This window comes from Rhinoraja longicauda, chromosome 26 (assembly GCF_053455715.1).
Source record: "Rhinoraja longicauda isolate Sanriku21f chromosome 26, sRhiLon1.1, whole genome shotgun sequence".
Taxonomy (NCBI): Eukaryota; Metazoa; Chordata; class Chondrichthyes; order Rajiformes; family Arhynchobatidae; genus Rhinoraja; species Rhinoraja longicauda.
Window position 1 is genome coordinate 1006945 of NC_135978.1, and position 72089 is coordinate 1079033.

At 44.2% G+C, this 72089-nt stretch overlaps 1 protein-coding gene across 1 annotated transcript; it reads left to right on the forward strand.

Annotated features, from left to right (window-relative positions):
• Positions 1–16489: 16489 nt before the first annotated feature.
• LOC144606497 (FMR1-interacting protein NUFIP2-like) lies at positions 16490–47138 on the forward strand. Its single transcript, XM_078422689.1, has 4 exons — positions 16490–16710; positions 26776–28488; positions 39007–39039; positions 39868–47138. The coding sequence occupies exons 1-4, from the start codon at positions 16548–16550 to the stop codon at positions 39918–39920; spliced, it is 1962 nt and encodes a 653-aa protein (XP_078278815.1). The 5' UTR covers positions 16490–16547; the 3' UTR covers positions 39921–47138.
• The last annotated feature ends 24951 nt before the right edge of the window (positions 47139–72089 follow it).

Consider the following 72089-nt stretch of genomic DNA (forward strand, 5'->3'; position numbering starts at 1 on the left):
ACACCACTATGGTATCTGCCTCCACCGCCCCCCCTGGCCACATGCTCCAGGCACCCCCCCCCCCCCCCCCCCGGCCACGTGCTCCATGCACCCCCCCCCTGGCCGCGTGCTCCATGCACCCCCCCCCTGGCCACGTGCTCCATGCACCCCCCCCCCGGCCACGTGCTCCAGGCACCCCCCCCCGGCCACGTGCTCCATGCACCCCCCCCCCCGGCCACGTGCTCCATGCACCCCCCCCCCTGGCCGCGTGCTCCATGCACCCCCCCCCCCCGGCCGTGTGCTCCAGGCACCCACCCCCCTGGCCACATGCTCCAGGCACCCACCCCCCTGGCCACGTGCTCCATGCACCCACCACCCTGGCCACATGCTCCAGGCACCCACCCCCCTCCGGCCGCGTGCTCCAGGCTCCGGGGCCTCTGTGTAAAACCTACCCCACACATCTCCTTTAAGCTTTGGCCCTCTCACCGTAAAGCTATGCCCTCTAATCTTTGATATTGTCATCCTGGGAAATAAGTTCTGATTGACAACCTCTCATAATCGTATACACTTCTCAACCTCTGACATTCTGGGTGGGACGGTGGTGCAGCTGTAGAGTTGCTGCCTCACAGCGCCAGAAGCCCAGGTTCAATCTTGACTACGGGTGCAGTCTGTACGGAGTTTGTACGTTCTCCCCATGACCTGCGTGGGGTTTCTCCAAGATCTTAGGTTTCCTCCCACACTCCAAAGACGTACGAATTTATAGGTTAATTGGTTTAGTATGAATGTAAAATTGTCCCTCGTGTGTGTAGTGTCACAGGTTGGCGTGGACTCAGTGGGCCAAAGGGTCTGTTTCCTTGCTGTATCTCTAAACTAAACTAAACTAAACTAATTTCAGAGAATACAATTTCTCCAACCTCTATTTATAGCTGAAAGGTTCTGATGTTCCTGCTTTCCTGTTTAGCATGGTTATAAAACTCCTTAAAAACAAGTCTTTGTCCTGAGAAGTTGGAGGCATGAAGTTGCTGCAATCCAGGCCAGGTTTACTGGGATGGAAGACAAATGGATGCATCTGGCACCAGAAGTCTTTAGCCTCAACGACTTACTTCTTGATTCCAAAAACACTGCAGATTTTGTGCATAAGATGTGAATGTTGATTCCTGTGCATTGTAGTTTCAGTCAATGACAAATCTAACCAATCCCATGGCAAATAAGGAGAAAAAATGAAATGTAAAAACTGATGCAAAAATTCATGAATTAATAAGCGATAGGAGGAGAATTAGGCCATTCGGCCCAACAAGTCTACTCCGCCATTCGATCATGGCTAATCTATCTTTCCCTCTCAACCCCTTTTACCTGCCTTCTCCCCACAACCCCTGACACCTGTACTAATCAAGAATCTATCTATCTCTGCCTTAGAATTATCCATTGACTTGGCCACCACAGCCTTCTGCACCAATGAATTCCACAGATGCACCATGCAAAAGAGATTGAAAGGGATGATACCAGACATTGCAAAGTTCTGACAACCAGGAAAAGTTCATTTCTTTGGAAAGAGGTGCGGCCTCATGAAGATTGGGAAGATTCGGAGAAGATGGTTTCACTAATGTGAGGCCGTCATGAGTATAGGCATTATTAATCCCATGGAGAACGTCAGGAGAAACATATTCATGCAGACAGTGGCGAAGACGATCAGACTACGGAACAGGAAGTAGTTGAGATGCATTTACGAGGAAGCTAAATAAACATATGAGGAAGAGAGGAATGAGCTGGATGGAGTGGAAGAGGGTTTATGTTTTGCATGAATCATGATGTGAGCTGGCTGGAACAGTTTGAATGTTGTCATGCAATTAATTAAATACAAATAGCGTCAGAGTCACAGCACGGAAACAGGCACTTCAGCACACCTTGTCCATGCTGATCTGGGTGATATACTGGCCATCTTCTTCTTCTTGCGTTTGAGGCAACAGAAGTTATGAAGCTGCTTTTGCTTCTGCTGTCTCTGTTTGTTGACGTTCGCCTGACTGAGGTCAGTTGACAGGGCTCACCATGGGGAGGTCGACAACATCAGCCCCACATACTGGCCATCATTTGACATTTGTCCCAAAGCCCTCTGAATCTCTTCCTATTCATAAATCTGTCCAAATGTCTTTATGAAGTCGTAATTGTATCTGATTCCATAGCTTCCTCTGGCAGCTCATTCCAGATACGGAGTGAAAATATTGCCCCTGAGGTCCCTCTTAAATACCGTCCTCTCACCTTAAGCCTGTGTCCTCCAGTTTTACAATCCATCTTTAAAGAAAAAAAAATCTTGAGATGAGATGATAAAGATGAACAATTATTGGTGGAAGACTGTGTTAAATAATGTGAAGAGAGGCTAATTTCTCTTTTTTTTGGTCGCAATCTGGCTGAGAAAACAAAGACAGATGTTTGGCTCAGGCTGATGTGGAAAGTTGTTGGCTTCTTATATACAATAATGCATCACCCAAATGAACAGCGACATTAATAAGTCTTCAGTGATTACATGTTTCTAGAAATAACAACATGTAAAAGTATTTCTCTGTGCTTTGTCGAGGGAACCACAGACCAGCTGATATGAAAGCAGAATGTGGAAACTACTATTCAGCACAACTTCATGAGAGATTAATTTGCACTAATCTCAGAGACAAGCTGTGAATGTAGAAAGAATCCAATCTCGGAGCTGTGGTATAAACGTCATAGAGTTGGCCTGAAACAGAATCTCAGAGGCTCAGATTATGCCAAAGGCCATAAAAGAAGAAAGTGGCCAGTTGGTAAACATATCTTCCTTCCAGTGCTGTGTTTCAGTCTATAATCCACACCAAACACAATTACTATTTGTGCAGCAACTCTTGGTGCTTTTGGTGGTGTTGGTCAGGACTAAAGTCGAGCGGTTTGTACAAAAGGTAAAGTGAAATAGACAGTTTTGTACAATTGTGTCATGGCTTGGTTCAGCAACTCAAATGCCCAGAAACTAAGGAGACTCCAGAGAGTGGTGGACACTGCCCGGTCCATCACGGGTACTGACCACCCCACCATCGAAGGTCCATCACGGGTATTGACCTCCCCACCATCTGCCCGGTCCATCACGGGTACTGACCTCCCCACCATCGAAGGGATCTACAGGAAGCACTGCCTCAAAAAGGCAGCCAGCATCATCAGAGACCCACACCACCCTGGCCACACTCTCACTGACCCACACCACACTGGCCACACTCTCACTGACCCACACCACCCTGGCCACACTCTCACTGACCCACACCACCCTGGCCACACTCTCACTGACCCACACCACCCTGGCCACACTCTCACTGACCCACACTCTCACTGACCCACACCACCCTGGCCACACTCTCACTGACCCACACCACCCTGGCCACACTCTCACTGACCCACACCACCCTGGCCACACTCTCACTGACCCACACTCTCACTGACCCACACCACCCTGGCCACACTCTCACTGACCCACACCACCCTGGCCACACTCTCACTGACCCACACTCTCACTGACCCACACCACCCTGGCCATACTCTCACTGACCCACACCACCCTGGCCACGCTCTCACTGACCCACACCACCCTGGCCACACTCTCACTGACCCACACTCTCACTGACCCACACCACCCTGGCCACACTCTCACTGACCCACACCACCCTGGCCACGCTCTCACTGACCCACACCACCCTGGCCACGCCCTCATCTCGCTGCTACCACCGGGAGGAAGGTACAGGAGCCTGAAAACCATGACCTCCAGGTTCATGAACAGCTTCTTCCCACCAACCATCAGGCTCTTGAAAACTGCACAACACTAACCTCAGCAACTGTGATCTTCTACGGACTGTGTCTTTAGTTGCACTACAGACTTGGGGTTTCCACTATTATGGCTACTGTGCACTGTGGACAGCTTCAGTATAATCATGTACGGTCTTTTCATTGACAGGTTAGCATGCAACTTTGGTTGAGTCAACCACACATATAGACTGCTTCATAACTCCAGGCTGGGATCACTGTGAGGGCTAAAGTGTCTCACTGTGTTTGCACTGTGGGACATGGGTGCAAAGTACTGTCCTAACCACATACATTCAATGACCCACTGAGTTACTTCAACACTTTGTGTCTATCTTTGGTATAAACCAGCATCTGCACTTTGTCTGCTCCACTGCCAAATCTCCTCAGAGTATACCTACTTTGAAGAAGTCCTCCTCTCTCCGACGAGAGTTCCTCCGGCTCTTAGATAATAGACAATAGGTGCAGGAGTAGGCCATTCGGCCCTTCGAGCCAGCACCACTCTTCCCCTCCCCCCCTTCCCTACATTCAGTCTGAAGAAGGGTCTCGACCCGAAATGTCACCCATCCTATTTCTCCAGAGATACTGCCTGTCCCGTTGAGTTATTTCAGCACCTTGTGTCATCTATGCATTCACTTATTGGTGAGTTTCAAATAATAGTTGTTGGACTGCAGTACAGGTGACCCCTGCATTAGAGATTGGTAGAGTTGCTGCCTCACAGCGCCAGAGACCCGGGTTCAATACCAACCTTGGGTGCTGACTGTGAGGAGTTTGCACGTTATCCTGAGGATGCTCCAGTTTCCTCCCACATCTGAAATTCATGTGGGTTTGTAGGTTAATTAGCCCTCTGTAAATTGCCCCTAGTGTGTAGGGAGTGGATGTGAAAGTGGGATAACATAGAACTAGTGTGAACGGGTGATTGATGGTCGGTGTGGACACGGTGGGCTGAAGGACCTATTTCCACGCTGTATCTCCAAAACTAAACGATCTGTGTAATGTACTTCAAAGATGTATTCCCCAACATGAGGTCATTGGGCTGAATAGGTTTGTTTATACATCAGAATGATGGAATATGGTCACATAGGGTTAGGAGGGAGAGAGATCAGCCATGATTGAATGGCACAGTAGACTTGATGGGCTGAATGGCCTAATTCTGCTCCTATCACTTATGATCTTATGACTAATGATTTGACTCCACCTTTCCAGAATGCTAACATTATAATTATCGCAACAATCTGTGCTATTGTTTCTCTTCGTGTTTGCTGCCCAGGTAATTTCAAAGTGCCCTTTGACCAAAGAATAAATCATTTGATTGTCTACCAAAAAACACTGAATTTATTGAAGGCATTCCAAAGTTTACATCCTGGGAAACAATATTGGTGGATGTATTTACATGTGCAGTTAATGTTATATAATGCCATCTAATTCTACTCCTATTCCTTATGGCCATGTGACCTAATACAGCAGGGAAACAGCCCTTTAGCCCAACATACCCACGCCAACCATAGTGCCTATCTATTTGCCTGATTATGGTTTTCTTATCCATTTACCTGTCCAAATGTTGTTATTGTACTTGCCTCAACTACCATATCTGGCAGCACGTTCCATATACCCACCACACTCTGTATAATGAAGTTACCCCTCAGGTTCCTGTTAAATCTTTCCCCTCTCACATTAAACCCATGTGCTCCTGTTCTTTATTCCCCTTCCTTGGCAAAAAGACAGTGGATAGACCCTATCTATGCCCCTCATGATTTTATACACCTCTACAAGATCACCCCTCAGCCTCCTGCACTCCTTTAAGGAATAAAGAAAGTCCTAGCCTGCCCAACCTCTCCCTATAATTCAATTTATTGAGTCCTATCAACATCCTCATAAATCTTCTTTGCACTCTTTCCAGCTTAATGATCTCTTTCACCCAGTTGACCTATGCACATTCTTGTTTAATGACTCCAAAATTGGCCTTGCCCATGTTAGAACATCAAGTCATATCTTTCTGTTTTTAAACCAATAGTATTGTGGTCACCTGTCCCAAAGTGCCCACTTAGAGTCATAGAGTCCTACAGCACAGAAAAAGGCCCTTCGGCCCATCGTGTCCGCGCCGCCCGTTACCAAACACAGTCTAATTTTTTAGACTGTCCAACAGACTGTCTAAAAAGTTTTTTAGACTTGTCCAACCTTGTTCCCCAACAGGAGGTCCAGAGTTGCGTCCTCTCTAGTAGGACCCTCTATTGATGAAGATCATAAGATCATAAGACATTGGAGCCAAATTAGGCCATTTCAGCCCAGTGAGCTGCTCCAAGATTCGATCATGGCTGATCTATTTTCCCTTCTCAACCCCATTCCCCGTAACCTTTGATGCCCTTACCAATCAAGAACCAATCAATCTCCAGTTTTAAAAGTACCCAGTGACGTAGCCTCCACAGCCGTCTGTGGTAATGAATTCCACAAATTCACCACCCTCTGGAAATTCCTCCTCATCTCCATTCTAAATGTACGTCCTATTATTCTAAAGCTGTGCCCTGTGGTCCGAGATTCTCCCACTAACTGGAAACATCCTCTCCACATTCACACAAGCCTTTCCTGGACACTTTTGACAAATTCCATCCCCTCCAAACCCTTTTCACTATGGGAGACCCAGGCAGTATCAGAGAAGTTAAAACTCCCACTAATACCAGCCCATTATTCTGATAGCCATGATGAACTCTGTGGTCACCTGTGCCCATTTTAAGATGATGCTCGTTTTGCTTTTCGTACATTGAATGAAATTTAAGTAGGAGCTCGTGGTGTTACGGGAAGTGTGTAAGCATGGATTGGGGATTGCTTCTTCCTGAACAAATAATTACTTTGTGAACACCCGTGCCTTTTCAGCGTTTGATATTGCCAGTGTGTTATTATCATTTGTGTTGTGCACCTTTAGAAATATACATAAATATTAATGCATGCTTGTTATTATTTTCCATTTTAATTCATGAAAAATTGATAAAGCATGGACAACTGCAGTATCGTCAGCAGTCATGTGTTTATTTCATTGAAACGTTTGATTGATGTATCCCCCACTACAGATGCATCATCTGTAAACATCCTCGCTGAAGGTCTGATTTCAATGCCTCAATTATACTGAAAGTTACCAGCAATCACAACATGCCGACAACACGTTGAACATCATGGGTTGAGCGTCACCAAGTGTGATCCTCTTTGTATTCCGTCAGGCATTTTGTCTTGATGATTCCAGCATTCATTCATGCAATTAGTGGTTGATTTTTTATCTTCCTTTGGATGCCAAGTATCCACTTGATGATGATACTGCAACCCCTATTACATCACTGGTTTACAGTGGTTTGGTTTAGTGTAGAGATACAGCATGGAAACAGGCCCTTTGATTGACCGGATCCGCACCGACCAACGATCCCCGCACATTAACACCATCCTACACACACTAGGGACAATTTTACATTTATACCAAGCTAATTAAGCTACAAACTTGTACTTCTTTGGAGTGTGGGAAGAAACCGAAGATCTTGGGGGTGACGGGGTCACGGGGGTGAATGTACAAATTCGGTACAGACAGCACCTGTAGTCATGATCGAACCTGGATCTCTGGTGCTGTAAGGCAGCAACTCTACCGCTATGCCACCGTGCTGCCTTAGTTTAGAGATACAGCATGGAAACAGGCCCTTCGACCAACCGATTCCACGCTGACCATCAATCACCCGTTTACACTAGCTCAATGTTATCCCATTTTCTCATCCACTCCCTACACACTAGAAGGGGAACTAACAGAGGGCCGATTAACTTACAAACCTGCACATCTTTGGGATGTGGGAGGAAACCAGAGCACCCGGAGGAAACCCACGCGGTCACAGGGAGAACGTGCAAACTCCACACAGAGATCATGCAAGCTCCACACCGTGCATTTATTGACCAGTTACTGTGCATTTATTCACTAATTGGCTGTTTCATGACCTTTCCCTTTTTTTTTCTTTAAGATTTTATATTAAGAGACTTAAAGATGTTATCTTTTCCTCTGTGAATGGAGAAAATACACAATGATTGTATAAAACGTGTGTAAGAAGGAACTGCAGATTCTGGTTTACACCGAAGATAGACACAAAGTGCTGGAGTAACTCAGCATGACAGGCAGCATCTCTGGAGAACATGGATAGGTGACGTTTCACAGAGTGCTGGAGTAACTCAGCGGGTCAGGCAGCATCTCTGGAGAACATGGATAGGTGACGTTTCACAGAGTGCTGGAGTAACTCAGCCGGTCAGGCAGCATCTCTGGGGAACATGGATAGGTGACGTTTCACAGAGTGCTGGAGTAACTCAGCCGGTCAGGCAGCATCTGTGGAGAACATGGATAGGTGACGTTTCACAGAGTGCTGGAGTAACTCAGCGGGTCAGGCAGCATCCAGGCAGATGGAATAGGTGACGTTTCAGGTCAGGGCCCTTCTTCAGACTTCCCTGGAACGTATCTTTTTCCACTACCCTTCATCAGACACAATTATTGTAGTTAGTTTCACAACTGCAAGGCCTAGAATTCCTCTCTCACAAGCACAGGCCCATGATACCACAACAGGCCTGACTTTGCTCTTTAAAAGGAAACACAACTCTATCTATTCAAATGTGTCAGCAATGAGTCACATTTGTTTTTGAGTTAACATCAACCACGAGTGCTTCAACTTCTCAAGCAGGTTTGAACGTTTAACCAAATAAAATCATCCTTTGGTCATTTGGTGATCATCAGCTTCAACTAATTAGACCAGAGCTGGGGATCATTGCGGCCAATTAGATCAATTACTCTGGGGGTGGAGAACTTGAGAGAAGCATCCAACCAGAGATCTTATATCTAGCTGCCTTGTGCTGAACCCTGTCTCCTGGTGATGCTGTTTGTAGGTGAGTTACACAGGCACCGGGTGCAGTTTTATTATGGTGCGTTTATCTAGAGAGCAAAATATCTTGACTAGAAAATGTAATTGATGATACCTTATTGTCACTTGTACCTAGCTAGATGCAGTGAAATTATGCTTTTACACACAACGTACACAAAAGAGCCCTCATAAAGACACTGGCAAAGTTACAAAATGTACTTGTCCCTTTGCTCAAAGTAGTAAACTCTAAAGCATACCACATGAACAAATTCTACCCTTTGCCTACCTAGCTGATTAAATGTTTCTGGGGTAAAAGCTGGCTTTTACTGAGTTTAGTACTATTAATAATTTCTGTGTGTAACTTTATCACCTTTTTTTAGTTCTGTTGAGATGTAGTATTTTGTTAGGATTAATTGTAGAATTGCCTGGTCTGGGTTAAATGAGGACATTGTTCTCTGAAATTGGAAAGTTCTCAGTGGATATATTTAAGGCAGAGATAGATTCTTGATTAGTACGGGTGTTCGAGGTTATGGGGAGAAGGCAGGAGAATGGGGTTAGGATAGAGGGATAGATCAGCCATTATTGAATGGGCTAATTCTGCTCCTATCCCTTATGACCTAAAAGCTGTTAACCAAACTATGGTTGTAAAGAACATTGTTTGCTCTGGATGGCCATACATTCTGAAGAAGGTCCTGACCTGAAATGTGTAGGAAAGAAAGGCAGATGCTGGATTATACTGAAGATGGACCACAAAATGCTGGAGTAATTCCGTGGGTCAGGCAACATCTCTGGAGAAAAGGAATAGGCGATGTTATAGGTCTGAAGAAGGGTTCCAACTGTAAACAGCACCTATTCCTTTTCTCCAGAGATGCTGCCTACCTGCTAGGCTACTCTAGCATGTGTAGGAAGGAACTGCAGAAGGCCCTTCTTCAGAAGAGTCTCTACCTGAAATCCACTCATTCCTTCTCTCTAGAGACACTGCCTGTCCCGCTGAGTTACTCCAGCTTTTTGTGTCTATCTTAGGTTATTTTTGCATTTTGTGTCTATTTCCTGACTTGAAATATTGCATATGCATGTTCTGTCCAGTTGCTGTGTCTCTGTATTTTGGCCACACCTATTACTCTAGCAATGGAGCTGGGGCCACAATTGCATCAGCTACTTCCAGCCTTCCCCAGATCCATTTTTTTAAATGTACTTAAACAGGGATTTTCCTGTTCTGAGCCTTATTAGTTGTATTAGACTTCAGTTCAAAGATAATAGTGATTTTACCTGAAGTACATTGTTTTGAAATATGGTTGTCTTTATAAACATGAATACTTGGATAGTCACTTTTTATTCACTTATTAATTTCAATTTCAAGTCTATTTATATCATTATTATTCACTCTTTTGTCTATAATAGGTTTGCCTGTTTTTGCCTTTCTCCCTGAGTTTCTACTCATTTAAAATGCTTTTGTTGTCCTTGTAATAGTCCAAGTGGGCTCCTTTTCCCTCCCCACTGGATTTAACTATATCCTGTTCGAGTTATTCTCCGCCAGTTTAAGTGAGATGGTTTTTTTCTTGAATCTGAGTCTATTTATCCAGCTTGCTTTGTATCATCTGTTTAAACATCTTCAATGCTTTCTCTAAGGTTCCAATAAAATTTCTATTTCAATTTCTTTGCTTTATTCCCATAATTTATCAAATTACCCTTTTCTTAAAGTTGTCTATTTATCCACCTTTTGAAATTTTTCTATTACCAGGTCAGCGATATTGTGCTTTTGTGAGCGTGCGTGCCCTGTACATCAGGATTATTAACAAATTTCGGATTAAGAGGAGTGCTGACTCTTAGCAATAAGTTGTGTAGTAAAATAACTGCAGATGCTGGTACAAATTGAAGATAAGGAAGGGTCTCGACCCAAAACATCACCATTCCTTCTCTCCAGAGATGCTGCCTGACCTGCTGAGTTACTCCAGCATTTTGTGATACCTTAGCAATAAGTACCACTTTTCCTTTTAGTTTTAATTCCCCTCCCCATACTGACCTTTCCGTCATGGGCCTCTTACATTGGCAGAGTGAGGCCACATGGAAACTGGAGGAACAGCACCTCGTATTCCACTTGGGCAGTTAACAACCCAATGGCATGAACTGGGAAAGGCACAAAGTGCTGGAGTAGCTCAACTGAGTTACTCCAGCCCTTTGTCTATTTTTTATAAACTAGCTTCTGCAGTTCCTTGTATCTACAGTATGAATGTGGAATTGTCCAATTTTGGGTAACTAACCAGCAACATCCCCTTTTATTCTCTACCCCCCCCCCCTCCTCCTCCCCCCCTGTGGATGTGCATCCATTTCTCATCCAATCGTGCTCCCTTTCTCCTTCCCCTCCCAATCTCCCTCCACCTATATTCCTTCCTCTGGTTTCACAATTTGCATCACTTCTATTCTTCTCTCATAGTTGTTGTGTTTTCATCTCTGGGTTTTGTCCACCCATCTGCCAGTCGTATCAACCTAACTTGCATCCACCTATCACTTGGCAAGACTTGTCAGGTCTCACCCCTCCTCTTCCAGCTTTCTCTCCCCCATTACAATCAGTCTGAAGAAGGGTCCTGACCCAAAAATCACCTATCCAACTCTAGGGTAGCTGCCTGACCCGCTGAGTTACTCCAGCACTTTGACTTTTTTTTATACTTGTGTTCCTTATTCTACTGAGGCGGTAATCAATGTGTCAAGAATACAGCTTGTTACTTTCTCTCCCGGCACTCAATCTAAGCAGTTTTAGTTATCAGTGGTCTCCCATTAAAATAGCTACCCATCTCCTAATCTATTTGTGGTGTTAACGCTCATCTAATGTAACCTACAGTGTACATGTTGTGTTTTAAGGCTTGACAGTGTAACCAGGTTTAGTTAGCTTTGTGAAGATAGACACAAAGTGCTGGAGTAACTCAGCAGGTCAGGCAGCAAAAAGGATGGGTGACATTTTCGGTCGGGATCTTTCTTCAGACTTGATAACTGTCAATCAGCTCTTGGAAAAGCTTCATATTTTGTCACATATCTAGTGGTTTTTGCTAAATGTCTTTTGAATTACTGTGCAATCCTGTGGTAGATCCCTTTGTAATTTTTCAACATGCACAAAAACACTACATTTTATCAGTTAAGATCAATGGAGCTATGCAAAAATATTCAGACTACCACAAAAATGACAGGTACCATAATTGCAGCAATAAAATTTCTACCACAGCTGCAGTTAGCTCTCGTGTGTTTCTGTAAATCAATTTGCTTTTCAATTGGAATATGTATGAATTTTCTTCTGTTTGTAATATTGGAATTCAATCATTTGACTGGGTGAATGAACAACACGGGTTATAAATTACTTGGGTGATAATAGCAAATGGCTTTGTGTAATGTTCCCCATTTTATTATTTGGGTGTTAAAATGAATGTTTGAAAGAACTTGTCTTTTTTTAGTGTCTTTCATAATCTCCAGATGTTCCTTGGTATCACAAAATGCTGGAGTAACTCAGCAGGTCAAGCAGCATCTCTGGAGAGAAGGAATGGGTGACGTTTTGGGTTGAGACCCTTCTTCAGATCTGAAGAAGGGTCTCGACCCGAAACGTCACCCATTCCTTCTCTCCAGCGATGCTGCCTGACCCGCTGAGTTACTCCAGCATTTTGTGATACCTTCGATTTGTACCAGCATCTGCAGCTATTTTCCTCCAGATGTTCCTGTGCTTTATATTGAAACAATTTTGAAGTGCAGTCTCTTGGGTCCTGAACATTGAAAGGTACTGAGCAAGATCAAAATCCTTTACTATTGTTTGCATAGTGCATTTTTGTAACTTATCCTCAAATAAAACGTAACATGGATCTGTCTTCAGTTAAAATGGAGACTTTATCCAGTTTTCAAACATTGTATTATTTGTGTCTCGCGTGTTCCAGTCTATAACGTGGCCATCAGACTCTGCTTTGAAACTCTTGATTCATGGCGTATTTTGATGTGGTGGTATGAATGCTGATCGCAGATCAGTCTCTGATCTCTGGACTTGCTGCAGTAACAACTACAATGCTATTTGTTATCCAAAGACACAAAAGATGCCCCCATCTCTGTCCATTCAGGACTGTTTATATATTGTCGGCAGTTCTAACCATGTGGTGATTGTAAGGCTGGTGATAAGTTCTTTGTTTGGAATATTGTTGTTCCATTGTATTTCTTTCTGACACTTCATAATGCCTCATTTTTATTTTGATTTATTGTCATGTGCACGGCGGTGCAGTGCAAAGCTTTTGTTGCGTGCTATCCAGTCTGTGGAAAGACTATACATGATTCCAATCAAGGTCAATGGGGGTCATTCAAAAACCACTCAAATATACAGCACATTTCCAAATATTTTCCATTTAATTCATGTCATTTCATAGCTTTCAATCAAATTCATTTATAACACTACATGGTGTATACAGTGTTTATTGTAGTCTAGAGTCCTGAGGTACAGTGAAAAGTTTTTATTTGTGTGCTATCAAATCAGGTAATACTACACAATCAAGCAAAACAAGTACAAAAGGTAGAGTGAAGAGAAAGTTACCAGCCTGCCAAATATAGTCCTTGGCTTTGCAGTGTAACAGTTCCAGAGAGAGCCCAATGTCTGTGGTGAGGTAGGGGATAAAAGCCCTAAATGGGGAGAGGATTCAGAAACTGGAATTGCAAAGGGATTTGGGAGTACTGGTGCAGGATTCCCAAAAGGTTAATTTGCAAGTTGAATCAGTAGTGCGGAAGGCAAATGCAATGTTAGCATTTATTTCAGGACTATAATATAAAAACAGGATGTAATGCTTAATCTTTAAAGGCACAGGTCAGGCTGCATTTGGAGTATTGTGAGCAGTTTTGGGCCTCGTATCTGAGGAAGGATGTGCTGTCATTGGAGAGGGTCCGGAGGAGGTTTGTGAGAGTGATCCCAGAGATGATTGGGTTAACATATGAGCATTTGACAGCTGAGCCTGTACTCACTGGAGTTTAGAGGGGTGAGGGGATCCCTCATTGAAACTTACCAAATAGTGAAAGGCCTGGATAGAGAGGATGTTTCCACTAGTGGGAGAGTCCAGGACCAGAGGTCATAGCCTCAGAATTAAAGGGCTTTCCTTTAGGAAAGAGGAGGAAATTCTTTAGTCAGAGGGTGGTGAATGTGTGGAATTCATTGCCACAGACAGCTATGGAGGCCAAATGTTTTTTTAAGGTGAAGAGTGACAGATTCTTGATTAGTTTGGGTGTCAAAGGTTATGGGGAGAAAGCAGGAGAATGGGATTGAGGGGGTAAAGATATCAGCAATGATTAAATGATGGAGAGAATTGTTGGGCCAAATGGTGTAATTCTGCTCCTATGACTTGTGAACACTGTTCAGAAGTCTGATAACAGTGGGGAAGCTGTTCCTGAGTTTGGTGCCTGTTTGGACAACAATCAGACGGAAAAATCAAGTTTAGTTTATTATTTTGGCACATATACAGAGGTAAGGTGAAATGCTTTGTTTACGTGCTATCCAGTCAAAGAAAACACTGTACATGAATACAATCAAGCTGCCCACAGTAAAGATAGGCACAAAAAGCTATAGTAACTCAGCGGGTCAGGCAGCATCTCCGGGCAAAAGGAATAGGTGACGTTTTGGGTCATGACCCTTCATGCACAGCAATATGTGAGTTACAGATCCAATATCAAGTCCTGAAGTCTGCAACGTGCCTGATGCAATGAAGCCACTGGTGGCGCAGGGCAGAGCCGTGTGGAATGACTGGCATTGTGTTCCCGTGACCCCTCTTGTGCCTGACCAGACATGACTGGGACGTTCCAATCCAAGTGTTCAGTTTGGCCAGTGTGTGCCTCCCCCCACCCCATCACAAACTCGCAGTCCTCTGCCCATCCCCACCCCATCATAGGCTCACAGTCCTGTCCCCCCCCCCCCACTTCCTATCACTGACCCTTCCCCATCTCGCACATCACAAGGTCTGTCCTCCTCCCCATCACAGACCGCACCCCAGGTACACGGATTCCCCCCCCCCCTCCTTTCCCATCACAGGACCCCCTCCCCAACCCAGGCACACAGACCACAGCCCTTTCAAGTTTCAATTTAGTTTATTGTACCGAGGTACAATAGACAATAGGTGCAGGAGTAGGCCATTCGGCCCTTCGAGCCAGCACCGCCATTCAATGTGATCATGGCTGATCATTCTCAATCAGTACCCCGTTCCTGCTTTCTCCCCATACCCCCTGACTCCGCTATCCTTAAGAGCTCTATCTAGCTCTCTCTTGAATGCATTCAGAGAATTGGCCTCCACTGCCCTCTGAGGCAGAGAATTCCACAGATTCACAATTCTCTGACTAAAAAAGTTTTTCCTCATCTCTGTTCTAAATGGCCTACCCCTTATTCTTAAACTGTGGCCCCTGGTTCTGGACTCCCCCAACATTGGGAACATGTTTCCTGCCTCTAATATGTCCAACCCCTTAATAATCTTATACGTTTCGATAAGATCTCCTCTCATCCTTCTAAATTCCAGTGTATACAAACATCTCCTCTCTCCCTCCCTCACTCCCTTTTCTTTCTATCTCTCTTCTCCCTCTCTCTCCCTCTTTCTCTGTTTATCTCTCTCCCTCTCTTCTTCACTACCTCTCTCCTCTCTATTTCTCCCTCCATCTCTCCTTCTTCTCTCTCTCTGGGGAAGGGTCAGTGATAGTAAGGGGGGGGGGGACTGTGAGTCTATGATGGGGTGGGGATGGGCAGAGGACTGCGAGTTTGTGATGGGGTACAGTGAAAAGCTCCCCCTCCCCCATCACAGGATCGCTCGCTCTCTCTCCCCCCCACACCCACACACACCCACCCTCACACACCCACACACACACCCCCCCACACACACCCCCACACACACCCTCACACACACCCTCACACACACACACACACACACACACACACACACACACACACACACACACACCCTCACCCACCCTCACCCCCACACACATACCCCCACACACACACACCCACCCACACCCCCCCACACACACACCCACACACACACCCCCACACACACACCCTCACACCCACCCACACACACCCTCACCCACCCTCACCCACCCACACACACACACACCCACACACACCCACACACACACACCCTCACCCACACACACCCTCACCCACCCACACACACACACACCCACACACACCCACCCTCACCCACCCACACCCCCACACACATACCCCCACACACACACACACCCCCTCACACCCACCCTCACACCCACCCTCACCCACCCTCACCCACACACACCCTCACACCCCCACACACACACACCCACCCACAGGCCTCCAGGACCAGGCTTCCTCCCTCCCCCAGCCCCCGCAGTCCTTGTCTGCCACTGGCCGCCTCCAGCGCCTCACACGCCGGCAATGTCCCTGCCCACAGACGCGGCGCGGCCCGGCTCATCCTCTCCCTCTGCCGCCCGCTACCTTGACAGAAGCAGACGGGCCGCCGCAGCCATTGATCCTCCTGCCAGTCCCGGCGCCGCGGGGGACGGGGGCCCGGGCCTGGCCACTCGACGCACAGCGCGTGAGCGATCCCGGCAGCCCGACCGACCTGGCCTCGGACAGTCGCACTGCGCGTGTGCCGTGCCGGCGTGCATGCGGGGATCAACGTGGCGCGCACGCGCGGCGCCGGCAACCCGCCTGCCCCGCGCCGAGTGAACGCTATGCGCATGTGCGGCGCCGGCAGTCAGCCAGCACCGTCGAATCGACGAGTTGACGCAATACGCACGTGCAGTGCCGGCAGTCCGCCGGTCATCAACGTATGACGCATGTGCGGTGCCGGCCGGCAGCCCGGTGTGCGGGTGAGGACGCAGGCGCGGTGCCGCCCTCCCGCCGTCTCTCCGCCGCCTTCAATGGACGAGAAGTGCAGCCGCTCGCCGCCCGCGCCTCCCGCCCCGCTCGCCAATGGAGACGCCCAGCAGCAGCAGCGGCAGCAGCCCGGCGGCGGCGGACACCTAGCCACCAAAGCCAGCGATGTCTCAGACGGCCAGAAAGCGAAGAAAAAGAAGAAAGCAGGTTGGGCCGTCCGCCTCCCGTCTTTTTTTTTTGTTGTCGGTGTGAAGTGGTTTTTAGTGTTTTATTCCCATCCCCCGTGAGGAGAAGCCCCTGCCTGTGCGTGAGGGAGGGAAGGAGGGTGACCTTGGGCCCGTCGTGCCTCCCTCCGTCCCCGGCCTCCCGTCCCTCTGTGGCCGGGACCAGGCCGCGATGATGCCGGCTGACTGGAATGTTCTCTGGGCTATTTCCTGTCCGCCATGTTGCGGGAGCCCCGCTCGCTGGGCCCGGCCCGGCCCGGCCCCGGCCGCCCTCTCCTCTCCTCCTCCCTCTCCCTCTCCCTCTCCCTCTCCCTCCCGCTGGAACCCGGGGTGGATTCATAAACTCTCTCCCTCCCTCCACCAACGTGGCTCCACTCCCCCCCCCCCCCCCCCTCCGCCTCCCCCTCCCCTCCACACCCACGCCGGCCTCCCTTTGCCAGCTTCATTTCACTTTCTCATCATTTATTTTAAATTCCCTCGCTACCCTCCTGCCAAACCACACCGGGACCTTGCATAACGCCAGCTCCCGGGCGGGTTGTGGGGTTTTTTTCCAGTAAGTTTTCGGTGTGTGAGGGTTTTTTTTTGTCGGCAGGTGCGGGGAGTGTGTGGCACACACCTCGCTCTGCAACGTGGGCCCCTGACCGACCGTGTACCAGGGCGGCGACGAGCCTCCCCTCCAACATCACCCCTCTATTTATTCTCCTTAAAATGCGCTGGGAGGAAACATTCGTGGAGCTGAACCCGCCGTTTTAAAGGTCATACTAAGGCCTACTTAAGCGTCGACGAAGGCGGCTGGCAAAATGCGTCGAGCTCTCAAAATAGCCATGACTTGTTTGATTTCTGAAGCTCAATCGGCATGCATTGAGCAATTTTTAAAAGAAAAACTTCCTGTTACTGACCATTTTAACTTTTTTTTTCTCTCTTTCATTTTGTTAATCAAATGGTTAAGTTCAATTTTGGTCGCTTTCAAAATTTAACTGGAGCACTTGGTTTCCAACAATAGAATATCGTTAAAGAATATGCCTTTCCGTTACAAATATCTGAACATCAGTTAATCTGAACTTTAATGCAGTTCAAAAGTTGGTATTTAACATAGCACGCTCATCCAATAACCTTTTTATTGTGCTCCAGGCTATTAATCTTAATTCCTCTAACAGGCCTGTGTTAAAGTTTGGGAGTAGCATTGCAGTTAATGTTGCTTGGTGAGACAGATTGGTCCAGTGTTCCACTTCCTACAGCCTGTGGGGTAGAAAAATCCAAACTTGCACTTTTATATAATACCTTCCCGTGAACTCCAGTGACCCCCAAAGCACTAAGTATATTTCAAAGTACTTAATTGCATGTAATCAGAATATAGGAAATGCAGCACCCAATTTGCGCATAACAAGCTCCATCGGGTAGTCATGTAATAATGACAGGCTGTTTTTGGAGACATTAATGGATTGATATTAGATAGGGCACTTCAAAATAATAGAATGACATTTGCGTTGTGTTCTAGTTCTCTCTATTCAACATCTTGCTTGAAAGGTGTGGCTCCAATGGTGTAGCTGCTGCTTGGTACTGCAGTGAAACACAGGCCTCATTTTTAATTTTTATTTTGTGCTTCAGGCAGAAATTTTCCCTCCAGTTTGGGGTTTGTAGTTGCCAAACTTTCATCTAAGTGAAGCACAAATTTGACAGTGTGCTGGTTTATTCAGTTCACCTGACTAGGGCCGCTGCAATTTTGGGAGATTCTCGGCATAATTAAAAATCATTGGTGTGCATAATTAAAAATCATTGGTTTTAAATCTGTTAAAACGTACCAGATTTCGTTTATTGTTTCCAAAGGTACTGTATCCAATGCCATTAACTTTAACATTTTAATTTTAACTGGTAAATTTGTACACATTTCTATAAAGTTGTACTGGAAACTTGGGAGGACAGAAGCCATTAATCTCAGTTTCCTCCCTCTTCAGTTCTGATGTCATCACAAAAAATCCTAAAGCTGTCCCAGCAAACTACTGTCTCGACTTCATTATTGCTTCATGTCAAATTGTTGAACTTGTCTTAGCCCTTATAGTGATTTTTTTTTTAAAAATCTCAAACTTCTGCCTTTGCCGTACCAAAATAGCTATCAAACTATAACTATTTGTGGAAAAGGTAGTCTTCTCCTAACTGCATAGTCAACACCATCTTTAGTGCCTCCAGACATTTTCCAACTGATTGTGGGCACACGAGTGAATCCATTTTTCGCAGTTGTTAGTGAATCCTGTGCTTTGGATTGATCTCCCACCCCTCGCGAATACATCAAACTCGTCAGGGTCTGTTCTTGATCATCATCGTTTTGCATCCTCATTTTGCTGGTTAGCAGCAGCATCACTGCAACTTTTGTCTGGATTTATTAATCCATAGAATAGCAAAGCAATAGACTCTTTGGCCCACAATGTCTGTGCCGAACAGTGCCAAAACCAACTTTTATCTGAAGATGGACGCAAAAAGCTGGAGTAACTCTGCAGGACAGGCAGCATCTCTGGAGAGAAGGAATGGGTGAAGTTTTGGGTCGAACCCCTTCTTCCAGACTCCAACTTTTATTTGCCTGTACATAATCTGTATCCTTCCATTCCCTAGCCTAGTCTTTAATGTCACTATTGTATCTGCCTCAACCACTATCCTTGCTGTTACTCCAGACAACCAAATATTGGGAAGGTCAGAGCCAGTATCTTGCTGCAAGCTTTGGTCATTATCCACTCATTCTATTCCTTTCCTTGAAACTAAACTAATCCTCACAGCCTCCATGTCGCCTTTGACCATTAAACTTATATATGAGACATTGTATTTCTACCTTTGCAGCATCGCCTGATTCTGTTTGAGTCTGTCTTTCAGCTGAAACCTTCATCCATTCCTGTGTTCCTTGAAATTTCATTCCTAGACTCTAATCCCTAGATTTAAGGTCTTTCTAAACTATTTGTTGTAACTTGCTCTATTGTGACCATCATCCTGTACTTGCACTGGCTGTCAGGGCAGGACCTTGATTTTCCTTTTTAATTTTTTTCTCCAAATCTTTTCATGGTCTTGCCTCTGTACAACGACAAATGGGCATTCCTGTAAAACCTGACCAATTCTGACTTGGGTCTTCAACCATGGGCAGCTGTGCTCTCAAACAGCAGTCCTGGGGATCTAGAAATCCATTAAACTATTTTTATGCCTTTTCACCCTTTAAAAGGAACCAGTAATGTTAGTATTTTATATTCATTTATGCAAATATCTCAAGAGCTTGTCTTGTTTGCAAGTTCCTATAAACTTTGCCCCATGGCTCCTTAACATGACAATATATCCTATCTAATTCATTTATTAAGTGGTAAATTAAGCAATTCAATAGTCATGAATCGCAGATTTTCGAAAACAAAATATCAAAAGCTTTCAACAGTGCAGGGAGCATCTATGAAAAGAAATAATCAAAATTTCAGGTGAATGTCAGCTTTCATGATGTGCACAAATTTCTGTACTGTTGGTTGTCCTTCCTTTTGGAGATTTCTTTTTCAGGTCCTCTGTTAGCATCCATAACTTGAACATCTTTCATAGGTAAACTTAGTGATACGATAGTCATACAGCATGGAAACAGGCCCTTCACCCCAAATTGTCCATGCCAAGCAATGCACCCATCAAAGCTAGTCGAAACTTGCTTAAAATCATCAAATGTGATGATTGGCTTATTGCTGAGACTGGGGCTGGCAGTGCATACCTGGTGTACTATGAGTTTTTTAATATCTATGAATGGTGACTGGGAGAAAATAACAAGACTGGTATTGAAGCACTCATTTCATTTGGTGGTGTAGCCTGTTTTAAAGGAGGTGGATGTTGTGGAAAATGTTGTAAATTAAACATATTTAATTTGGAAGAACTAAGTAAATTCCTGTTTGATTCCTTTAATCAAAAATTCAATCCAAACTAAAACATTCAACTATGTGGGTACTTTAGCATTTAACCAATGCTTCTGGTAACGCCTCTTCAGATATTGGTGAATGTAATTGAATTTCATTTTGGAACTCGGCCTGCCCCCCAAGCCTGTTCTGTCATTTGAGATCAGTTCTGTATTTTCTGCCCAAACTTCATATCCATGTGATTCAAAAAATACCTGATAGCATTTTAAATATATTTAACAACTGAGCATTCATGGTCTCTTGTGTAGGAAAGAACTGCAGATGCTGGTTTAAATCGAAGGTAGACACAATGCTGGAGTAACTCAGTGGGTCAGGCAGTATCTCTGGAGAGAGGGAATGGGTGACATTTTGGGTCCAGGCCCTTCAGACTGATGTCAGGGGAGGGGGTGGGACAAAGATAGAATGTAGTCTGAGACAGTAAGGCACGTGGGAGAACTGGGGAGGGGATGGAGAGAAAGCAAGGGCTATCTGAAGTTAGAGAAGTCAATGTTCATACCGCTGGGATGTAAACTACCCAAGCGAAATATGAGGTGCTGTACCTCCAATTTGCGCTGGGCCTCGCTCTGACAATGGAGGAGGCCCAGGACAGAAAGGTCAGAATGGGAGGGGGAATTGAAATGCTGAGCCACCGGGAGATCAGGTACGTTAAGACGGACTGAGCGGAGGTGTTCAGCGAAATGATCGCAGAGTCTGCGCTTGGTCTCGCCGATGTAGAGAAGTTGACACCTGGAACTGTGGATACAATAGATTAGGTTGGAGGAGGTGTAGGTGAACCTCTGCCTTACCTGGAAAGACTGTTTGGGTCCTTGGATGGAGTCGAGGGGGGGAGGTAAAGGGACAGGTGTTGCATCTCCTACAGTTGCAGGGGAAAGTACCTGGGGAGGGGGTGGTTTGGATGGGAAGGGATGAGTTGACCAGGGAGTTACAGAGGGAACGGTTTCTGTGGAAAGCAGAAAGGGGTGCAGATAGGAAGATGTGGCCAGTAGTGGGATCCCATCCCCTTGGAGGTGGCGAAAATGTTGGACAATTATATGCTGTATGCGACGGCCGATGGGGTGGAAGGTGAGGTCAAGGGGGACTCTGTCCTTGTTATGAATGGGAGGAGGGGGAGCAAGAGCGGAGCTGTGGGATATCGAGGAGACCCTAGTGAGAGCCTCATCTGAAATGGAAGAGGGGAACCCCCGTTTCCTAAAGAATGAGGACATCTCTAATGCCCTGGTATGGAACACCTCATCCTGGGTGCAGATGGGATGTAGACAGGGGAATTGGAAGTAGGGGGATAGTCTTTACAGGAAATAGGATGGGAAGAAGTGTAGAAAAGATAGCTATGGGAGTCAGTAGGTTTGTAGTAGATGTCGGTCAATGGTCTGTTTCCTGTGATGGAGACGGTGAGATCTAGAAACGGTAGGGAGATGTTGGAGATGGTCCAAGTGAATTTGAGTGCAGGATGGAAATTAGTGGTGAAGTTGATGAAGTCAGAGTTCTGCAGGAGGTAGCATCAATGTAGCGGAGGTAGAGTTTGGGTACGCCTGGAGCAGGGATTGTTCCACTTATCCTACAAAGAGGCAGGCATAGCTAGGGCCCATGTGAGTGCTCATAGCTACGCCTTGGATTTGGAGGAAGTGGGAGGAGTCAAATGAGAAGTTGTTGAGGGTAAGGACCCGCTCTGCTAGGCAGAGGAGAGTATTGGTAGACAGAAATTGGCTGGTTCTGTGGTGAACACTTTGAGAAGTTATCTGTACCATGAAGAAATCTTTTGGCTCAGTCCTAAATGCTCTTTTCTTTCCATCCACATCAAATCTCTGAAGAAGGGTCTAGGCCCGAAAGCTCACCCATTCCTTCTCTCCAGAGATGCTGCCTGACCCGCTGAGTTACTCCAGCATTTTGTGTCTACCTTCGATTTAAACCAGCATCTGCAGTTTTCTTTCCCACTCAAATCTCAGGACTTTGAGTTCTTGACTCTTTAGCCAAGGAAACAACCACTTAGCATCCATTTGGTTATGTCCCTTCAAAATGACGCATTCTACGAAACTCTTGAGATATTTTTTAATTGCACTGGTGTTTTTGCTGTAGGGTTGTCCTGTATGAATCATACTCATCAATCCGGTAGACATGTTCAGTATCTGCAAGCCATGTCCTTCATTAAGAGCAACATTATATGCAGTACTTTTGGTTTGAAGGAAGGAACTGCAGATGCTGGTTTAGACCAAAGATAGGCCCAAAGTACTGGAGTAACTCAGCGGGGCAGGCAGCATCTCTGGGGAAAAAAGGAATGGGTAAAGTTTCAGGTCGAGAACCCTCTTCAGACTCCCAATGTTTTTTGTAGTTCTCATGCTGTACCTGCAAACTAACTTTGATTCAGATGACAAGAGGCCTAGAATTCCCAGAGGGTTAACACTTCATTTTTCTCAATTTTACAACTCTTCCCACCTGGCTGTTGCCCACATTGTACTTTCATGTTGCACACTCATTCCTACATCACTCTGCATCTTTTGAAAGTTTACCTTTCCACCTTGTAGTTTCCTAGATATAGATGATGGGCTCATAATTCTTGGCGTGTTCTGAAGATTTATCTATCACAAGTCCAACATGTCAGATTAAGTTGCCTTTATATAAGAATCAAATCTTGCAAAGTTTAATTTTGAGGCTTGTTTAAATATTTATCTATGATATCTTGTCAGGTTGAGGGAAATACTGTGCACATGGTATTTTTACAGCAGCAGTGGTACTGCTTAGGGTTAGTGTCAAACTAATTTCCTGATACTAGGTGATGTACATTGGAACAGTTTGATAGACAGATCTAAGCTTGGGGAAAGTGGCTTTGTGTCTGAATAGCAAATCTACCAAGGCATTTATTTTTAATGCATTTTTAATCATTGCTATCAAATTTAGTACTAAAGGTTAGTTGTTACTTTGAGAATTATTTAGAACCATTCTAACTAACTGATGCACTTGCCTTTTTAACGAGAATCATTTTAAGCAAATTTTACAAATAGTTGAATAATACACATATTGTGATAGGAGTCATGATTTCTGGCAAATTTGCAGTGGTTGAACTATTGAGTCAAGTCAAGCATAAACTACATTAAGCTTGCCACTTAACTTTAGAGGTTAGATGTTCGTATTGATATTAATTTCCTGCCTTTGTTACTCATTTGTGGATAACCAGTTTTGCCTTGAAGTTCTGGATCAATTGCTGGCTTGAAAAAGATGAGCCACGATTAATATTGTATGTTGGTCAGTCTATTCCAGATTTTCATTCATTGTACTCTAGAGGCTGGGATATGATAAGCAGGAGCTGCAGATGATGCAATCTGGGGAAAGTGATGGAACTAAACGGAGATGGTGTGGGCAAATTGGAACAGTAGGGGGAAGGAACCCAATGGGAGGAATGTGTGGGTGATGGGGTACTGTAGGTGTGGAAGAAGCAGGGTGAGACTGCATGAGGTATTTCCGCTATACCTTTTCCCCCTCTCGCCCTGCTGCTTCCCTCTCACCCTGTCGCTTTCCCCTGCCTACTCTTTGTGGTCTCGATTTGAAACGTTGAATGTCTATTTCCCTCAACCTTGTGGTGCTGGCTCGAAGGGCCAAATAGCCTCCTCCTGCACCTGTTTTCTATGTTTCAACAGATGTTGCCTGATTCATTCAGTTCTTCCAGCCACCTTTGTTCCACATTCCAACATATGTAGACTTTTCTCTCCATAGATAGAACTTACTTTTTTGTCTGCTTTTATTTAGTGCAAAACTTTAATGGAACTTTCCATGAGCGTAAGCAACCATGCTAGTCCAAAGTCTTTTCAGATTTTGTAATTAAAGCATATTTAAACCTTCATAGACTCATCTAGTAAGTGAACAGATCTGGTAATACCCTGCACCATCCTGTGCAAAATTGTATTTTACATTTCTATAGCTTGCTAATAAAAGCTGGACTTGTCAGTACTTGATCACATTTTATTTCTTTAAGATGTCTGATTGCTTACAACTTGCGTGTTGGAAGGATGAATAATGTTTTTGACAGCTAAACAATTTATATTAATACAAACAATTAGAGCAGTTGTTTTGTTGTGTATTAGTTTTGTCAAGTGCTCTGGTTTTGTAGCCAGTTATTACTTTCCAAACAGCTTCTGTGCATAATGTTGCAAAGTAGATCAATGCCTAATTAATACAGCACATCACTGCTATACTAAAGTATTAACTCAGAAAATTAGCTCTGTTTAAAACCAAATCTTCTGATTGGCAACATTAATCTTATTGAGTCAATGGGTCTAGGTGTTAATTAAAAATCTATGGTAAAACCAAAATAATTTGGTCTGTAATGTCCTTGATTTGCATCAAAAAGAAAATTTTGCAGTTTCCATACAAATGTGAAGGTTTAATGAACTTAAAAGATGAGCCAATGTTGCAAATCTGCATCGTGGTTCTAACTTTGGTTTTCTCTAACTTTGAATCGGCTGCTTAGACTTTAGTCAGGAGCCAATGGTTGCAGTACCTCTGAACTTCTGGTCGAGATAACTCCCAACAAGAGGCCAATCTTGAACAAAATAACCTGCACTTCTCCATAGTTATGAAGCACGTAGCTTTCAGCTGCTGTATCTATTGAAAACTAATTTAAGTTCATGCCATGGGACTAAAACCGAGCAAGATAGATGTTGGAAGAAGTTGACAGTAGGAAGATTGTCATGCACACTGTGATTTTGTTTTTGTAGGGGAATGATTTAAAAAAAATTAAACTGCAGATGCAAGAAATCTGAAATAAAATGTTGGAAATGTTCAATAGGCTGGGCAGCATTTGTGCAAATCGAAACCATTAATATTTCTGCTCCGCACCTCAATGTTTTAATTTTTCAGAACAGAACTCGTATGAATGAATGATTTCATATCAGTTGGAGTTGGAATGTTGGAGAGATACAGCACATGAAGTGGACCCTATGGCATGCCACATTACCATCAGTTACCTATTTATACTAATCCTACCTTATGCCAATACTCTTTATTCACCCCACATTCTCAACCACTTCACAGGTTCTGTTGCTCACCTACACAGGTATTTTACAGGTATTTTTCAGTGTGGGAGGGAACCCATGCAGTTGCAGAGAGAATTTGCAGACTTCATAAATGGCACCTGGTGTTGGATCACTTTGATTGCTTGATTGGGGATCTTGTTGGGAAGCAATCATCCTGTGGCATAGTTCATTTTTTCCCTCTGGTTCTTTTTGTTGTACATGATCCCTGTGTTGCCATGCATTAGATCTTCCCTGTCTTTAACCCAATTTCTGATTTTCACACTCTGCTGTTCTCGGATTACCTCCCTATGAAACTCTTAACGCCTACTTCTGCACACAAAGTTGCATTATGAATGAGCATTTAGTTTAGAGATACACCACGGATCCCAGCACACTAACACTATCCTACACACACTAGGGACAATTTACACTTATACCAAGCCAATTGACCTAAAAACCTGTACTACTTTGGAGTGTGGGAGGAAACCGGAGCTCCCAGAGAAAACCCACGCGGTCACGGGGAGAAAGTACAAACTCCATACAGACAGCACCCGTAGGCAGGATGGAACCCTGGTCTCTGGTGCTGTAAGGCAGCAACTCTACCGCTGCGCCACCGTGCTGCCCAATTTATACAACTTGGTATTCAAATATTGACCAACAATTTGATTTTTGGTGTTACTTAGTCGAATGCTACTGTAATATAAATCTTTGACAATAGCGTTGGTTATACTTACTGAGATTTGTCAATTATTTGGTTTAGAAACGTGTTTTGATAGAAACATATAGAATCCAATTACTGGAATCAAGATGCCAATAATTGAACATTGTTGTTGATTTTTAGAAAACTTTTACTAATAATGTCACTGAAACAAAGCATAAAAACAAAAATGCACATTGCAATGAGTGGAATAGTTAAAATCAGAATGGATCTGCCTTTGTATGTTGGGGAAAGTTGAGCAATGATTTTCTTGGTTGTAGACCAGAAAATATTGTGTCAGAGGTTAACTACTTTGCCAGTAGTTCTGAATGCGTAACACATGGCTGATAATCTTGTCATCGCTGCAATATATTTGAGTATATTTGCTCTAAAAGTATTTAAGTCTAATTTTTGTTTCTTCTTCTTAGGTTTTGAAGAATTAAATGGTGATGCTGGATCAGAGGACGAATTTGAATCTACAGCAAGCCAGGAAATTGAAGAGTTAAACTTGATTTCTTCCAGCACAGTTAACGGCAGGAAGCAATTTTTAGACACTAATTTCAACCCCAGGCACACAACAAAAACTATTGTACACAACAGAGTGGTTAATAAAACAAAGAATTATAATCAAAAGAATAGCATGGACAAAAAAAATGACAAAGTCTTTGAGAATAAATCCAGGGATAGCAGATCGATTGAGAAAAAGGAGGCATTGTCGTTTCTCAATGGTGTTATATCTAGCAGCTCTGGGTATATTACAAATGGATTTTCTGTCAAGAATTCAGCTGACAATGATGGTAGTGGATCTGAGAGTGGTTACACTACCCCGAAGAAACGCAAAGGTCGGAGGAATAGTGACAAAGGTGTTGAGAACTTGAATTTGTTTCAAGACAGAATCATGCAGCACGAGGGGAATTCACCAACTCCAAAACTAGATCTTGAGAACACCAAGCTCGAGTTACCTGAGCAGAAAGCAAGTCGTGTAGAAAATGCAAAACCTAGTGGCAGGTATGAGCCTGCACCCGTTAATGCAGCTGGAGCTCGTGGAAAGGTGGGAGCCGGTGAAACTCAGCGAAAAAATTCAGATGGAAAGCCTAGTGGTGGCAAAAAGTATGAAGAGAAACCGAAATCTAAGGCAGCATCTGTAACTTCAAAGGAAGATTCCTGGACTCTCTTTAAACCACCTCCAGTCTTCCCAGTGGACAACAGTAGTGCAAAAATTGTTCCCAAGATTAGTTATGCAAGTAAAGTTAAAGAGAACCTCAACAAATCATCCTCTAATCAGTCTCTGGCTGTGGACACTCAGACACAAGCTTCAGGTCGTTTGTCACAGGTTCCTATGTCTGCTGTGAAAACTGTCACCTCAACTAGTTTTTCCAATGGCTTGGCTTCAGTAGTTACTGATGGGCATATTGGTGTTTCAGGAGTCCAGACAGTTACTGCTGCCAATACTGTAGTGCCTGCCTCATCTGGGAGTGAAATGTCTGTGTCTCCTGATGGCATAGACCCAGTGGCCATGGAACAAAGAAAGCAGGGTCTCTTTGTCTACCCTTCAAATATGCAATCGGTGCTTCCTGGCACAACACAGGTGGATCTGCCATCACAGACAACTCAACAAAACCTGGGGGATATTTTCCAGAACCAATGGGGGTTATCTTTTATTAATGAGCCAAGTGCTGGCCCTGAGCTAGCATCTGTAAAATCTGTGGACAACCCACCTCTGGATTTGACATTTCAAGCTGAGTGTGCAGCCACTTTGGTTTCACAGGGTGCTGAACTGCTGTCTTCAGGATCTGAAATTCCTGTGTTTCCAAAGGCTTATGAACTAGACAAACGGACTAGCCCTCAGGTTCTCGGCAATGTCATGAAGACTGCCACAGTGGCTGCTAGTGTTTCTGCTGAGAGCATGGCTCGGTCTGTGGAACCACATGTTAGTGAACTGCAAAAGATGGCTGCTACAAGCCAAAGTGCAATAGGTTTTGCCCCGAAAGACTTTGGGAAAGAAACACCACAACAAGCCTCTTCTACCAATGCTTTGGTGCCATCAGCCAAAGAACACCCAAGGTACCACAGAGGCTTTGACAGAAAAGACAGCTTTGGGTCATTTGACCTGAAATCTGCTGTTATGTATCACACTAAAGGTAATATTTTTAAATGGTGTTTTCACACAAATGGAAATTATATGCCATAATACACTTAAGAATCTCAAGACTTATTTCACCTTGGTGTCCATTTATATTGGGAATCAAAACATCTATGCAAGTAATAGGTCCAAGCCACAGAAATTTGGAGTATTGCAATTTGAGGGGATGTCGTACCAGTATGCATATCAAATGTTACCTTGGCAGTGTGAAACTTATCAAGAAATCATTCTTGAAGTGCCAGTTGCACACTTGTATCGTTTCTGTATTATTCTTAAATGCCATGTGCGTGTTTCCACTTTGCTGAATGCAGCTCGATGGAATCTGATTTTGTACCTGGCATGGCTGCGTGTTTCTAGTGGTTGAATTTTTCTTCTCTTTACCTCGCAGCCATGAAGTTGTCGTTGAGTTTATTATCATATGTACAAGTATGGTGAACAATGAGTGCAATTAAAATATTGTGTACAATACCGTTGCATTTGTTCTAGACTCTTCTAGCTGAGTCTGTTCAAATTACAATGAGGTGGTATTAAACCTAGATACATTTTGATATGTATACCGTGCACCACGTGCCATTGGAAGCACTCTAAAACTTTAGAAACTTCCTACAGGTTGTGTGCTGTGAGAATGCTTCTGACTGGAGTCTAGAACCAGTGGTGATATCTCAAGGTAGCGTGCTTTTGAAATTCTGTATGCAGAGGAATGCGGAGACTAATTGTTCATTCTAAATTGGAAATTGGGGATTATGGGTTTGGGGCATAAATTTTTAGGATGGCAGAGAAGAAACAAGTTTGATTCCCTCCCTTCCCCCCCCCCTCCCCCACATGTCTTATGCTGATGGCAGGCAGTGCATTTGGCACCTATGCACTGAAATGCATCTCATTTCCTGACAGGAAGTTTCAGTTCAAACTTGGTTGAAACAAAGGAGCTTTTATATTTACATATTGGATCAGAATAGCTACTGCAAGATCCCAGTTAGGGTTCTTAATTTTAGTTTTAAATCTTAAATGATTTGTGTAGTCAGCAAGGATTTTTGGTGCTGCCAGTTGTAGGATGAAGCTTCATCCTGCAGCATAAAGAGTAACAACGCTGATAGAGCTGCAGCCTCATGGTGCCAGAGAGCTGGATTTGATCCTGACCTCAGATGTTGGGTAGAATCTGCATGTTCTCCTTGTGAGCATGTGGATTTGCTTCAGGTGCTCCGATTTCTTCCTAAATGACAAAGACGTGTGTGTTTGCAGGTTAATTGGCCTCTGTAAAATTGGCCCTAATGTGTAGGGAGTGGATAAGAAAGTAGGATAACATAGATCTAATTTATGGAACAGGTGATCATGGACTTGGTGGGTCAAAGGACCTTTTTCCATGCTGGGATAAATAACGTTTTATCGTATCGTAGTTCTGTTATTCAAGAGAGTGCAGGTAGGGAAATTCTTTAATGAAAACCATCAAAGCAACTTTGAGTTTACATTTGTGATTATTAATATATTCCAATTTAAATTGTTAACATAGCTTTGATTTGCTGTAATGGCGAGGTATTAAAGAGAAACTGGCTGCCACAGGGGTTAAGGTTTATTTCTGGTTATTTGCTGCTTTTACCCATAAGATTATTGTCCTGGACTTTCCCCAAGTAGAAAGAGGCAATGGTCTGTAAGGAGCAGAAATCAAAATGGCCTCTGGATGTTAATGACATTCAATTTGCATGTGTTGAGACAGGTAGGCTAGGAGGAACTGCTGTTTTTATTGCTCATGCTTATTGACAATAAATAAAGTTGCCCTCTTACAATTTGTTGACCTCATGGCACCGAATTGTCAGAGTAGTGCAGGAAAGCTGCAAGATAGAATAGAGTTGTATATGTGTAAGAAGGAACTGCAGATGCTGGTTTAAATCGAAGATGCACAAAAAGCTGGAGTAACTCAGCGGGACAGGCAGCATCTCTGGAGAGAAGGAATGGGTGACGTTTTGGGTCGAGATCCCTCTTCCGACATATGAACAGATTCCAATTAAAGTCTGAACTATGAGGAAAATGAGTTTGAATAGTTGTAAATTGCTGAGACAGATGACAGTCTGTTTCAGATCACTTTTCTTCCATGTATGGGTTAAAATATAATAATTAAACTTGTGGGTGATATTGAAGTCCTGATAGTTTACTTTTTCCTTGCTGTTGGCATCCTTTCCTATCTGTTGTTAGCTGGGAGCTCAGAGCTGGAAAATGTCAATATTTTCCATTTGTGCAAATGTTTTTACCTACATACAATAAAATTTTGCAAGTTTCACTGATGCTAAGTGGGAAAACTAGCTGAGAAATGGATGTGAAGTCCCTGAGACAAATTTGCAGGTGTCAGATAATGTGTTTGCTTTGGTAGGAAAGATAAATGCTGAGAATCTAATGTTGGTGTATGGGTATAATGAGTTGATGTTGGTGTAGTTGATATTCCAAATGTGGCCTTACCAGCGCCTTAGAGTCTCAACATTACGTAGACACAATCTGCTTGTTTCACAGGCACAGCAAACATTTGAAAGAAAATTAAAATTTGGCCACGAGAAAGAATTTCAATCTGGCCTCTATTGCTAGGAAAAGTGTAGGAATACAAAATGCTGTGTACTTGTTCAGGGCACTGGGGAGAAAGCATCTTTGTATACAACTACAAGCTTCAGTCTCTGTCGAAGGCAAAATGTGCTTGCCTATTAGGTAAGCAATATGGATTTGTGTGGTTGATGCAAGGATAAGAAAATATCTATAGGATCGGTTAATATCAAATGAAGTCTGAAACATATAGGGGGAGAGGAGTTTCAAAATACTAATTAGGATTGTTACAGAGGCTATTTATCTTGCTACAATCTAGACCCAGGGGTAACTTTGAGATTCAGCTGCTACCCGAGTTGTCCCATCAGAGGCTAAAAGGTTTGGGTCTGTATTCCTTGCATTTAGATGAATGAGAGATGACCTGGCTCAAAATAAGATCCTAAGGGAGTTGGACAGGAAGCATGTTGAGATGTGGTGGGGGAGTCTTGAACAAGGGGATGTAGCTGCAAAGCAAGGGCAGTTCATGTCAAACTGATGCGCATGAACATTTCTTGTGAATTTCTGGAGCTTTCTACAGAGGGTGTGGAGGCTAGATCTTTTGATGAACATCTTAAAGATTTCATAAGTAATAGGAGCAGAATTCAGCCATTCGGCCCATCAAGTCTACTCCACCATTCAATCATGGCTGATCTACATTTCCCTCAACCAAATTCTCCTGCCTTCTCCCAATAATCTTTGACACACTTACCAATCAAGAACCTATCAATCTCCACCATAGAAATATCCATTGACTTAGCCTCCACGCCCCTCTGTGGCATGAATTTCACAGATGCACCACCTTCTGTGGTCCCCCTTCATTCTTCTAAACTCCAGCGAGTACAGGCCCAGTGCTGACAAACTCTCACCATAGGTTAACCTACTCATTCCTGGGATCATTCTTGTAAACCACCACTGGACCCTCTCCAAAGCCAGCACGTCCTTCCTCTGATATGGTGCCCAAAATTGCTCATAATATTCCAAATGTGGCCTTACCAGTGCATAATAGCGGCTCAAGATTGCATGTAGACACAAAATGCTGGAGTAACTCAGCGGTGGAACAGGCATCACCTCTGGAGATAAAGAATGGGTGATGTTTTGGGTTGAGACCCCTCAGACAAAATCTCCTCAACATTACATCCCTTTTTTAATATACAAGCCCTCTTGAAATAAATGCTAGGATTGAGTTTGCTTACAGTCATGGGTATCTGCCCGTACCAAAAGGTAGCTCCTGGGATGTGGGAATTGCTCTGTTTTCCAGGATCAACATCATGGACATTTGTAGTCGGGGGGTGTTGTTGCGCAGTGGTTGGTTTAGGATTGTTTCTTGTATGCTAGGTGTAAGGTCCTCTATCATACGTCTCATTGAAGAGGTCGATGTTGACATGGGACTTGGAAATGCAAATCAAGGAGTCTGTGCAGAAATCAAACATGGAGATAGTGAAAATTAGACTTTTTCCCATTGGTGCTGTAGATTAGTTTGGCCTCCATTGGGCACATGGAAGTGAGGTGTAGTGCTGCTATGAGATAGACTAGGAAGAGTGTTGGTGTGATGCAGAAATGGGAGGAAAAAGGAGCTCCCCCTTGGACAAACATGTATTCCCAGGTAGAATGTGCAGACTCCACTGAGCTCTGGATGTTACCTGGAGCTGAGGTAGCAGGTCTACTAGCATTTTGCTTTGGTTAGCACAGGAATAGTTAGTTTGATACTTGTCCCAAGTTTCCAGTCGAATTGACTGGTTTTATTATAGTGTGGATCAGCTTGGGTGTGTGACTGCAATAATTCTTATGGAAAAAAAATCTGATACCAGAATACAATCAATCTTTGATTTTGTTTGTAATGTGGTATTGCTCTCATCCTGTTTTGAAGGGGCTGGTTGCCTTTTATGAACAGAACTGGGAGTTGAGCGTTACAGATGAATATTGTTTTGTATTAATCCAGAAGGCTGAGTATAGGTATCAGAGGTTATGGGAAAAGGGCAAGAGAATGGGGCTGAGAGGGAAAGGTAGATCATGCTTGAATGGTGGAGTAGACTTGATGGGCCGAATGGCTTAATTCTACTCCTATGACTTATCTGTGAAGGGAAATGGTTAGTGGCACTTCAGGTTGGGGTTCTTCTCCAGACTGAAGGTCAAGACCTGAAATATCTTGAGTCTTTAAATGGGAGCTGACCCGACACTGTCTGTCCATTTCATCCACAGATGTTACCTGACCCATTCAGTTTCTAAAGCACTTTGTTTTTGGCTCGAGTCCAGCATTTTCAGCCTCCTGTTCTCCTTACAATGATAAGTGATAGGAGCAGAATTAAACCATTTGGCCCATTAAGTCTACTCTGCCATTCAATCATGGCTGATCTATCTCTCCCTCCTAACCCCATTTTCCTGCCTTCTCCCCATAACCTCTGACACCCGCACTAATCAAGAATCTATCTATATCTGCCTTAAAAATATCCACTAACGTGGCCTCCGCAGCCTTCTGTGGCAGAATTCCACAGATTCACCACCCTCTGACTAAAGAAATTCCTCCTCGTCTCCTTCCTAAAAGAACATCCTTTAATTTTGAGGCTATGACCTCTGGTCCTAGACTCTCCCTTATGTGAGAACACTTAAGACACATTGTTATCAGTGTTTTTGTGTATTCGACTGAATGAAAAGCAAAATTTAGAAATCTCATCTGTGGGGAGTCCATATTTTATAGCTGTTTGGATTAAGGGAAATTTGCAGAATTCAGTGTTACCAAAGAACATAGAATGAAATTCACTTTCGTAGAGTTTATGTACACAAGTAAATCACCACTCCTTTTCCTCATGGTTCTTGATGTTTGAGCAGCTGACATGGTCATTTTTCTGTTACTTATTAGTTTCAGGTCTAGAATGTTAATGTACAGTATTTTACATTAATACCAGTCACACCTTGGTTTAATTGAAGCTGGACATTTGCTTCTGCCAAAGCCAAAGGAATAAAAATGTCTCAAGTAGTTTTAGTTCCTTCTGTGCAAATAGGAGGCGGCATTTTAGTTTGTGTACTAATGGCTTTGCTACGGTTCAGAGGAAGAAATTGCATCTCCATTTGAGTGGTGTTAGAAAGTTTTGTATATGAAATGAGGATTTGTTTCTCTCTGAAGATAGACACAAAAAGCTGGAGTAACAGCGGGACAAGCAGCATCTCTGAAGAGAAGGAATGGGTGTTGAGACCCTTCTTCAGACTGTTTCTCTCTTCCTGGTTAAAAATGTTCCCCATAAATTGTTCAGGCAAAGGAATAAGAACAGCAAATGTACATAGATTTGAAAACGCTTTTTATACAAGTTTGAATGAATGTTAACAATTGTGGGCCCATTAAAGACTAATCCTGACAAGGATTATGGATAATTGTTGTGGGTGCTTTGATACGATCTTCAATGGCAAAAGGCAACTGAATATGAGTGGATTAGTTAGTGAGGATAGTAGTTACTGAGAATCTGAATTTACTCAGTTGTATAAAATTATTCCTCACAGTTCTGCCTATCTTTAAATGCACACGTATGCCAAAAGATGCACTTTATTTTGATCATGGAATCTTGGTTGCTGATCTTTCTAATGAGGAAATGCATCTGGAAATTTACTCCATGATCCTTTCCTTGGAAGTGCTAACTAGTTCAGAATTGGACATCCATTGAGTGCTCTGGCAGATCGGCATTGTTCATTTCTGGCCATGTGCAAATGATTTTGGTGATGAATATTTAATCCATGTGTTTACTGTTAATCCATGATTAATATGTCAGCAAGCACCATACTCTTTTTCTCTTAACCTCTGACACTAACCAATTACATCATGCACTCGTTCAGACAGAAGATGGACACAAGCTGGTGTAACTCAGCGGGACAGTCAGCATCTCTCAATAGAAGGAATAGGCAACGTTTCGGTTTGAGGCCCTTCTGCAGATTCATTAGCTTGTTTGATTTAATTAAACCTTGGTTTTCTTGCAATTATTGGATAAATTTGCTTAGCTGTGAAAGTTTGTGCAAATAGTTTAAAGTATTAAATTGTTAAAGCTATTATCATATTTGTATTTCATACTCAAACTGAGATTTCTACATTTAACAAAACATTTTGCTGCCTGACAGGGCTACTTTGAGAAAGTGGAGCTTTAGAAATATACAACTAGCACGAGTGCAGGTTATTGGAATCTGTTTTCATCAGCTAAGGTGGACATAATGCTGGAGTAACTCAGCGGGACAGGCAGCATATCTGGAGAGAAGGAATGGGTGACGGTTTGGGTTGGGTCTGAAGAAGGGTATCAACCGAAACGTTAATGTCTGTTTGGACATTACAATGAGTGAGAAATTGTGATTTAAAAAAATTGTTATTATTCAAAAATGGCAGTTATTCCAGAATTTCTCATCGTGCAGTTTAATTTTTATTATATATGAAAGGAGGTGTTGAAATCCTCTTCTAGTGGCTTTAAGCTAAATTTACTGCTTTAAGCCATATGCTGTAATATTTGAAATACTGCTATTGAATCTGAATCCACTTGGGTCATCATGTATATCAGAAAATTGTAGTGGGGCCAGGAGAGGAGGTAGAATTGCTGTAAAATGGAAGCAGGGAACAGTAATTTCTCAGGAGTGAAGCAGTTGGTGTTCAGCTCAATGCCATTTCAACAGAGTTGATCTGTTTCTCAAGTGATGACTACCTGTTTGCTATTTTCAGTATAAGAAGAAGGGTCTCGACCCGAAACGTCACCCATTCCTTCTCTCCTGAGATGCTGCCTGACCTGCTGAGTTACTCCAGCATTTTGTGAATAATGCTATTTTCAGTAGTCGTATTCATTTCCTTTCTCATTCAGTCAATGCAAAAACACTTGTCAAGTCGATCTCTTCTCCAATCCTTTAACTCGAAAATGGGATCTGGTTTTCCCATATTAAGTTGTCATCATGGATAAACCCTCTCCCCATTCGTAACGAGGATAGAGACCCCTAGTCCTCACCTTCCACCCCATCAGCCAGCGTATACAACAAATTATCCTCCAACATTTCTGTCGCCTCCAGTGGGATCCCACTTCTAGCCACATCTTCCCATCTCCTCCTCTTTCTGCGTTCCGCAGAGACCGTTCCCTCCGTAACTCCCTGGTCCACACGCCCCTTCCCACCCAAACCACCCCCTCCCCAGGTACTTTCCCCTGCAACCGCAGGAGATGCAACACCTGTCCCTTTACCTCCCCTTCGACTCCAAGGACCCAAACAGTCTTTCCAGGTGAGGCAGAGGTTCACCTGCACCTCCCCCAATCCCATCTATTATATCCGCTGTTCCAGATGTCAACTTCTCTACATCAGCGAGACCAAAGGCAGGCTCGGCGATCGTTTCACTCGACACCTTCGCTCAGTCCGCCTTAACCAACCTAATCTCCCGGTGGCTCAGCACTTAAGTTCCCCCTCCCACTCCCAGTTTGACCTTTCTGTCATGGGCCTCCTCCATTGTCATAGTGAGGCCCACCGCAAATTGGAGGAACAGCATCTCATTTTTTGCTTGGGCAGCTTACACCCCAGTGGTATGAACATTGATTTCTCTAACTTCAGATAGTCCTCTGTCCCTCCCTTTCCCCTCCCCTTCCTAGTTCTCCCACTGTCTTCCTGTCTCCCAATACATCCTATCTTTTTCCCGCCCCCTCCCCTGACATCAGTCTGAAGAAGGGTCTCGACCTGAAATGTCACCCATTCCTTCTCTCCTGAGATGCTGCCTGACCCGCTGAGTTACTCAAGCATTTTGTGATACCTTCAATTTGAACTAGCATCTGCAGTTATTTTCGTACACAACTCTCTTATCCTCACTTTAACTCATTGTCTGGGGAGATCTGACTCTGGTAGTATTATTTTTGTTCTTGTGCCGATATCCTTTAACTGAACCTAAGAAACATTCTCAGCCCCTTAAATCACTGTTCAATTAGTTCATTGCTGGTCTGGAGTCGGCTTCACCCACACTCACGCCATATCACTTGACTCTTGTAATTCAAACATCTCAAGAATCAGGTGTTTAATTGTACTGGGATTGGAACAATGGGGTTCTTTGCTCCAGCCCTGTGAAAACACATTAATGTAACACCACAACAATGTATTGTATTGTTTGAAGTTGTCCTACTGACCTAAATGTATTAGGTGGAAATGAGATTAAACTTTGGGGTGTATGGCCCAAGCCAGTCAATATTGTGGCTGAACTCCCATGTCGCTGTCTTCCTATTCCATTTCCACAACTCTAGATTCCCATCGGGAGCAAAGCCATCAACCAGTGTTGGACTTAAATTTAATTGATGACTGAGCATTCGCAGCCACTGGGGTAGGAGCTTCAAGTACTCGGCCTCAAAGTTTTATTCTCACGTGGCCATTAATGGCTGGCCCTCTAATCTGAGATGTACTTCAGTATATTTTTGTATTGAAGCTATAAATTCACTTATTTCAATGAGACTGGCTCTTTCTAAAACAAAGGTATGTTTTAATCAGTGGAGTTCCAATTTAATTCCAAGAATCTTTAAACAACTAAATGTCTAATTATCAAATAGAGTATTGAATATTACAGAACATAATGTTTTGGTCAATGTTGTGTTGGAGACTAATTGAATCCCTCAATGGGTACTTGATGAAGGCAGATATTGTCTCCAATTTTGGAGGCGAGTTGCACGCCATAATTTGGGAGCATTTGAGTCTTTTGTCATATGTAACAAAAGGGAACACGGGAACACTTAAATTCTTGCTTGTAGCAGCACAATGGGTTTTGTAAATGCAGTATCCAGTAGATAATGGAAACAAAAATATAATTTAAAAATCCACTAGTGCAAAACAAATCGAAGCCCAGAGTCTGTAGTGCAAACTTGTAGTTTAGTTGGAGTTTGTAGTGTTATTAGCCTGACAGAAGAAGCTGTTCCTGAACCTGGACATCGTATCTGAATTCTGAAGATTAAATAAGAGTGCCTGTTGAAATTAACCAATTCATGTTTGAGAATTTATTATTTGTAACTTTTTCTAAATCGTGAGGATTGTGGAGCTTCAGGTCAGTGTAACTTGTTTCCAATCTAATTGCAAGTAAAATGCAAACATTTGTCTGAATTGAAATTTGCATGCATTAAATCCAATGCTCAACGTTGCATGAAGTGTACAAATTGGAAAGTTTCATAGGATTCTGTGGAATTATGGTAATGGCTTATAAATGTTTAATTTTTCATCAGCTGGAATATTGTATCCAAGTCTTTTAGAATCGATTTAAGGCCTTGGAGAGTGTAGAGGAAAGGGAACTTGCCGTAAGAGCGTTCAGTGGAATGTACTGAAACTGAACTTGCCGTAAGAGCGTTCAGTAGAATGTAGGTTTCTTAACTTGGAACAGAATAAATTAACAGAAGATTTTGTAAGTGCATCCCCAAGTTAATGAAGGCAATATGAATGTTGAGGCAAAGTTCTCCAAGTTAGTAAGCAGAGGCTAATTGGCAAAAGAATCTGAGGGAAGATTGGTAATTTTCTCTGGAATATATTATCTCAGTGTGACAGAAGCAAGTTGTTTACATTTTGCGTCGAGCATTGTACAGTAAAAATTCACCTGTGCATTCAGATTGGGTCAATGGCCAAATTATCTCCTGTACATTTTTTTTGTTGATATTAACTAATTCCCCAACACATTGATGTCGTTCAATATTAAAAGCTCTAGCAAAATCATTCAGTTTTATCTTGTACGATTTTTGTGTTTTAAATGTGTAACTAGTCAAACATTTCCATGATTTGTAAAAGCGATTTGTAATTTTTACCTGCGCATCACCTTTCAAGTATGTCTGTCTTTCTATAATAAGTTGTGCAGATGAGTGCGTTACTATACTGCTGTTTGCAAATGAGTACAATTAATCCCACAGCCAATTACATTGCCTTTTGCTATGCGTCTTTCTGAAAAATTTAAAGGTAAATTATGGTTGGATTTGATTGTACCCATTTTGTTTTTCAGAAATGGACTCTATATGGAACCTGCATAAACAAGGTAATTGCAATTTAAAATTTCGAGCATTAAATTTTCAATTAAGGTGCAGTATAGTGTCAGCATGAAATACTAGTTACTTGGTAGAAACAAAAGAACTGCCGGTACTGATATGCAAAAGAACACAGTGCCAGAGTAACTCAGCGATCTGAAGAAGATCAATCTATCTACCTATCCATGTTCTCCAGGGATGCTGACTGACCTGTGAATTATTCTTGCATTGTCCTTTTACAAGTTACTTAGTCCATTTGAAGTTAAGTTGTAAATTGTTTATATGACGTGAACGTGGATAGATTGATACCACAACGGAGAGCAGAGAACTAAGCTTGGTTCCTCTTTCATAAACTGGCTGAAACTGCCTTCTACTCTGATTTTTCCAGTTTCATTAGACCATAAGACATAGTAACAGAATTAGGCCATTCAGCCCATCGCGTCCGTCGATCATGCCCAACCTTTTTCCCTCTTTGCCCTATTTTCCCGTTTTCTCCCTGTAACCATTGACACTATACTAATCAAGAACTATCAATCTCTGCTGTAAAAAATACCCAGTGACTTGGCATCCACCGCCACCTGTGGCAATTCCACAGATTCACCAGCCTCTGGCTAAAGATACTCCTCCTCTGGTTTGCAACAGACTGTTTGATACTGTACTTAAAGTGGAAGTTTCTGTGGAATTGTGGTTCCTTGTGAATTAGATCTAGTCCAACATTCAACATTAGAATGAATTCTTAAATATTATCAATGATGTATAATTGTAATGAATATTTGATTTTATAATTGCACATTGAAGCACTTGTATCTACATGATAAATGTTTCTGTTTTTATTTCAGATCCTTCGAGAGTAGTTACTTATGATGAATCTATGGACCGTCCTGGCCAATGAAGTCAGCTTGGTGAACTGCCTGTTTTCATTGTTGCTGCAAGCCACTGTCTGGAAGCGGTTCTGCTCCTTTTAAAACAAAATCATCTCTTCAGCAGTGGGCCAGTTCAGGAGAAACATTCAAAATAAAAAAAACAAAAAAAAATATTTTTAAAAAACAGAAACTGAATTTGAGTGAGTGCAAAGAGTGTGTCCAACAGTTATTTAGATGGACTTTAATTGGATATTTAATGACCTCTGGTACTGAACTTATTACAAAGCAAAACCTGAACGCAATGAATAGTGGACATTTTACTTAAATCTGGTTCTTAAGATCCTGCTGGTGTAATGTCAGGCTCTGGCGAACCACTGAAGGGGCTGCCCCACTTCACAAAGGCTGCATTTGGCTGTGAGTGCACAGAGATTCTACAGGGGAAAACATGAGGATTTGCAGAACTTTTTAAACAAACCCCCAAAAAAGTTATGCTGGAATAATGCCTTGAAGTACAGTGTGTGTTTTTTCTTTTTCCTTGCTGCGACGTTCTCAGATTTTGCTGGGATTAAGATGGCCTGTTTGGCCTTGGGGGAAAAATTGTCTTAACTCGTCACTGGGAAGATATCAAAATCAGACAACTGCAATATTAAACGATGCAGGTCTAATGGTTCAGTGATCAGAAAGACCATGCTCCACATGCGGAGGGTGTATTATGTGAAATGTGGAGTGATTCAACTTGGGTATTTAATGTTGTACAATTCTTTCCCTTTTAATTTTGTTACGAATTTGCCATCGTATGTGTTAGTAACATAAACTGCACTGCTTTTGCTCCAGGGGCTTCACATTTGCTGCCCTTCTATAGGCCATTACAATACCCCATTCAGTAGATGATTTCCTCGTTGCGTATCTGGCCTTAACTATTACTAAATGACATGTATTTGCTTACTATGCCCTCCTTTCCCTTTTTAATATCACCTTGCTTTTTAAATCGCATTTTCATGCACTATATACCAGAATCGTGCAACAAAAACATAATTTTTTTTTAAAAGAAAAAAAAAAGTAGATTTTAAAAAGTCAAATTAAAATTGGATCACTCTCCTACATTCTTTAGTCCTCTTATGGGACAGTTTCTGTCAAAATTGACAACTTGGTTATTGAATTCTAATGCATTCTGTGTAGTCCACAGCTTTATTGCTGCTTCTAAACTCTATTAAAGATATATTTTTAATATGAAAAATGTGCTTGGATTTTACAAATCAGCAAAGTGCTTTATGGCAATATTAGAAGTGAGTGAAGAGTGTGCAGGCATGGACTTCTGAATGTGCAACAGTAGTTATTGAACACTACAGCTTGTGCAGCATGTAAGACTAGACGCCAGAGTGGAGAGATTTGTTTTTAACGTTCCTGTAGCTTTACGCTCTGTCTTGCAAAGTAAATGTCCTCTATCTAATTTCTGCAGTATGGTTGTGGAAAATGTAATGTGCTCAACACTGCTCCTCCCCAGATGCTTGCGCTTCCTTTGATCAGTTTGGTTATCTTTCAAGCACTAGACAGGAGTTAACCCTCTAATTTGTTTAATAAACTAAAATCTTACAATGCCAAATATATTTCTGCTGATTTTATTTTGAGTATAAACCCTATTCTGGGGAGAGCATTTTCAAGCTAGCATACTTTTTTTGAGACAAAAGTGTGCTTGCATGAAATGATGGTGGCCAGGATTAAATTTGTAACCCATGGCATCTGGGTGCAGGGTCTGTCCACTTACTGTATTTTTTTAGAAAACCTTAAGTATGCCTTTACACACCGAAATGAAAAAGCAGAAAACCACTGTCCTTTCCATTTTTTCCCCCCAATGGAATAGAAAGGTTTGCATTTTGTTTTTTGAGTTTATGTGCTACCTTAAACACAAGCCTAATATTTTGGGGGCTTTAACAGATTCCCAGTAATAAACAAACTATACAAATGAACAATCCAAGATAGGCAGTTTGTTTCAGAATTTCAACAGTTTCTTATTTTGTACTACACATTGTTAGCAGAAACTTTCTTGGTCATATTTGGAGATGTTCGCTGGCAGATGTCAATTAGGGAAAAGTCATGCCATGGGTCGTTTACTCAAAGCAATTAATAATTAATTTGGCTACTCCAAACAAATTTTTAACAGCTTAATTTGATTACCAATCCCTAGAATGAATAGTAGGGCAGCCCAGTACATGTCTGGTACTGTACATATTCTGGTACATGAGGGCCATACAACTACTGGGGCAACCCACCCAGACTTTGTTACGCTTACACTTTGTTCTATCTTGTGATCTGTCACTATCTTTGATTATTCAATAAGCACTTAAAATTTCTTAACTTTTTAATCTGTTTATATTTTTTTGGATAGGCATGTAAGTTTTAAGCGTAGTTCAAATCATTTGTGACTAATTAGTACAGTGAATGCTGATGTGTTACTGTCGTGGGTGTAACATTTTCCGCCTCAATTGTTAGTACTGTGTAGCATAAACCAAATACAGTGTAGACTGCAGTGCCCTTTCTATGAAGAGACTTAAAATTGGGAAGAGGGGCTGAAAGAGTGTATGAGAGCATGTGTGTGAGAGATCTGTACAGTATCTGGTGCATACGTTTATTAGTATTGAGAATAAGAACTTAATTTATTTTGTGCCATGTGTTGATTTCATTTCATCGAGTAATAATCATCAGAGGTCTAATTATTGCAGAATGGCACTAAGCAAGTCAGATAGCATAGGTTCTTTTAAATTCTTGTTGCAACGATACAAACTAATCATGTTTGAAGTCTTTGATACCTGTGTTTATTTTTTAAAAGAATTATTTTTTTGTAATGCAATGTCAGTCCAGCTGTAGGCCTTGCAGGTCAGCCTTTTTCATTCCACGTCCCATATCGAGTCCCCTTTCCCCAAGGCAAAGGCTGCCGGAACCTCAGGGAGTTAAAGCTGCCGACATGCATGTGTGCTCCATCTTCCACCCACATTTGTTTAAAGAACTGTGTTAGTTTGTGTCATTTTCCCCCCCCTACTCCCATAGTATTTTCTCAATTGTACCATCAAGTTTGATGGACTGTATGGTTATCAGAGTCTATTTGTTTTGGTTCATTAATGCAAGTCTTGTCTGTTTGTCACCATAAAATTAATGTATTTTTAAATGCTTGCTATTGTTACTAATTATGCTAATTTAAAAATCCAAAAAAAAATTAAAGTGTACAAATGTGGGATTGAACATTTGATCTACAGAAACTTTGTCAAATCACAGCTTGGAAAAGCTTTAGGCTGTTCAAACCTTGAAACAGTATTCAAGGATTTTTCTTTCCCTTTGTTCAAGTATCTGTTTACAGTAAAGGATTGGGTTGTATGTAATTAACTGAAGCTGCTACATGAGGTTTCTGACCAGGCATGGTAATAGTAGGGACAGCATGGAAATGTACCGTGAAATACATTAGCGTAGAACATGAAGCTGGAGTGCTAAAGAGCATAATACCTTTGAATAAGTAAAGTACTTCATAATTATATGCTTGGTGTATTTATGCCACCAGAGTGGAGTTGGTGACGGAAACATGTTGCTGTGTTCAGATACAGTATTTCGTAACCATAACCAGTATTTGGCAATGGCACTCTGCTGGTTACGTATTTCTAAATGAAAAGACATGACTCAGTCAACAAGTTTGAGTTCAGGAAATTCCTGTTTACATCATGCGAGAGAGTAAAACACTTTTTATTGCAATCTTTGAAAAATATCCATGTGAAATGGCAATTGCAGCTAACATTCTAATTGGCACTTGTGGTGGGCAATGAGATGTTGGTTCCCTGTGTATTATGACTGACCTAGTAAGTATTAATAAATTTCCCATCTGCAAACATTAAGGCATCTGAAATATGAGGGGTGTGGGAGAGACATAGCCTTTAGTAGAAATTGAGAAGTAAACCCATGTTTATTACCTAGTTTAAATTGGGAATTAGTATTAATAATGACCGATTTACGTTATTCATCTAGTAACTAATACATAGCTGGAAGATCTTTCACTTAACAACTTCAGGAGACTGACCTTTTTGCAGATTTGGTCTTTGTTTATTCCCAAGTGTTCTTATGCTTGCAGTTTGCCGGTGTGTGTGTGTGTGTGTGTTGGTGAAAAGATGCATGGAGTACATTGTTTCCCGTTTTAATTTTGAACTTGCTATCCAACCAGGACACTTTGACTCACTTTAAGGACTTTAGTCACTTCTTTCCTGCAGATTAAAATTTGGGAAAATTCTGCTTTTACTATGTAGAATGGCTGTAAGTTAAATACGAGTGAAGAAAAATATTTCAGTAATGCCATTAAAGCTGAAAAAGAACAGCATTGATGTCAAATACATAGGACTGTGTTATTACAGCAGTGTTGGAGTAGTTATGTTTTAACCTGATTAGATTAATGGCCTGAAGGGCCGTAAGTGGAACAAACTATTTATTGTGCAATTATGTTCTCATTATCCAGTGGGTGTATTCAACAAACAGTTTTTAGTTGCTCGTTTCTTTACCACCCAATGATATACCACAGGAATAATGGCAGGCCTTGCAAAATACACCTGTCAACCAAGCTTTTGTCTTGCTGCTGTATTGGTGACATGGTATAATTTTTCTAGCCAAAAGTTGGACAGCATATGATACAAACAGTTAACGTTTTCCATTATATTGATTTATGAAGATATAGAATTGGCCTCACTCTGGTAAGACGTTGTGAGGCTATAGTATCATTTTTTTTTTAAATTGTCTGAATCCTGAATGTGTTAAGCACCTTGCTTTAAAAAAATAGTCGTCTGCAACTTTGTGCTGAGTAGAAAACTGTAATTTTTTCCTCCTGCTCAAAAAACATCTCTGCTAATTCTGCCTTATACAGGATCCCTCTGTGTATCATTGTGTGAGATTTACTTCCTGGGCTGCTTGCATTACGTTAGAAATGCATTTTGCACACTCAGGTTTTGCTGAAGCTCCAGTAATGTTTGCTTGAGCTGATGGTATTGAGCTATGCACGTGTTTTTGAGTTGGTAGATTTCCTCCCATTCAGTATGTTTATGTTGGAGTGTGTGTGCGTTGTTCTTTGCAGTTTAAGTTCTATAGTCAGGGTCGGGTGAACATATCTCGATGGGCCAATTACCCATTAATGTAGAATTCTCCCTCCCCCTTAACCCTTTGAGATATTCAAGCATCGAGATGTTTGTGGATTGCATTGCAACTTCAGACTCTGTTCAGATAGGGCAGTTCAATAAAGAATGACCCCATTCTTTTATTTTCATGTATTTGTCACCTATTTGTATGTTTCGCGATAGTTAAAAGCTATAACCTATATCTCACACGTTTTAAAAGTTCTTATTTCTAACATTTGTAAAGAACTGCATAATTCCTGATTAAACTGTTGCTATTTTCAATTAGTGTCAATTTTTGAATTTTGTTTCAAAAGCCATAGGAGAATTTATATAGAAAGTTATCTTGTAAATGGATGTTAATATAAATAGGTGTACAGAGATGTATGGCTGATGGTTTGGCCAAAATGTATGTTTTTGATTTGCTCCAACTCCTCTCACTGCCACTAAACTTAGAAAATACTCTTTTATAAATCATTTGGGCACCTCCTAAACATACAGAGGATTATAAAATATCCAGTGCCTATTTGATCTAAACAATTCAGCAGGACAGGTTTTCTATAAATAAAACGTGCTTGTGAATATCTTTTTTTAAATAACATCGGGAATTGTACAATAACCATCTTTGACCGATTCTTGATTTCTGACCTTTTATAGGTTAGTGCTTGTAATCAAAAACATACATTTTAATATTAATTGCCAGACTTAATGTACAGTACCTTTCATGAGCTCCAGAAGTTAAATTTTATCTTATCAGTTAAATCATTCCCTGCAAAATGCCCTTTATAATGTCTTGTATGCCTCCGATAATCCCCCATCACAATGTGGTCTCTCTTGTAATGAGAATCTGAAACACATGAAACAACCCTTTGGTAGAAAATGTTTCTGTTCTCCAATAGTTCTATTCAACACTAAATTACTTCATCTGAGGAGAAATAAAAACCTGAGAATCTATTCCGACAAAGTAATGTGAACTATTTCCTTAGTTGGGATTAGTACAATTTAAATGCTTCAAAGAAACTTCTCAATTCGAAAGGAACTTGTTTCCATGCTTTATGCCAGTTACTACGTGAGTGTGTGTGGGGGTAAATTTTAAAAAGCGTATCCAAATTGTAAACTACCATGATTTAACTGGTATGAAAAGTACAGAAACTAATCCTGGATGAATGTGCATGAATTCCTCTGTAAAATTTGTAACAAGAACCCACAGAAGACTTGATTCTTGGGAGTTGCCATGTTTTAGATAATTATGGTTTGCCCAATCTCCCCTTTTATTTTATTTTCTAACCTTTCCCAAAATAAGCTTGTCAGCTTCTTCAAATGGTTTGAATTCTTCGCAAACATGTTATGGCTACAAATTGCTTTAATTTCGCCAACCATATAAATACTGAAATGGAAAGCACTAGACATGCAAAGAATACACACGGTCACTTCTTCCCAGAGGAGGAGGTTGTCTGGTGTTGTATTTGTGTTAGCTGTAAATCTGTCATGCTTTTTCATCTTGTGTCCCAGTGATCGAACCACCAAGGGAAAATACAGAGATTGCATAATCTTCCTCTCCTAGACTCCTGTCAGAAGGAAGAATGGAGATCTGGTTACTGGCATTGTATTTAAAATCACAACTTGAAATCAGCATTGTGAATCTTGAGAGGAAAGATACTTTTATGAAACTAGTTTCTTAAATATTGTTGGAATCAAGCATGTGGATAATGAACTGTTCTTGTGCAACTGTATGTTATGAACTGATTGTACAAACTTGACCTGGGGCATGGGACTGTGGCCTTAATGCATGGCAACTCCAAAGTAAATGATATCTGAAAAAATATTTTGTGATCCAGTTTTATTGTATATGAAATTTCTTTTGTCTAAAGTTTTTGCCACTCTTAACCTTAATTCCTTTCTGTATACCCATCCACTTTGTAATAGATTGTAGCTGTAAAAGTCGATTCCTGAAGCATTACCCATGCTCTAGCTCCAGGAAGTGAATTAAATTTTGTTGCAGGCTTTTCAGTTTTGTTTCCTTTCAAGACTTAAGTCATGACTGTCTACTACGTTCACTGACAATCATGGTACAAAAAAATGTTCAAATAAAACTCTTCTGCTGCTTTATTTTCTGCAATAAACCTTTTTTTGTTCCTTTTTTCTATTAATTACCATCACTTGTTTATCGTGGGTATTCGTGTGGACAATGGTGATTGGTATCAATTCTCAGAGGCTACGAGTATGATTTTAGATATTAAACTATACTTCATTTTGTGTTTAAATCAAATATCTGCATTTCTAAAGTTTCAGCTGTGCCTTGATGGGTTACAATGACTAACATCGCACTTGCAGCACCAAATGTCAGTTAAACAGGAGTGATGTTGAATATGCAAGCTTGCAGCATTGCATGGGGAGCAAGGGAATAACTAGATGCACACCTGAATTAATCTGATTGAAAGAGTCTAGAGACGGGGAAAAAATTGTCATGTTGACCATTTGCCACTTTAAAGTAAACTAAAATTTAATTAAGGACAAGGAGAATTTGAGAAAATGAACATTTTCCATGTAAACAAGAAGCAATGAAGGAAACGATGCTGGAGGAACTTGTGTAGGTCTCAACCCGGAACGTCACGCATTCCTTCTCTCGAGAGAGGCTGCCTGTCCTGCATTTTGTGTCTAGTTCCTGGAGGAACTTAACAGGTCAGGCAGCATTTGTAGTGGGAATAGATGGGTGATGGAAGGAATGAGACCCTGCACAAGGGTTCTGTATTTAACAAACGTGTTGATAGTTTAATTAAAAAGCTAAAAAGAAACAGGCGGCGCAGTGGCCTAGCGGTAGAGCTGCTGCCTCACAGCACCAGAGACCCAGGTTCTATCCTGACTACAGGTGCTGTCTGTAAGGAGTTTGTACGTTCTCCCGGTGACCTGCGTGGTTTTCTCCGGGTGCTCCGGTTTCCTCCCACACTCGAGACGTACAGGTTTGTTGTTCAATTGGCTTCTGTAAATTGTTCTTGGTGTGTAGGATAGAAGTAGTGTATAGGGACCACTCCTCGGCATGGCTGAAGGGCCTGTCTCCGTGCTGTATCTCTAAACTCGGCAATTCATTTTTGAAATGATCAAGTTAATTCCACAACAATCGTCAAGAGTTTCAATCATAAATGTATGATTATGAAAACAAACACTGAAATTCTGAATTACAGCAACATGGGTCTGTCAGTACAGTATTCATAGATAACATAAGCAACATTTTAAATACTTGAAATACCCTAACATTAGTGGGGGGGAAAAACCAAAGTTGTTAATGCCCCCATGACAGTTTGTAATTCATAGTTCAGACCGAGTTTGTAGTGCTCAGGAACATGATGGTCGCTGGGAAGAAGCAGTTCTTGAACCTGGAGGATAGAGCTTTCGGATGCCTGCCCATCTTCCCGATGGCAGGGAGAGCTGAGCATAGCCATGGTGAATGTTCATCTGAAGCACAAAACAAAGTGCCAGAGGTGAGTCAGGCGGCATCTGTGGAAGGTAGCAGGGAACAGCACCTAAGAGAGACACACAATACTGGAGTAACTCAGCGGGACTGGTAGTATCTCGATGGAAGGAATGGGTGACATTTGTGGTTAAAGACCCTTCCGACTGAGTCAGGGGAAGGGAAACGGGAGATTTAGACAGCGATATAGAGAGAGAGATATAGAACATATGAATGAAAGATTATGCATAAAAAGGGTGGAATAAAGTACTACACTGTCCAACCTATCTGCAGCTGATGAAATGTGTCCGAAGGAACTGCAGATGCTGGTTTAAACTAAAGATAGACAAAAAGCTGGAGTAACTCAGCGGGTCAGGCAGCATCTGGAGAAAAGGAATAGATGAAGTTTTTGGTCGAGAAGCTTCTTCAGACATTTTGTCCAGCATCTGCAGGGAATGGAACTACATTTTCCGAAGGCCCGATGTTTCAGAAAACATTGTCCATTCCCCTCCAGAGTTCCTCCAGTATTTGGTCTTTTTTAAGATTCCAGCGGCTGCAATTTCTTGTCTTCAAAGCTTGAATGCGATTTACTTTTGGTGTAGAAAGATGTAAAGTTTGCAAGTGTTTTGCTTGAATTTAAATGATTGGGCTGTGAAAATGGAATGTAAAATCAACAGATACTGTGAATGGGTTGGGTAATTAATATCCGTGGAGAGAGAATCTATAACATGGACCTGAAGTAGCATTTATCTCTGTACCCAAATATTCAACAATGCAGTGCAGAAATGGAAGTTGCTAATTAGAAGCAGAGTTTACTTGGTGCCTAAATGAGCAAAATGTATGCATTCTGGCAGATCTTGATGCAAAGCAAAGCATTTAACGCTGTGGTTTTGAGAGTTGAGGTGATGAGGGTATGGTGCCAGCAGGGAGTCTATGCTGCATGCAACCAGCGAGACAGTAAGTAACCTGAGACAAGTTTCCCGTAAATTAAAGAATATGGGGTCTGAAAAAGGGTCTCCACCCGAAACGGCACCCATTCCTTCTCTCCAGAGATGCTGCCTGTCCCGCTGAGTTACTCCAGCTTTTTGTGTGTCTATGGAGTCATACACCACGGAAACAGACCATTTGATCCCATGTGCCCTGCGCTGGCTAACATGTCCCATCTACACTAGTCCCACTTGCCCGCGCTGGCCAACATGCCCCATCTACACTGTCCCACTTGCCCGCGCTGGCTAACATGTCCCATCTACACTAGTCCCACTTGCCCGCGCTGGCCAACATGCCCCATCTACACTAGTCCCACTTGCCCGCGCTGGCCAACATGTCCCATCTACACTAGTCCCACTTGCCTGTCTTTGGCCCATTATTCCTCTAAACCTGTCCTATCCAAGTACCTGTCTAAATGTTTCTTAAAAGTTGCAATAGTAACAATTGTGAAATGGCAAGATTAGGATATTTTTTGTCTTGAAAGTGGAAGTATTTGAGTAGGCACAGTAGATCGATGTGATGCAGAACATTTACAGTTGTAGAGTTGTGGCTAGTGAGATGGCCAGTCAATCGTGAATCCATCTTTTATTCTCCATGACCCTGCAAATTACATGCAAGCACTTTCTTATTCCTTTTGAAACCCTTGGTCATTTGTTTCCACCGCCCCTTCAAGCATGATTTCCATTTTATAATTTCATGCATATCAAATTAAGAGGGTTTTTCCCCTCTTTTTTGTTTGAGATACAGTTCGGAAACAGGCCCTTCGGAGCTCTTTGGAGTGTGGGAGCAAACTGAAGATCTCGGAGCAAACCCATGCAGGTCACGGGGAGAACGTACAAACTCCGCTCCAACAGCACATGCAGCCAGGATTGAACCCAGATCGAACTCTGGTGCTGTGAGACAGCAACTCTACCGCTGTTCTATTAAGGATCACCGACTTGCCCGCCTCCAGATCAGTCCCTTCCTTTAACCGCTGAGTTACTCCAACATTTTGTGTCTATCTTTGGTTTAAACCAGCATCTGCAGTTCCTTCCTACATCATTTAATGGGTATTGGTTCCCCCTAGCTCAACTAGTAATAATTGCAGATGCATAAAATTAATCTGGCGATGCAAGGAACTGCAGATGCTTGAATCTACAGCAAAACAATCACGGGATCACCCAGCACGGAAACAGGCCCTTCAGCCTAAGATCACCCAACTACACGAGACCCACCTGCATGCATACAGCCCATACCTGAAGAAGGGTCTTGTCCAGAAAGGTCACCATTCCTTCTGTATGCTGCCTGTATTGCTGAGTAACTCCAGCTTTTTGTGTCTATCTTCCCTCCAAACCTTTCCTATCCATGAACTTGTCCAAATGTCTTTTAAATGTTGTTATAGTACCTGGCTCAACTATCTCCTCTGGCAGCTTGTTCCTCTTTGTGTGGAAATAGTTGCCTCTCTGGTTCATAGTAAATCTTTTCCCCCCTCATTTTCAACCCATGTCCTCTAGTTCTTGATTCTTGTACTCTGGGTAAAGGACTCGATGCATCCAATCTGTCAACTCCCATCTTGACTTCTGGAGTCCAGAACAAGGGGCCACAGTTTGAGAATAAGGGGTAGACCATTTAGAACTGAGATGAGGAAAAACGTTTTCAGTCAGAGAGTTGTGAATCTGTGGAATTCTCTGCCTCAGAAGGCAGTAGAGGCCAATTCTCTGAATGCATTCAAGAGAGAGCTAGATAGAGCACTTAAGGATAGCGGAGTCAGGGGGTATGGGGAGCAGGCAGGAACGGGGTACTGATTGAGAATGATCAGCCATGATCACATTGAATGGCGGTGCTGGCTCGAAGTGCCGAATGGCCTCCTCCTGCACCTATTGTCTATTGTACACATCTATAAGATCACCTCTCCTGCACCTATTGTCTATTGTACACATCTATAAGATCACCCCTCCTCCTGCGCTCCAGGGAATGAAGTACTACCCGCCCAACCTTTCTGTAGCTCGTGCCCTCGAATCCTGACAACATCCTCAAATCTCTGCACTCTTTCCAGCTTCCTGTAGCACGTGACCAAAGCTGAATTGAGAATGATCAGCCATGATCACATTGAATGGCGGTGCTGACTAGAAGGGCTGAATGGCCTCCTCCTGCACCTATTGTGTATTGTCTATTGAATGCAATACTCCGAGTGCTGCCTTGCCAACGACTCATCCATAACGTAACATAATATCCTAACTTCTACTCTGCTACAGTGAGTTGGAGAGAAATACACAGATGATGTTTCGGATCAGATCCTGCCTCAGAAAAGGGGTCCTGACCTGAAATATCACCTCCAGAGAATTGGAGGTGATTGACCCATTGAGTTGCTCCAACACTTTTTGATATGCATAAAATTACCATACTCAGCTGAGAATGCCAAGAATTTACATAGCCTTTTGCATATAAAATCGTTCATCTCTGGAATTATTCTTGCTACATTTTTCTGTGCCCTCGGATTTGAACATCTATGTGTTTGGTACTCCGCAGAGGAGCATTCAACTCAATGGGTCATTGCTGGCATCAGGAGGAGCGATTCCTGGAACCAATTACCTCTCTCATGCTTATCAACCCTCCTTGGACTCTCTTTGCTATTAACCTCCAAGATGGCTCCCTGTAGATCCATGGCACACAGGACCTCCCGATGAGACGCTTGCAGGCAGAGAGAAGAATGTCACTTCCAGCACTCAATGTCAGGATATAAGGCAGACATGTCACCATGGACAGGAAAGGTTTAGAGGGACATGGGCCAATTATGGGCAGGTGAGACTTGTATAGATGGGGCATCTTAGTTGTCAAAGAGACGATGGGCCTGTTTCCATTCTGAATGATTGCCACCCTTTCTAAAGTGTGTCTAATGAACGTAGTTTTCGAGCCAATACTCTGGCTGTGATCTTAATTTTGTCTAAAATTTCAATGGAATTTACCTATTTAATGCTCTGCTTCTGTCTAAACCCTGGGGACACACTGCCTTTTCCATCAGCCTCCATGATTCCACCGGGTGGCGCTGTCAGCAATGGCAGTCTCGCCAACAGTCTGTCTCTTTTCGTCTTTTTTGTTATTTTTTAGTATGTTTAATAAAGTTTGTGTTAATGTTCTCTGGACCAGCGATCCCCATACACTAACACTATCCTACACGCTAACGACAATTTACAGAAGCCAATTGACCTACAGACCTGTACGCCTTTGGGATGTGGGAGGTTACCGGAGCACCCGGAGAAAACCCACGCGGGTCACAGGGGGAACATACAAACTCCGTACAGACACCACCTGTAGTCAGGATCGAACCCGGGTCTCTGAGGCTGTGAGGCAGCAACTCTACCGCTGCATCACCGTGCCACTCTTTCTCTTCTAAGAGGCGGCATGGTGGCGCAGCGGTAGAGTTGCTGCCTTACAGCGAATGCAGCGCCGGAGACTCGGGTTCAATCCTGACTACGGGTGCTGTACTGTACGGAGTTTGTACGTTCTCCTCGTGACCTGCGTGCATTTTCTCCGAGATCTTCAGTTTCCTCCCACACTCCAAAGACGTACAGGTATGTAGGTTAATTGACTGGGTAAATGTAAAAATTGTCCCTAGTGTGTGTAGGATAGTGTTAATGTGCGGGGATCGCTGGGCGGCACGGACTCGGTGGGCTGAAGGGCCTGTTTCCGCGCTGTATCTCTAAAAAAAAAAAAAATTTAAATAAATTTTTTTAAAAAAGATTCCCACGGCCGTTCCTGGTCATTGTTACTGTGAATAGTTAGTTTGTCGTTAGATGAAATGTGAATATATTATTCAGACTTTACATTGTGTTTGTGGTAAATATCTGCAGTTGTGAGTGGCTACATTCTACCAAACCTTGGTGAACTAGTTATCAGAAATCTGGGTTACAGTTAAAATGTTGAAGATTGTCAGATGAGATCATTTTTCAGCATCATTTGAGCGGCACGGTGGCGCAGCGGTAGAGTTGCTGCCTCACTGCGCCAGAGACCCGGGTTCCATTCCGACTATGGGTGCTATCTGTACAGAGTTTGTTCGTTCTCCCCGTGACTGCGTGGGGTTTTTCCATGTGCTCCGGGTTTCCTCTCATGTAAGGGCTAACATTACGAATGCAGCTATGTGGGTTTTATTGCAGGAGTGTAAAAGCTCCAGCTCGGATTATTCCTGGGGCATCCTGTTGTCAGCATGGAAGTGCGGTTTATGGCTGATCGTTTCCTCTGATATCAGCAACTGGCCTCAAAGCTTTGACGTGTTAAGAACATCTTGCCATATGGACTGCCCTTTGTTCCCAAGAAAGAAGAGGTCACGATGGACACCACGGACACCGAGGTCCCGAAAGACACATAAAGATTTATAGGGCATTGTAAACTTGCCATATAAGGCAGCGATGGAAAAAATACTGGCACATGTATTTAGGGTATAAAAGGTGTGTAAATGTAAACTTTCGGAGAGAGAGACTACACTGGCTTCCTGAGCATTTCTGAACGCTCCGGTATCTAGGCTCTCTCCCACCTGGGTGAATAGAATAAAGAGGTTAAACGATTTTGGTTGTCTGACTATTCTGTTAATAGGTCACGAACTACAACACTCACACTCCAAAGACGTACAGGTTTGTAGGTTAATTGGCTTCGATAAAATTGTAAAGTTATCCCTAGTGTGTAGGATAGCGTTAGTGTGCGGGGTAATTGCTGGTCGGCACGGACTCAGTGGGCTGAAGAGCATGTTTCCACTCTGTATCTCTAAACTGAACTAAACAGTAAATTGGATTATAATTTTCAGCATGGACAATTTATAATTCTCAGAGTAGAAAATGCAATCCCTGTGACCAAACAACTGACCACAAGATTGCTGTTAATAGAAAAATATTTATTTTTTAAATGTCTCTGGACAAATAGTTCACAGAATTGTAATGGAAATTATTTGTAGAGGAATGTTACATTGACTGGGGCTTAGTTTCTCTTAAAGTGAATGATATGAGGTCCAAATTGTGAGCAATTTTGGGCCCCATATCTGAGGAAGGATGTGCTGGGTCTGGAGAGGATCCAGAGGAGGTTTACAAAAATTATTATCCCAGGAATAAGTGGGTTAACGTACAATGAGCGTTTGATGGCACTGGGCCTGTACTCGCTGGAGTTTGGAAGGATGAGGGGGGACCTCTGAAACGTACAGAATAGTGAAAGGCTTGGATAGAGTGGATGTGGAGAGGATGTTTTCACTAGTGGGAGAGTCTAGGACCAGGGGGCACAGCCTCGGAATTAAAAGACAATCCTTCAGGAAGGAGACGAGGAGGAATTTATTTGGTCAGAGGGTGGTGAATCTGTGGAATTCTTTACCACAGAAGGCTGTGGAGGCCAAGTCAGTGTATATTTTTAAGGTGGAGATAGATAGATTCTTGATTAGTGCAGGTGTCAGAGGTGATGGGGAGAAGACAGGAGAATGGGGTGAGGAGGGAGAGATAGATCAGTCATGATTAAATGGCGGAGTAGACTTGATGGGCCAAATGGCCTAATTCTGCTGCTATCACTGATGAATATATGAGCAGAGTAATGAGTCGTGTGCAGTCAGTTCCAACCCGAAACGTGGTCTGTTCATTCCCCCAGCGGCTGCCTGACCTGACTGGGAACTGAGAGCAATGTTGGGATGGTACGTTGCAACTGTACCAGACATTGATGAGGCTCCCCTTGGAGTCGTGTTAATACCCTGGGTCGGGGAATCAGAGGAGACCGGTTTAAGGTGAGGGTGGAAAGATTTAATAGCAACATGCCATTAGCTTTCTTCACTGCCTGCTGTACCTGCATGTTTACTTTCAGTGACTGATGTACAAGCACACCCAGGTCTCGTTGCACCTCCCCTTTTCCTAATCTGACACCATTCAGATAATCTGCCTTCCTGTTCTTGCCACCAAAGTGGATAACCTCACATTTATCCACATTTTACTGCATCTGACATGCATCTGCCCACTCACCCAATATATCCAAGTCACTCTGCAGCCTCATAACATCCTCATCGCAGCTCACACTGCCACCCAGCTTTGTGTCATCCGCAAACTTGGAGATGGCGCATTTAATTCCCTCGTCTAAATTGTTAATATATATTGTAAATAACTGGGGTCTCAGCACCGAGCCTTGCGGCACCCCACTAGTCACTATCTGCCATTCTGAAAAGACAATAGACAATAGAAACGCTGAGTTACTCCAGCACTCTGTGAAGCGTCACCTGTCGATGTTCTCCAGAGATGCTGCCTGACCCGCTTAATTACTCCAGCTTTTTGTCTATGTTCGGTTTAAACCTGCATTTGCAGTTCCTTCCTACAGGTTATGTATGTGCGTGTGTGTGTATATATTTTCTTGTTTATTATATTGTTTACAGTGTAATATGTTTACCTATTCTGTTGTGCTGCTGTGAGTAAAAATGTCACTGTTCTGTCAGGGACAGATGACAATAAAACACTCTGCACTTTAGCATCCTGACATCTGTGAGGTTCATCTGCACCTCCTCCAACCTCATCTATTGCATCCGCTGCTCCAGATGTCAACTTATTTACATCGGCAAAACCAAGCGCAGGTTCGGCGATCGCTTCGCTCAACACCTGCACTCGGTCCGCGTTGGCCAAACTGATCTCCCGGTGGCCGAGCACTTCAACTCCCCCTCCCATTCCCAGTCTGACCTTTCTGTCATGGGCCTCCTCCAGTGCCATAGTGAGGCCCACCGGAAATTAGAGGAACAGCACCTCATATTTCGCCTGGGCAGCTTGCAGCCCAGTGGTATGAACATCGACTTCTCCAACTTTAGATAGTCCCTCTGTCCCTCCCTTCCCCTCCTCCTTCCCAGATCTCCCTCTATCTTCCCGTCTCCACCTATATCCTTCCTTTGTACCGCCCCCCTGACATCAGTCTGAAGAAGGGTCTCGACCCAAAACGTCGCCCATTCCTTCTCTCCTGAGATGCTGCCTGACCTGCTGAGTTACTCCAGCATTTTGTGAATAAATATCTGTGATTTGAAAGTTTACGGAGTGATTCGTCGTTACGTCAGCAGGTGGCAGCATTGCTGAAAGTTTGGCTTTTGCTCGATTGGTTTAACATAGAAACAGACACTGCCTGACCCGCTGAGTTACTCCAGCACTCTGTTAAACGTCACCTATCCATGTTCTCCACAGATGCTGCCTGACCCGCTGAGTTACTCCAGCACTCTGTGAAACGTCACCTATCCATGTTCTCCACAGATGCTGCCTGACCCGCTGAGTTACTCCAGCACTCTGTGAAACGTCACCTATCCATGTTCTCCACAGATGCTGCCTGACCCGCTGAGTTACTCCAGCACTCTGTGAAACGTCACTAAGGAAGATACAAACAATCTCCCAGATGTTCTAGTGGCCAGAGATCCTAGGGTGACGGAGGAACTAAAGGAAATTCACATTAGGCATGAAGTGGTGTTGGGTAGACTGATGGGACTGAAGGCTGATAAATTCCCAGGACCTGATGGTCTGCATCCCAGGGTACTTAAGGAGGTGGCTCTAGAAATCATTTTCCAATGTTCTATAGATTCAGGATCAGTTCCTGTGGATTGGAGGGTAGCTAATGTTATCCCACTTTTTAAGAAAGGAGGGAGAGAGAAAACAGGAAATTATAGACCAATTAGCCTGACATCAGTGGTGGGGAAGATGCTGGAGTCATTTATAAAAGACGAAATTGCGGAGCATTTGGATAGCAGTAACAGGATCGTTCCGAGTCAGCATGGATTTACGAAGGGGAAATCATGCTTGACTAATCTTCTGGAATTTTTTGAGGATGTAACTAGGAAAATGAACAGGGAAGAGCCGGTGGATGTGGTGTACCTTGACTTTCAGAAAGCCTTTGACAAGGTCCCACATAGGAGATTAGTGGGCAAAATTGGAGCACATGGTATTGGGAGTAGGGTACTGACATGGATAGAAAATTGGTTGGCAGACAGAAAGCAAAGAGTGGGGATAAATGGGTCCCTTTCAGAATGGCAGGCAGTGACTAGTGGGGTACCGCAAGGCTCGGTGCTGGGACCGCAGCTATTTACAATATACATTAATGACTTGGATGAAGGGATTAAAAGTATCATTAGCATCGTGTATGTGTATGTGACAAATAAACTTGATTTGACTTGACTTGACTACTCCTGCACCTATTGTCTATTGTCTATCCATGTTCTCCAGAGATGCTGCCTGTCCCGCTGAGTTACTCCAGCATTTTGTGTCTACTTTAGGTTTTAACCAGCATCTGCAGTTCCTTCCTACACACAGAAACATAGAAAACAGGTGCAGGAGTAGGCCATTTGGCCCTTCGAGCCAGCTTGCCCACACCGGCCAACATGCCCCAGCTACACTAGGCATAGAGTCATAGAGTGATACAGTGTGGAAACAAGACCTACGGCCCAACTTGCCCACACCGGCCAACCTGCCCACACCGGCCAACCTGCCCACACCGGCCAACTTGCCCACACCGGCCAACATGCCCCAGCTACACTAGGCATAGAGTCATAGAGTGATACAGTGTGGAAACAAGACCTACGGCCCAACTTGCCCACACCGGCCAACTTGCCCACACCGGCCAACCTGCCCACACCGGCCAACTTGCCCACACCAGCCAACTTGCCCACACCAGCTAACATGCCCCATCTACACTAGGCAGAGAGTCATAGAGTGATACAGTGTGGAAAGAGGCCCTTCGGCCTCACCATTGGGGATGGGAGATAAGAGTTGGAAGAAGGGGAGCAGGGTGACTGAGGAGGTGGGAGTCACTGGGAGAGGGGTATGCATTGGGATGTGGGAGGGGGAGGGGAAGAATGGTGGTGGGGGGACGATTACTTGAAATGAGAGAATTCAACCTTCCTACTGAAGATAGACAACGCTGGAATAACTCAATGTGTCAGCAGCATCTCCTCATGCTCACAGTCTTTATCTCAGGGTAGAGGATTCTAAAACCAGAGGGCACAGGCTTCAGGTGAGGGGGGGAAAGATTTAAGAGGGACCTGATGAGCAACTTTTAGCTTTTTCACAGGAGGTAGTTAACACTGGGACTAAAGCAACATTTAAGAAACACTTGAACAGATACATGCATAGGACAGGTTTAGAGGGACGTGGGCCAAACGCTAACATGTGGGACTGGTGTAGCTGGGACATGTTGGCCGCTGTGGGCAAGTTGGGCCGAAGGGCCCCTTTCCACACTGTATCACTCTGACTCTCTGCCTAGTGTAGATGGGGCATGTTGGCCAGTGTGGACGTGTTGGGCTGAAGGGCCTGTTTCCACACAGTATCACTCTGTGACTCTATGACTAGTGTAGATGGGACATGTTGGCCAGTGTGGACATGTTGGGCTGAAGGGCCTGTTTCCACACCGTATCACTCTAAGGCTTTGGTGTTGATGTAAACAAATACCAGAGCCAGGATCTTGCAGCCTGACAGTGATTGTAGCTGTGGGCAGAGACACTGTTTACCAAGCTTGCTGTACACGCCCTGTTCAGGAAGTTACTCAAGCTGTAATCAAAGCGCCCGTTCACAAATAACGTCCAAACCCCAAAGGAAAACAGAACTTTAGAATCAAAACATACAGACTGTTGCTATTTCAGTGCGTTATAGCTCCATTTCTCTGAGTAATTCTTGCTCTCTCTCCCCGCCCTTGTGCTTTCCCACAATGTTTCTCTACACACACGACAAGCAGACATCCACTCCGTGTTCCTTTCTAGAGCGAGGAATGTAATCTTTAGGCTTTAGAGATACAGTGTGGAAACAGGCCCTTCGGCCCACTGAGTCTGTGCTGACCACTAGCTCTAACCTACACACTGGGGACAATTTACAATTTTTACCGAAGCTAATAAACCTACACATTGTACGTCTTTGGAGTGTGGGAGGAGACTGGAGCATCCGGAGATAACCCAGCCGGTCAAGGGGAGAACGTGCAAACTCCATACAGACAGCACCCGTGGTCAGGATGGAACCCGGGGTCTCTGGCGCTGCGAGGCAGTAACTCTACCGCTCTTAATCTAAAATTGGAGAATTCATTGTTCATGGCGTTGGGGTCAGCTGCCCAAGCAGAAGATGAGGTACTGTTCCCCCGGTTTGAGAGGCTCCCTACTCTGGCAATGGAGGAGGCCCAGGACAGAAAGGTTAATGTGGGAATGGGAAGGGGAAGTGTTTGGCAACCGAGAGACCCAGCATGCCTCTGTGGACTGAGCATGTTTTTGGGGAAACGGTGGCCGAGTCCACACTGGATGGAGGTGAGGGAGGAGGTATGGGGACAGGTGTTGCTTCTCCTGTGGTTGCAGGGGAAGGTACAGAGGTTGGCGTGCACCCGTTTCCCCCCTCCTCCTCCCCCTCACCTCTATTCCTTTCTCTGGCTTCACAATTCACAACTCTTCAAACCTCATCCCACAGCGTTTGCACACCTCCAGACTCAGGGACAGTTTCATCCCGGCTGTTATCAGGCAACTGAACCGTCCTACCACAACCAGAGAGCAGTGCTGAACTACTATCTACCTCATTGGTGACCCTCAGACTATCCTTGATTGGACTTTGCTGGCTTTACCTTGCATTCAAAGTTATTCCCTTATCATGTATCTGTACACTGTAAATGGCTCGATTGTAATCATGCGTTGTCTTTCTGCTAACTGGTCAGCACACAACACAAGCTTTTCACTGTACCTCGGTACACGTGACAATAAACTAAACTGAACTTGCCCCACCCTGCCCCTCACACCCCCCCCCCCACCAAAATCCACACCAATCTGAAATGTCACCTATACATGTTCCCCACAGATGCTGCCTGACCCGCTGAGTTACTCCAGCACTCTGTGAAACGTCACCTATCCATGTTCTCCACAGATGCTGCCTGACCCGCTGAATTACTCCAGCACTGTGTGTTTAAATAGGGGAGGCTAATGGAATGAAAGAGATAAATTGATACTGTTATTGGTTTATTATGGTCACGTGTACCGAGATACAGTGAAAAGTTATCCGATCAAAGTACACTGTACATGAGGCCATACACCAGGTAGTGCAAAGAGAAATATACCAGAGTGCAGAATATAGTGTTACAGCATTAGTGACACATAAAATGTCTACGGTCTGCAATGAGGTAGGTTGGAAGATCGGGACTACACCCTAATGTGTGCAACGACCATCAGAAGTCTGATGATAGAGGGGAATGAAGCTGTACACTTTCAATCTTCTGTACCTTCTGCTGGGAGAAGGAATGACTGGGGTGTGACTAGACTAAAGTGTAGATTGATAGTTTCCGCGCTGCATCTCTAAACTAAACTAAACTAAACACTCTGTGTAAGAAGGACTGCAGATGCTGGTTTAAACCGAAGATGGACACAAGATGCTGGAGTAACTCAGTGGGACAGGTAGCATCTCTGAAGAGAAGGAATGGGTGAGGGGTTCTAAAGAAGGGTCTCGACCCGAAACCTCACCCATTCCTTCTCTCCAGAGATGCTGCCTGTCCCGCTGAGTTACTCCAGCATCTTGTGTCTATAAAGTGAACTCTCTCTTCCCTTCTCACATAACACCCTGTGATGATAAATGAAACAGACAAGAGGTACAGGAAATACACGCATTCATTACGATATTCTTGTTGATCTCCTTTGGGACAATGTAGTGGGAGGTCACCAAGCAGAAGGCATTGGTTAACGGGAAGAGGGGGGAGATTTAAGAGGGACCTGAGGGGCAACCTTTTCACTCAGAGGTTCGTCCGTATGTGGAACGAGCTGCTGGAGGAAGCTACAGAAGCAGAGACAATTATGACCTTTAAAAGACATTTGGACAGGTGTATGGATAGGAAGGGTTTAGTGGGATACGGGCCAAATGCAGTACATGGACCCAGTATGTAGCCCAGCCTGAAGAAGGGTCTTGAACCGAAACATCAACTATTTATTTTCTCCAGAGATGTTGCCTGACCCATTGAGTTACTTCAGCATTATGTGTACAGCCCTGTATGCCAACTTGGTGGGCAGGGACAGGGCGGGCCGAAGGGCCTGTGTCTGTGCTGCTCAGCCTGGAGACTCTGACTCTGAGTAAACAGTGCTGAATGAGGTTGACAGGATGCCTGGGTGTCTCATTCCCCTGGTGCTCGCAGCGAGACCAAGTTCAATCATTCGCCTCTCCATCAGTGCCAATTGTAGGGCAAGTGAAGGAACAAGGTGGCAATTAACCCGGGGTGAACGGGCAATAAATAGATCGCTAATTGTGCCTTGTCAACCAGAACTGCATTGTCAGTCTCTGCTCTGCATGTGTGTGTGGGGTGTGTGGTGTGTGCATGCGTGGGGTGAGTGTGCGTGTGTGTGCGCGTGTGGGGTATGTGTCGTGTGCGTATGCGTGGGGTGTGTGTATGTGTGGTGTATGGGGTGTGTGTGGGCGTGTGTGTGTGTGTGGGGTGTGTGTGTGTGTGGGATGCGTGTGTGTGTGGGGGGTGTGTGTGTGTGTGTGTGTGTGGTGTGCGTGTGTGTGCATGCGTGGGGTGTGTGTGTGGTGTGTGTGGTGTGTGTGTGTGTGGGATGCGCGCGTGTGTGGGGTGTGTGGGCGTGTGTGTGTGCGTGTACGTGGGCGTGTGCGTATGCGTGTAATGCAGCCTGAATGGAGGGCTACAGAGGGAGGGGGAGATGGATGGATTGTTGATTAGTGTGGGTGTCAGGGGTTATGGGGAGAAGGCCGGAGAATGGGGTTGAGAAACATAGAAACATAGGTGCAGGAGTAGGCCATTCGGCCCTTCTATCACTGGGACAATAAAAACACTTGCGTCAGGCTGTTGTTTATAGACTACAGCTGGGCGTTCAATACCATCACCCCCTTCAGACTGGTTACCCAGCTCATGGATCTATGTCTCTGGCATCCCTCTGCAACTGGACCCTCGACTTCCTCATCCTCAGACCAGTCTGTTCCAATTGGCAGAAACATGTCTTCCTCAATAACAATCAGTACGGGAGCACCTCACGGCTGTGTGCTCGGCCCCCTGCTCTCCTCACGGCTGTGTAGCCCCCTGCCCTACTGACGGCTGTGTAGAACCCTGCTCTCCTCACGTCCTATGTAGCCCCCTGCCCTACTGACGGCTGTGTAGCCCCCTGCTCTACTCTGCTCTCCTCACGGCTGTGTAGCCCCCCTGCTCCCCTCACGGCTGTGTGCTCAGCCCTCTGCTCTCCTCATGGCTGTGTAGCCCCCTGCTCTACTCTGCTCTCCTCATGGCTGTGTAGCCCCCTGCCCTACTGACGGCTGTGTAGCCCCCCCGCTCTCCTCGCCCTGTACACACGACTGTGTAGACAGACACAGTGCCAACGGTAGCGCAGCGGTAGAGTTGCTGCTTTACAGCGAATGCAGCGCCGGAGACTCAGGTTCGATCCTGACTACGGGTGCTGCACTGTAAGGAGTTTGTACGTTCTCCCCGTGACCTGCGTGGGTTTTCTCCGAGATCTTCGGTTTCCTCCCACACTCCAAAGACGTACAGGTTTGTAGGTTAATTGGCTGGGTAAATGTTAAAAAAAAAAAATTGTCCCTAGTGGGTGTAGGATAGTGTTAATGTACGGGGATCGCTGGGCGGCACGGACTTGGTGGGCCGAAAAAGGCCTGTTTCCGGCTGTATATATGATGATGATATGATATAACTCCATCCTCAGATTCACCGACGACACCACCATTGTTGGATGAATTACAGATGGTGATGAGTTGGGGTGAGGGGGGGTTGGAGATGGAGATGGGGGTGATGAGTCGGGGTGAGGGGGGGAGATGGAGATGGGGTGATGAGTTGGGGTGAGGGGGGGAGATGGAGATGGGGGTGATGAGTTGGGGTGGGGGGGAGATGGAGATGGGGTGATGAGTCGGGGTGAGGGGGGGAGATGGGGGTGATGAGTCGGGGTGAGGGGGGGAGATGGAGATGGGGTGATGAGTCGGGGTGAGGGGGGGAGATGGAGATGGGGTGATGAGTCGGGGTGAGGGGGGGAGATGGAGATGGGGTGATGAGTTGGGGTGAGGGGGGGAGATGGGGGTGATGAGTCGGGGTGAGGGGGGGAAGGAGATGGAGATGGGGGTGATGAGTTGGGGTGAGGGGGGAGATGGGGGTGATGAGTCGGGGTGAGGGGGGAGATGGGGGTGATGAATCGGGGTGAGGGGGGGGATGGGGGTGATGAATCGGGGTGAGGGGGGAATGGAGATGGAGATGGGGGTGATGAGTTGGGGTGGGGGGAGATGGGGATGGGGTGATGAGTCGGGGTGAGGGGGGGATGGAGATGGAGATGGGGTGATGAGTCGGGGTGTAGGGGGGATGGGATGGATATGGGGGTGATGAGTTGGGGTGAGGGGGGGATGGGGGTGATGAGTCGGGATGAGGGGGGGGATGGGGGTGATGAATCGGGGTGAGGGGGGAATGGAGATGGAGATGGGGGTGATGAGTCGGGGTGAGGGGGAGATGGGGGTGATGAGTCGGGGTGAGGGGGGGAGATGGGGGTGATGAGTTGGGGTGAGGGGGGAGATGGAGATGGGGGTGATGAGTTGGGGTGAGGGGGGAGATGGAGATGGAGATGGGGGTGATGAGTTGGGGTGAGGGGGAGATGGAGATGGAGATGGGGGTGATGAGTTGGGGGGAGATGGAGATGGGGGTGATGAGTTGGGGTGAGGGGGAGATGGAGATGGGGGTGATGAGTTGGGGTGAGGGGGGGAGATGGAGATGGGGGTGATGAGTCGGGGTGAGGGGGGGAGATGGGGGTGATGAGTTGGGGTGAGGGGGAGATGGATCATCTGAACGATGCCAGATCAAGCCTTCATCTCAACATCAGTAAAACCAAGGAGCTGATTGTCACTGTAGAAGCGGAAGGCCAAGGATCCACGAACCTGTCTTCATGTGCAGGAAGGAACTGCAGACGCTGGTTTAAACCGAAGATAGACACAAAATGCTGGAGTAACTCAGCAGGACAGGCAGCATCTCTGGAGAGAAGGAATGGGTGACGTTTCGGGTCGAGACCCTTCTTCAGACGGGTTAGTGGTAAGGGAAACAAGAGGCGTAGATGATGATGTGGAGAGATAAAGAACAATGAAGGTGATGGAGAGGGTTAACAACGGCACGTTCTGGGTCTGCATCTCTCTGAAGATCTGCGCTGGACCAGCACACTGATGCACACATAAAGACAACTCAGCAACACCTCTACTTCCTTGGAGCTTCCCTTAGAAGACTCGATTGTGATCATGTGTTGTCTTTCCATTGACTGGTTCGCACACAACACAAGCTGCTCACTGTGCCTCGGTACACGTGACAATAAACTAAACTAACTAATGACGTTAAACTATGAGGCCCCACGTGTACTGGGCCTATCACATCAGCAGGCAGATGCCCACCATGCTGCCACACTGACGTGCCACACATCACATGCACTGTTGCTCTGCCTCCCAGTGGCCAATGTAATTGGTTGGTAACCCTTGTGTGTAATTACAGTAGCCAGCTTTGTGCCGACAGAAGGCAAGAGTGGAGCGTTATTAAAGACGGGATCTCAGCGGACATCTCTGCACTCTGCCACACAGAGGGTGGCGATCATGGAGACTTGTTCTTCGCCCAGCGGACTAGGGAGCATCAGTCTCCACCAGGGTAACGTCACTCAGCGGCACGGTGGTGCAGCGGGTAGAGCTGCTGCCTCACAGCACCACAGACCCTGGTTCCATCCCGACTATGGGTGCTGTCTGTACGGAGTTTGTACGTTCTCCCAGTGACTGTGTGGGTTTTCTCCGGGTGCTCCGGTTTCCCCCCACACTCCAAAGATGTGCAGGTTGGTGCGTTAATTGGCTTGGTATAATTGTAAACTGTCCCTAGTGTGTGTAGGATAGTGTTAGTGTGCAGGGATCGCTGGTCGGCGCCAAACGGCCTGTTACCGTGCTGTATCTCTAAACTAAACTAATTCCCACACTGACCTTTCTGTCCTAGGCCTCCTCCATTGTCAGAGTGAGACAAACAAATTGGAGGAACAGCACCTCATATTTCACTTGGGCAGCTTACACCCCAGTGGTATGAACATTGATCTCTCTAACTTCAAGTAACCCTTGCATTCCCTCTCTCTCCGTCCCTCCCCCACCCAAGTCATACCAGCTTCAAAGTCTTCTTGTTGAGTCTCGTTGTCTGTAACTCATTTTCACCTAGCCCACAGCGAACAGTGGCCCGTTTCCTTTATCATCGTTACTTTTTTTCTTATCTTTCATTCATTTGTTCTATATCTCTCTACATCACCCGTCTATATCTCTCGTTTCCCTTTCCCCTGACACTCAGTCTGAAGAAGGGTCTCGACCCGAAACGTCACCCATTCCTTCTCTCCATAGATGCTGCCTGGGTTACTCCAGCATTTTGCGTCTATCTTCAGTGTAAACCAGCATCTGCAGTTCCTTCCTACACATTCCAGAAACAGACTTGCTGCCGCCCAGGACTCTCAGACCAACATGTCCTCACACTAGGGCTCTTTGAAGCCAATCATTAAACTCAACCATTTTACCTAAGCTTTTAGCCAAAGGCATTAACACCTCCTTGTAAATATTTATTTTATTAGTTAACACTTGTGTGAAGTGCTAAAATATATCTTGCAATGTTAAAGGCGCAATATAAAATGCAAAGTGCATTAGTACTTTGCTTCAGGTAGGTTTTGGTATCTGATTCCTGGCGTGCAGCCTACTGCTGTTGTAATTCACCCAGTGTAGTCCTTCCCCACAACAGCAGCATCAAATAATCAGCGCTACATTCCACAGTCCTTACTCCGGTGAACAATGGTGCTTATTGTTACCCTGCCTGTAAATTCCATGTTGAAGTGTTGGGTGTGAGTGGACAGTAAAAAGATTAGAGGGATTCTTTCACATGCAAATATGCCGGCAAAACCAGCACCCTTTTATACATCGGTTTTGCCATCTGTTTGTTTCTTTTACTTTTGGCCAACTTGGTATTTAACATTTGTAGAGTCCCATTCCCATGGTTAAAGATGCTTTTGTACTGTTTAGTTGGGTCAGGTATTATGAGACTGGATTAGGGTTAGGGTTAGGGTTAGGGTTATGAGACTGGAGTTCTTGAGACTGTCACAATCTGGCATGTTACTGTGTAGTCAGAGACCCATGGAGTGAGGAAACAGGCCCTTCGGCCCAACTAGCCCACACCGTCCAACATGTCCCATCTAAAATAGACACAGAAAGCTGGAGTAACTCAGCAAGTCATGTTCATAAGTGATAGGAGCAGAATTAGGCCATTCAACCCATCAAGTCTACTCCACCATTCAATCATGGCTGATCTATCTCTCCCTCCCAACCCCATTCTCCTGCCTTCTCCCCATAACTCCTGACACCTGTACTAATCAAGAATCTATCTCTGCCTTAAAAATATCCCTTGACGTGGCCTCCACATCCCTCTGGGGCTAGGAATTCCACAGATTCACATCCTTTAGGCAGCATCTCTGGAGAAAATGAATAGGTGACGTTTCGGGTTGAGACTCTTTGGACTGAGAGTGAGGGGAAAGGGAATCGAAAGATATAGAAGGTACATAGAACAAATGAATGAAATATAGGCAAAAAGAAACGATGATGAAGGAAACGAGTTCTACAGACTATGGAACTCAACAGGACGACAGTGAAACTAGTGTGGCGACTAGGTTGCCCCATCTACACTAGTCCCAGATGCCTGCGTTTGGCCCATATCCCTCTGAACCTGTCCTATCCACGTACTTGCCTCAATGCCCTCGAGTCCTGGCAACATCCTCGCAAATCTTCTCTGCGCTCTTTCAAGCTTGTCAACGTCTTTCCTTCAATATCGTGCCCAAAACTGAACACAATACTCTAAAAGAGGCCTCACCAACATATTGTATAAGTGCAACATTGATATTTTTAAACAATTATCTTCCTTAAAAATGCCGGCATATTCAGATTAAAATAATTTCTAGAGACAAAGTGACAGTGACGCTGTAATCCTGAGGAAAACACAAAGTGCTGGAGGAACTCAACGATCTAATCTACATTTTCCTTAAACTTCGCCTGCTTTGATCTCTCGTTTTCACACCTCACCCTTGCAAATCCTTGTGTCTCCCTCTCCCACAACTCACAGTCTGAAGAAGGGTCTCGACCCGAAACATCACCCATTCCTTCTCTCCAGAGATGCTGCCTGTCCCGCTGAGTTACTCCAGCTTTTTGTGTCTATCTTGAATTATCATTGAATTGTTATCCACTATTACTGATTATTAATTTATTTAGTTTAGAGATAAAGTGTGGAAACAGGCATACGGCCCACTGAGTCCGTGCTGACCTGCGATCACCTTATTTATACACCTGCACTATCCAACTAGTGTTGAGCACTACAGTGAACAGGCTGGCATTCACTAGCTGTCGCTGCTCACAGTTTCCACATGGATACAGCAGCAGTTCTGATGTCCCATTGGTGGGAGACAGGGAACCAACAAGCACTGCCTCCAGTGCCTGCCTGCGGTCCACAGATGAAAGGCAGGCGGTGTTTGTACAGCACTGTCTCATCCACACATTAAAGATCAGGAAGGAATCTGGGACTGGAGAAATGCTGGAGGAAGGAACTGCAGACACTGGTTTAAATCAAAGACAGGCACACAATGCTGGAGTGGAAACCTCGAAACACAGGCAATAGGGGCAGGAGGAGGCCATTCGGCCCTTCGAGCCAACACCGCCATTCAATGTGATCATGGCTGATCATCCACAATCAGTACCCCGTTCCTGCCTTCTCCCCGTATCCCTTGATTCCATTAGCGGGACAGGCAGCATCTCTGGACAGAAGGAATGAGTGATGGGTGGAGACCCTTCTTCAGACTGTTGTGATATGTGCTTGTTAGCTTTACAAATAAACGTGCAGCGGCCACAGGTCAATGCACAGTGTACACCACACCTCACAGTGTACACCACACCTCACAGTGTACACCACACCTCACAGTGTACACCACACCTCACAGTGTACACCACACCTCACAGTGTACACCACACCTCACAGTGTACACCACCCACCTCACAGTGTACACCACACCTCACAGTGTACACCACACCTCACAGTGTACACCACACCTCACAGTGTACACCACACCTCACAGTGTACACACCTCACAGTGTACACCACACCTCACAGTGTACACACCTCACAGTGTACACCACACCTCACAGTGTACACCACCCACCTCACAGTGTACACCACACCTCACAGTGTACACCACACCTCACAGTGTACACACCTCACAGTGTACACCACACCTCACAGTGTACACACCTCACAGTGTACACACCTCACAGTGTACACCACACCTCACAGTGTACACCACACCTCACAGTGTACACACCTCACAGTGTACACCACACCTCACAGTGTACACCACACCTCACAGTGTACACACCTCACAGTGTACACCACACCTCACAGTGTACACCACACCTCACAGTGTACACCACACCTCACAGTGTACACACCTCACAGTGTACACCACCCACCTCACAGTGTACACCACACCTCACAGTGTACACCACACACCTCACAGTGTACACACCTCACAGTGTACACCACCCACCTCACAGTGTACACCACGCACCTCACAGTGTACACCTCAGTGTACACCTCACAGTGTACACCACACAGTGTACACCTCACAGTGTACACACCTCACAGTGTATACCACCCACCTCACAGTGTACACACCTCACAGTGTACACCACACCTCACAGTGTACACCACACCTCACAGTGTACACCTCACAGTGTACACCTCACAGTGTACACCTCACAGTGTACACACCTCACAGTGTACACACCTCACAGTGTACACCACACCTCACAGTGTACACCACGCACCTCACTCTCTGCACACACAGTGTACACCACACACCTCACAGTGTACACCACGCACCTCAGTGTACACCACCCACCTCACCTTGTACACCACGCACCTCACTCTCTGCATTCGTAAATACATCAGTATCACTTTGAATTATGTGAACAAATAAACATTCACCACTATGCACGTTTGATTAAATGTCCTCGTTTTTGTCGGTCAAATTCCGTTTACTACAACTATAATGTTATTTTTAAATAGATGAAAGTATAATCTGATGTTAGGGTTTCCCTGTCACAGTGTCAGGGGCTACTCCGTGCCTTCTGGCTGCACCTCACACCCACCATCCTCCTCTGTGGACACCCTGTGCGTTGGTCTCTCTCTGTTCATTATCTAAAGCACTGCTCGTACATGCAAGATGCTGCAGATTATTCTGAATATCTTCCTGCTTCAGCCTTCCAATTGCTCCAGGCTCAGGAATGATCTGGCAGAAATATTTGTTTGTTTAGAAAAAAATTATGTGGTTTTAATATCTCATAATACAAGTATCAAGTTGTCTACGATGATCGGAGCTGTGCATGCACAGGTTTCATTATTTGAAGATAGACACAGAGTGCTGGACTAACTCAGCGGGTCAGGCAGCATCTGTGGAGAACATGGATAGGTGACGTTTCACAGGATCTCTGGTGCTGTGAGGCAGCAGATCTACCAACTGTGCCACTAACAGGGTCATAGAATTATACAGCATGGAAACAGGCCCTTCGGCCCATCTTGTCCACGCCGACCAAGTCTATCTTTTTGAGTTGATCTCATCCACCTTGAATAACAGAACTTTGCCTACAAGTAACAATTCTGAGTCCATCTCATTTCATAACTTTAAAACAAAGCATGTGCTTCCATTGTGCAGTGCACACAGCATTTATGTACTGTCTTGCATCTCGTATCACAAAGAAATAGAACTGGAAAAAAAAATCTGAACATACGTGTCTTTGGAAAGGAAATGAGTGACTGGAATTGTTGTTCAACATTTGGAAATGATGCCCTGAGAGAAAGATGCTTGCTTAGAGTTATCAGTTCAGTTCAGTTTATTGTCCCGTGTACCGAGGTACAGTGAGAAGCTTTTGTTGCGTGCTAACCAGTCAAGAGAAAAACAATACATGATTACAAGCGAGCCATTTACAGTGTACAGATACATGATAGTGGAATCACGTTCAGTGCAAGGTAAAGCCAGCAAAGTCCGATCAAGGATAGTCTGAGGGTCACCAATGAGGTAGATAGTAGTTCAGGACTGCTCTCTGGTTGTGGTAGGATGGTTCAGTTGCCTGATAACAGCCGAGAAGAAACTGTCCCTGAATCTGGAGGTGTGCGTTTTCACACTTCTGTACCTCTTGCCTGATGGGAGAGGGGAGAAGAGAGAGTGACCGGGGTGAGACTAGTCCTTGATGATGCTGCTGGCCTTGCCGAGGCAGTGTGAGGTGTCTATAGGGTCAGTAGAAGGGCTTACCTTGCATAAACTAGATGGCATTCATTGTAAATTTATAGTCACCGTCTCATCCTGGGAGAGGATTTTGTAAATGTTACCTGTTGTACTCTGTTGTAAGTTAATTAATTGTCGTACCTGAAAATCCATTTACCTGAAAGTGACACAAAAAGTTGGAGTAACTCAGCGGGTCAGGCAGCATCTGTGGAGAACATGGATAGGTGACGTTTCACAGAGTGCTGGAGTAACTCAGCGGGTCAGGCAGCATCTGTGGAGAACATGGATAGGTGACGTTTCACAGAGTGCTGGAGTAACTCAGCGGGTCAGGCAGCATCTGTGGAGAACATGGATAGGTGACGTTCTCGGTCGGCACCCTTCGATCTACGCACGTTGAAATTGGAATCAAATTTTTTTCTATAAACACAAGTATCTCGACCAGAAACGTCACCTGTCCATCTATTCTAGGGATGATGCCTGACCTGCTGAGTTACTCCAGCACTTTGTGCTTTAAATGTTGATGCTTGCACCTGGTTTAATGTTGTAGTTCGATTGATCTATTTCCATATTTCAAGCAACACTTTTAATTTTTTGGAAAAAAAATAAACACAACATAAAATCCTCATATTTATTCACAAAATGCTGGAGTAACAGCAGGTCAGGCAGCATCTCGGGAGAGAAGGAATGGGTGACGTTTCGGGTCGAGACCCTTCTTCAGACTGAATCCTCATAATCTGCTATAAATGCACACATATTCCAATTGGAATCACGTTGTTTTCTGTAAAGAGTGGTCTGTGTTCAGGGGGATTTGCTTCTTAAATGACCAAAGAACAATGTCAAAAGTGAGGAGGACACTAGCTGTTGGTGCAAGGCGAGGTGGGTCGTACAGGGAGAGGAGGTGGGATGGAGTCAGTATCACCACCTGCACCTTCATTAGAACCAATCTAGAACCAAATTAAAATAATGCAGCTGTCATCAGTCCCATTTACAGGAGACAAGGCCAAGTTTACAAGTGTCCCACACCACTCTTTCAATAGACCTTGCTGCAATGGTTAGTTTAGTTTAGAGATACAGCGCGGAAATAGGCCCCTCGACCTACCGAGTCCGCGCCGACCTGCGATCCCCACACACTAACACTATCCTACACACTAGGGACAATTTATTAATTTACAGAAGCCAATTAACCTACAAACCTGTACGTCTTTGGAGTGTGGATGGAAACCAGAGCACCCGGGGAAAACCCACGCAGGTCACGGGGAGAACGTACAAGTTCCGTACAGACATCGCCCGTGGTCAGGATCGAACTGATTGATCTGCCGCTGTAAGGATCTCCAGCAAAAACACAAATGCTGGAGGA

Coding starts and splice junctions, on each gene's coding strand:
- LOC144606497 (XM_078422689.1), top strand. CDS start 16,548: ATGGACGAGAAGTGCAGCCGCTCGCCGCCCGCGCCTCCCGCCCCGCTC. Junction 28,489..39,006: donor TGTTATGTATCACACTAAAG/GTAATATTTTTA, acceptor TTTGTTTTTCAG/AAATGGACTCTATATGGAAC. Junction 39,040..39,867: donor ATGGAACCTGCATAAACAAG/GTAATTGCAATT, acceptor TTTTTATTTCAG/ATCCTTCGAGAGTAGTTACT.